The following is a 72,089-nucleotide window of genomic DNA, read 5'->3' as shown; positions in this document are numbered from 1 at the left end:
CAAAATTCATACATGAGCTCCACCTTCATCCTTGCAAGTGTATTCCTCTCATGATATCAATGCTCAAAATTTTACAATGGCGCAAACAAAAAATGGATTCCAATCATAATCTCCACTCACATAAGCCTCAAATGAGCTAGCATGATCTACTTCCATTCTAATTTGTATTGCAGACACGACATGCGGTGGAAATACCCAAATTTATGGCAAGAAAAGCATGCACACACCAATCAAAATAATTGGATGCATTGACCATCATTTTAATCATTGCAACATAAATTGCTCATTTCATCTTCAAAAATTCCCAAATTCAATACCACATTGTCATGTTCATACAAATTTTCAATCATAACAATGGCATACAAACAATTTGTCCACAATTGTGCATCGATTGAGAAATCAACTTTAACCGTTTTGTCAAATTTGTGGTGCATCTACTAACCTTTAGCCACTTTAATCATCATAATTGGTAAAATACCAATTAATCATTCACAATTTAGGCATAATTGGCCATTAATTAGGCACACACACCTAAATTTAGGCCGTTGATTTGTGCAAAAAAATCATTAAACACTCATTGCATTTCATCAATTGCACTCTTGATCACACATACATGAGTATATACATGCTAAATTAACTCAATTTTAATCAAAAATTGATCCAATTTCAACTCAATCTAGTATTGCACACACACACACACAAAAATTAGGTGCACAAATCCAAATTTTTTCTCAATTAGCAATGAAATTAGGCCAATTCCTAATGCTTGCACACACATTTATTGCAAAATCATCAATCTACAAGCATTAGGAATTGCATTTATTGCAAAATCATCAATCTTCTCATAAAAGTTATTTGAAATGGGCACACACATTCAAGTCTTGCCCTAATTTTGGCAATTAGGCCTACTCCATGACCGGAATAGCCTCACATACACATCAATTTAGTGATTTGCACACACAATTTATGCAAAACTACCATTCCTCAAGCATCTAGGCATCCAATTTCATCAAATTAGGCATAAATTCCATCAATTAGCAATGATTTAGTAACTCAATGGGATCAACTTAATCAATCAAAAATTGAACGGAGTATGTCAATCCACTTACAATTGATTACTTGCTCGCTTAATCCTTACTCCTCACGTAGACACTCCATTGCACACATGTGTGTGCAACTCCGATTCGGTCCAAAATTGATCAAAAAATTGTCCAAAATCAACACTCAATCACATGATTAGACATAGATTAGAGCAATTAAGAGTGATGATCCTCCTCAATTAAGGGGATTTAGCATACATTCCAAATCAAAATTAGTGGTTAGGTTAGCACAATTAGCATGAATGGGATGCAAAATTAGTGAAGGTTAGTGAAAAACTAGCAAAATCAAAAGAGAATTTAGGGGTTTTTGGGGTGAAATGACTCTATACACATCTAGTTAAACCTAATTACACTACACCCAAATCAAATCCTACCTAATTACAAGAAAGCGGTAATCAAATTACTCTTATCTTTTGCAACCTCAACTCCACTAGCTTAGGCAACCCGTCCCCGACAGCGGCGCCAATGTGGAGGCTCGCCATAGCATAGGTAATCTCCACAAAATCTTTCAATCCGTAGAGAGAGAGCATGACCCAGCTAATGCTTGGAGGCATCACACAAAGAATGTACGAGAGCGTCATCGGATGCAAAATTGAGAGGATTCAAGAGCGTGCATCCTCCAATGCAAATAGAAATCATCTCAAATCAACTAATGCTAATCGCACATCAAGCATCAAGACAAGCAATCATCTACACACATCAAGCAACAAAGTGAAACACACTAATCTTGGAGTCTTTCAAGCACAACTCTAATTACATGCATTGACGATTAAGCACACAAGATCGCATTCAAGTCGGCCACCCCAACCATGCCAATCATGGTTTCCAAATCAAGTCACACATAATCAAATTAAGCTCAAGGCTTTTTAAACCTACACACACACAGGCACACCATTAGAGGACAACTCTAATCCCTCAATCACGACTACGCCCACTCCACTTAATCGAGAGAGTTAGATAAAGACTCCACTAATCGGAGTAGCTTAGCATAATTAAGAGTTAGATTAGAAAAGATCAACGCTTCAAAACAATGAAGGAAAGTAGAGAAACATGATTGACAACATAATGAAAACTATATTAATTAAGAGAGGATTACACTAATTACATGTGATTAACACTAGCCTTCTAAGCATGTGCATTAAGCTCAAAGGCTAGGCCATCAAGACCTACTCTAGGGAGAGAGTTCTCAAAAGGTCCACTCCAGAATGACCTCTCATTAAGCATAGGGCTCTTTTATAGTTTTGGGCCTCAAACCCTTCAACTATGGGATAAAGTGAGCTCTCTAGCCTAGACTCATACAACTTTGGAACTCCTAAATGAGCCCAAGCCCTATACAATGAAAAGTAAATATTGTGCACTATGGCACATCCATAGCTTGGTGCATAATTGGTGCAACTGTTAGCCGCTGCTAACATGTGTGTTAATCATTAGCATCTCCATTATCTTCAATTAGCACTTCTTAATCATATTTTCTTGATTCCTTAATCTATCATCACCTCTCTCTTTCTACCTCTAATAATCATCACTTAGTAATCACTAGACTAATTAGTTGTGAGCAAGCTCATGGGTTTGATTCCTATGAACCACTACTCACTAGCTAATTGAAATCTTAATTAGCATAAGAGTGCATTAATCTTTTGTCAAGAACTTGCATTTTGCATACAATAGCTACTCCTTATTTTAGCAAAACTGGCATTTGTAATTGGTGTGTGTGCGTAGCCAGTCTTGAGAGCTTTCCAACAAGCATGTGCATGCTTAAATCGTCCCAAAATTTATCAAACAATGGTTTGATTTAATTTTTCTTTGTAAGCCATTTTTATCCATCCTCTGCGCATTTGTGTGTCTGCAACAGCAAAATCAACAACCCAAAATTTGTGTGTGTGTGTGTATGTGTGTGTGTGTGTGCGTGCGTGCGTAATGTTCATGCATTAAATGCTCAAACACCCTCTGTTGGACCCGCGAGAAGCAACCCTATTATAGGGTGTTTACCATTTTAAAGAAGAAGGCCCGTCCCCACCACACTTGGACGCCCACTGGCAGAGCTGAAAATAGCGCTCAACTGATTTTTATGCAGTTTCAGGTCCGTGAACGGACGGGGCCAGCCGACTGTCCGTCCGATGGAGCTGGCGAGCGATGCGTGCGTGACTGTCCTCCGCCGACCGGTGCCCTGCCCGCCTAGCCTGTCCGCGCTTGCCCGGCAATCTGCCCTGACGCCCGGACTTACCCCGCTGCCCGGATCTTTTCCAAGGACCAATTCCCACGCACTGCTCCCGAAGATCAAGAGCTCGAGTCAAGCCCTTATTGGGCCCCCCTTCCCACGCCTGCTGAGGCCAGCCCTTGACCAAGCTCCCGGGCCTGTAAGAGCTCCTTCCCGCGGACAACATTTCGGCTCACAAAATCTATGCTCATTAAAGGCACTACATGCCAACTTGATTCACCATTGACTCTCACTGAATTAGAGTTGTTATATGCAAACTCAAAGGATTGCAATTGATTGTTTAAGCCTATATTGTAAGCACACGACCCTTGTATCCATTTGCAGAGATTGGGTAGACACTGCCTTGAAGAGAGTCTCTTCAACTAGAAAGACCCCCAATTGCACCCATTGCACTAGCATCCATGCATTGACATCCATAAATCAACCAAAGGTGACTTTTGTGAAGAGGGGCTTCACCGATGGTGAAGAGGAGCTTCACAAAATTCAAAGGAATTTTCTCTTACTCTCTTTCTCATTAAAATCTTTTCAAATCTTGCAGCCAAGCACAATAACTTGCAAATACATAATCATCTTTCTTTATTTGTGCACCGTGTAAAGAGGCAGACATTGGCTAGGAGAGTCTCCTAAGCTAAGACTCCTCTATCAGCACAAATGGGGGACAAGGGAACAGATAAATTCAATGGGGAGGGATTTCACACTTGGCAAACGAAGTTAAGAGGCTACCTTATGAAAAAAAAAATATGGTCTGTCATTAGCACTGCCCTCGAGCAACAAGCCAAACCTGATGGAGTGCACACTAGGGCATCTACACTCATAGCAAGTGCACAAAATTTGGCCAAAGAAGAACAAGCATTGGGAATTATCATCACTTTTTTGCATGATAACTATGTGCATTTCATAGATGAATGTAAGCATGCACATGAAGCCTGGCATGTCCTAGAAAGTAATTTTGGAGCTAGAGCCAAAAGAAGCAAAGTTAGTCTTAAAATACAACTTTACAAAGTTACTATGCTTCAAGGGGAGGACATTGCTAGCCTAGTGAACAGGCTAAGAGCATTGTCACGCAACTCACTTACATCCAAGTTGAAGTACCAGAAGATGACAAAGTGGCTATACTTTTAAGTGCACTTCCACCTTATTATGACCACTTAGTCAAAATTCTCAAAGAAAAAGAACCAGCACCACCATTTCAAGATGTAATCAACTTAGTCCAAGCAGAAGAAAGAAATCAAAGAGGTTCACTCACCCCATCAGGAGGAGTTTTCATCGCAGCATCTTCAAGGGGAAGATAGTCACCATCAACATCAACAAACGGAAGGAAGTGTTATGAATGTGGAAGAATGGGACGCGTAGCGAAAGATTGCTACACAAACAAACCTTGCAACAAATGTGGTAGGAAGGGACACCCTCCTTCTCGGTGCTACTCAAGTGGAGGCAGTAGTAGCAGTAGAAGCAACAGCAGAAGCAACTAAGGCAAGAGACCTGACAGAGGATCAGCTCACATAGTAGAAGACAAAAAGGACAAAGACAAAGGTAGCGTTTGGACCCCGGGTGGTCACTTATCAAAAGCTTCATATATCACGTGCATTTAAGAGGTTATTAATAATACCTCAACATACATACTATATTTACACTACGTGCCTATTTAAAAAACCCCCACCCCCCTCTATATGTATACATTTTGATCTTTAAATAATCCTCTCCGGTTAACTCACGTGATAGCATACACATTCTAAAAAGTGAACGCCCCGGGCGTTTGGGAAGACCCATTTTGAAGATGCAGACTCTCTACTTGTAGGGGAGGACTTTTTCTTGTGTGGATACCACCTTATCATCCTGTGTGGACATCACCATCCTTTGTGGATCCTTCTTGTGTGGATTTTACCTTCCTGTGTGGATATCACTATCATTTGTGGACTTTATTTTCCTGTGTGGATATCACCATCCTATGTGGATTTTGTTAGCCTGTGTGGATCATGCATCTTCAGTATCTTGTCTTAGTCCAAACCTCAAGGGGAGGATTGTAAAGTGTGAGCTTTGTCCTAAGGTGTGAGTCAAGGAGAGGAGAGTGGATTTATCCCACATACTGTGGAGCAAGGCTGTAGAGCTACTTAAAGCTCATTTCTTGAATCAATAAACAACAACTCATTTTGCACTACACTATGGTGAGCTTGTGCTAAGCTAAGTCAATACTCAAGATTGTGTTTATGAGTCCAAGCTAATCTATCTTGGAACCTAATTCACTTGAGTGATAACCTTGCTTACACACACTTGCACCATGTTTCTCTTTCATCCACCATAGCTAGCACGATCCAAATCCTAACAAAAGGCCCTAGAATAAAACACCATACAAGAAAAGAGGTTGAAGATCCGACAGAAAGATTGGAAAGAATGTACCAAGAAGCTGAAGCTCTAAAGCTGAAGGAGGTAGAAGAATCTGTTAAGAAAGCCAAAGAGGCAGAAGACCAAAGACAAGTCGAGGAGACAACTAGAGAAGAAACACAAGAGCAAGGATATGGATCTCCCTAACCCACCTCACTGCCTACCGAACAACAAGAACACCCCATGCCAAGCCCACCACCCTCACCTAAAAAAGAGAAAGATTCTGAGCCCACCAAACAAACAGAATCCGCACAAGAAGCTGACCAGTACGAGAGGAAAAAAGAGAAAGAAGCTGATCCGAAACAAGAGAAGGACGCCAAAGATACTCAAAAGCCTAAAGAGAAAAAAGAAAGTGAATCTGCACAAGAGGCTGATAAAGAAGCAAATCCAGAAAAAGAGTCTACCACTGCACAAGAGAAAGAACCAGAGCCAAAGAATGAAGAGAATCCGGCACCAGAAGAGACAAACAAGATCTGAGCCATTACCTTCTACTTCTACTCAGCCAAAAACCGTTGAGGCAACAAGGCCTCAGGATGATGAAGCCAAAGATCGACCCTTACCTCAACACAAGAACAACCAGCAGCAGCTACGAAGCAACAGAAAGATACACATGAGGCTGCAGACACATCTCAGCTGGCAAGACATGAGGAGTGGCATTCCAACGATGAAGTAATAGTACAAGTCAATGAATATGCACGGTAGATGCAAGAAATGACGGAGAGACTCCGTTCAGTAGCATTAAACCGCAACACAAAGGCAAAAGAATTTGAGATGGTGATCGATGCTCTCCACGGAGAGTTAGAAGACAGAATGACTATCATCACCAATCTTCAAAGGTAGGTGCAAGACATGAAGGCAGAAGTTGAACAACATCAGTTAGCTAGAGATAGGAAGTAAAAATAAATGGAGGAGCTAGGTGATCCGCTCACCAAACTATCCAATGCCTGCAAAGCAAAAGACGAGCAGCTAACAGAAGTTATGAATGAACTTCTTACGACATCTTTGTCAGCTCAAAAAATTCAGGTCTAATTAGATGTTGCCAATGCTTCTCTGCAGTACTCTGAACAGCAGATCAATGATTAGGCGATTTTGTTATAGCAAATAACAGAAAATCCAAACGTGGCCTTGATCAAAGGAACTGAAGAAGTTTACAAGGCACTAGAGAAGAAAAACAAAGATCTAGAGGTGGAATTAAAGCTGGAACAATCACAACGCAGGGACCTAGCACTCATGCAGGTTCAAAGAGAAGAGGAGCTCCTAAAGGAAATAGTAGAGCTCAAGCAAATTAACCACCTCCTCCGAGATGGAAAACCAGACACGCAGGAAGAGGTAGGCACTTCAGAGCCGCCACAGATAGACATACCCTCCTTGGTTTTGTTTGCTGAGTCTGAGACACAGTCCACAACAGAGCCAAGTGGTGATGAGGATTTTCAGGTTCACATCATAGATGTAGACACAGTGCCAATGGTCCAGCTGTCAAAATCTGAAGAAGACGCACTGAAAGAGAAGATCACCCAAGAGGTGGATGAGCAGTGGAAATCCGCAATGGATTGGGAGTTGAGAGTTTTACACTCTATCAACGTCACTCAACTCACTCCCAATCAAATCAATGCACAATGGCATCAACAGTCCCTGTCATACCCTCTCATTAAAGTGGAATTATTACACGTGAAACAGAGGCTGTACAAAGATATGCAAGAAGATGGCGCAGATAAAGACTACCCAAAGTGGAGGTTAAGCTGGCTGAACAAGAATCCGAGATACCTGATTCTGTTCACAAGCGCACCTACAACCCTTCAAAGAGACCCAACTTTCTGTCATGTACCCAGAGTAAGGACATGGCAAGAGCATGAAGCATTGACAAAGAAGAGGCCAACTTGGCTTAACTACCCCAGTCTGTCAGCTCCAGAGAGAGGACAACCAATAGAGGAATACATGGTGAAAACCCTAACGGGCGCCATGTCTTTCTTCAAGAGTCTACCAGATCTCTCTTGTGCCATGTTGTATAAGATCTGCAGAATGTTTCTCACATGTATACAAGTTTTTAATGAGACTGAGCAAACAGGAGCCCCATGGATATCATTTTGGGAAGGTAACAAAGGCTTATGCTATGATCTGAGTAGTCAGCCTTCAGAAGAAGTCCTTTACGGCTTCTATGCCAGATGTATGTTCTTTCCATCAGATGATGTGTGGCCTTTGAAAAAGCTTTCTATGCTGGATTTTTCACCTGGCGAACGAAGATATTTGCGCCGGTGGATCTGCAACCTTACATCTAGGTTTGAAGGCTACTCAGTGTGGTGGAGATGAAGAATAAAGTGACAATGCAATTTCTGCAAGTGCCCGACAAAGAAAGAAGAATCAGATACCAGAAGGCACTGAATGCGCTTAAAGACCGTCTCGCCAGCCGTCAATCCAAAGACTATTTCAGCCCATAATGCTGTGTCAAGGGACGACACAGGTGAGGAGGGGGGGAATGTCAGCAGTAAGCTAACACGGACACCATTTTTTCGAGTACTCTTTGTAAAACATTTACTATTTTGATAAATCGAGAATATTGTAACTCCTATTTTCTCGGATAAACTCTGTAATTAATGAGCCGGGGCTACAAGCTTCCAGATTGTATCAGCCAGTCATTACCCAGCTTTGGTAGAACTCTAGATTATTAGTTTTGACCACCCAAAAACCTTGGCTAAGGTATAAAAGCCAATTTTTGTAAGTTTTTGGATAAGAAATACACAGCGTGAGCTAACTGCGTTCACTTCTCTCCTTCTCATGCTTCCTACTCCCTCTTCGGTTGTCACATTGCGATTGCTTTTGTTGCATTGCAATCGCAGGTAAGATCTCTACGCATTGACGTAAGACATTCACAGTATTTCGTAGCTTTTGGCGTCACAGATCCACGGCCTAATTTCATCATAACTAGGAATTTACACTTTTAAATCGAAAACTCTAAGCATAGACGGGGTATTGGGGCATCATTGCTAAGCATTTAGATGCATTCCGGGTCGAATAGTCTTTTTGATAGGCATAGAGTGTGTTTACTTGTTAAGCATGTCAACTGAAACAATCCAAGTTGTTTCCCTCGATCAAATTTCAACTTTTGGTATACCACGCATTTTGAATCATACTCTTGTATGTTTACTTTTCATGGTAGACCAACAGAAATACATTTCTACTCTTTCAAGAGTAAATTATGGATTCCTTCTTTGCCTCACATAAGGAGAAGTATGGGATTCATACATGAATTTCTTATTGTATGGGTGAGTGACACATAGCCTATTGCCGTTCGTAATGGAAATGGCCTCTGAACTTTGAGAGTAGCGGAATTAGGAAATTAGATGAAGCACTTTTGTGAGATTACTTTGTGAGCATAGCGGGTGAACTTAATTGATGGTAGCAACTGTTGAGATGTCGAGCTCTACACCTTGAGCTGGCATCCACTACGGGTCTTGGCCGCTTACGGCATTTACTCACTGGCGCGTTAGGTGACCGACACGGAGGATCTCTGCCAGTGATTCTACAGCTGGAATACACTTATAGTGCCAGCCTAGTACGCTTCTAGCGATTTGACACTTAGTGGCCGCATGTACATATGTGCTACTTTTCAGCTTTAGCACTTAGTCATTTTGTACTCTCTTTTCTGTAAAGAAGAAGAAGAAGCTTTCCATCTCTCGTGTGCTTTGTGCTTGTCTTGTGTAGCTCTCTTGCATCCTCATTCTTTACATGGTATCAGAGCCTGGTGTAGGCAAGAGAGGCTAAGAGACCAAGAGCATCACAATCCCTTCGTTCAAAGTGCAGTACACAGAGAGTCTCCAAAGTGCAGTACATAGAGATTTATTGTACAAGTACAGTGGTTGTATGTACGTTTGATTGTGGACACTCGTTGAGTGTAGAAAGCGTTACAGGTACCACGATAGCAGGTTCAGCAGATTTGTAGGTTTTTGCAGATTGCAGCTATTTTGTCTTAGTGCTTCAAGATGTCTGACGGTTTCAGTCAGATTGTTACTGAGAAGCTTGAGAAAAATAACTACCCTGCATGGAAGTTCAGAATAACAAATTTCCTAAAAGGAAAAGGTTATTGGGACTATGTAGAAGGAGACAATGAAAAGGAACCAGAGATTCCCGAGGCAAATGCTACAGCAGAACAAAAGAAAGCTTTGAGGGACTGGCAACAAGGCCGGAGCAAAGTGATGTATTGGCTTTCTATGAGCATCACAGATGGCATGATGGGCTATCTACAGGATGCTGAAACCCCGGCCATTGCATGGAGAAACTTAGGCAGAGTGTTCGAGGTGAACACCAAGGCCAGGAAGCTTCAACTAAAGTCGGAGCTAAATCAGGTTAAGAGGAACAACCTCTCAATCAATGATTATGCCTTGAAGATCAAGAGTATCATTGACGCTCTTGGATCTATTAAAGTCTCAGTGGAAGACGATGACATTGTCCGTGCATGCTTGGATGGTCTAGGAGATGAGTATGTACATTTCAGGTCTTCCATGAATACAAGAGACGACATCCCCGTGTTCCAAGATTTGATTTCTATGCTTATTCTGGAGGAGAAGAACCTTGAAACATCTTCCTCTCATGGCAGAAATAATTCTGAACAGGCCTTCTATTCTAACTCCAACAGAGGTAGAGGTAGAGGTTGTGGTCGAGGCCCAAGGGGTTGCAGGGGGCAATTTCTGGAAGGTCAATCAAATCAAAACAATACAGGTGGCAGGGAAAACCAGTCTCAAGGCAGGGGGAGTCAAAGAGGTCGTGGTGCAGGATCAAGCAGGCAGCAACATACTCCAGATAGCAGAGAATGTTGGACTTGTGGTGAAAGAGGTCACATGTCACGTGAATGTCCAAAGGGAAAAGCAAGTGGAAAGAGAGAACAGGGCAACTATGCATCTACTAGCAGAGATGCAGATGACAGCAAAAACGAGCGCATGTTTGTTATGCAGCATGTAATGAATACAATGATTGCAGAGAATTCCACCCAAGATGATGTTTGGTATGTGGATTCAGGTGCCTCTAATCACATGACGTCTCGTGGAGAGTGGTTTAGAGATATGCGCAAACCAGATGTGTCAGGCTATGTGCAGACAGGAGATGACACAGCTCACCCCATTGCTCATGTAGGGGACATACCTCTAAATACGAAGAGTGGGAAATCAAAGTACTTAGCAGATGTACTTCATGTCCCAAACATTACAAAGAATCTTGTTTCTTTTGGACAAATGGTTGAGCAGGGTTTGCAGGTTCGCTTCAATCCAAATGGCTGTTATGTAGAAGATTTCCAGAATGGCTGTAAGCTGATCACAGAGGGAAAATGTGTGGGCAGAATGTTTACACTGAATGTAGACATGCCTGAGGTAAAAGCTGCATTATTTGCACAGGGCACAGGTGTTGTGGCTGATGTTGACATTTGGCACAAACGCATTGGCCATGTCAATGAGCAGAGATTGCGCAGCATGCAATCAAAACAGATTGTAAAAGGTTTGCCCAAATTCAAGGTGGATGGTATGCATAAAGTGTATGCAGCATGCCAGTTTGGAAAACAGTCAAAGGACTCATTTCCACATGAGCGCAATGTATGTAAAAAGCCACTTGAGGTGGTGCACACAGATGTTTGGGGTCCAACCGATACTGCAAGTATACATGGTTGCAGGTATTATGTCTCTTTCATTGATGACCATACAAGGAAAGTATGGGTCTACTTCATGCGTAACAAAAGTGAAGTGTTTGGTCACTTTCAAGACTTCAAAGTCATGATTGAGAAGGAGACAGATATGCAAATCAAGACATTGAGGTCAGATGGAGGGGGAGAGTACTTCTCCAATGATATTTCAGATTTTCTGCGAATGCATGGTATATGCAGGCAGTTTACATGCAGATATACTCCACAACAGAATGGCGTCGCAGAAAGGAAAAGCAGGCACATTGCAGAGGTTTCACGTGCATTGATGAATGAGAAGAACATGCCTCATCATTTCTGGGCTGAAGCCGTAAATACAGTTGTGTACATTATGAACAGGACACCTACAACTGCGGTGCATGATGTAACACCTGAGGAAAAGTTTACAGGTACAAAGCCTGATTTGGCACACTTGAAAGTGTTTGGCTGCATAGCTTACGTGCATGTACCAGATGAGTTGCGTAGGAAATTGGATCCTAAAGCAGAGAAATGTATTCTTGTGGGATATTCCCTTGAACAAAAGGGATATAGGTGCTACAATCCTACTACACGAGAATTACGAGTGAGCAGAGATGTAGTCTTTGATGAGATGAGCAGCTGGTATAGTAATGCACATGACACTATTGGAGCTGATGTAAAAGATGATGTGGTTGTACAAAATGTGAGGCCACAGTAACAGGTTTTGAGTGGACCACAAGAGTCCTCTTTTTGTGGCTCTGTTGAGAAACCATGGAATGGTAGACTACGTACGCAGGTTACTCCACCAAGAGGTACAGGGAATGTATCACGAAAAGGAAAGGAAAAGGTTGATGAACCTCCCTTTATGGCTGATGTATCATCAGGTTTTTCACATGTAGACATGGATTCAGATGGTTCTGAACAAAGTCTTGATGAGGAATTTGGAATTCCGGCTGTCAGGACACCTGGTGTAAGGAAAGTACAAGAAGATGCTAGAGGGCAAAGGAGTGACCCAGGACCGCGCAGATCTAATAGAGTCAGAAATCCAGTTCAGAAATTGACTTATGATGGGTATCTAGCACATCACCAAGCCTACATGGCTAAGGTAATACAGGTTGAGGAGCCCACATGTTTTGAAAATCCACACACACTCGCACACACTTTGCAAGAATTGCTTGATTGGCCTCATTACATGGTGAGTATGCATGATCGACTGTGTTAAGAATATATTCAAAACTTTGAACTTATCCAAAGAGGTCGATCTATGTGTTCAATTGAAATTGGCATCCCAATAATTTGTGTGTGCATTATACTTTACACTGTCTTCATGGCACGTGTGGCTATGGGAACAAGCCCCAAGAGAAAATTTTAATTTGAAAAAAAAAGGCCTTTCAAGCTTGACCTAACCTTGGACGGACTCTCAACCTCGCAACACGACACACACACACACACCACAGCTATTGGCATCCGATTTGCTTGGCGTGAACACATCACACACACCTTATTTTTAGTAAAATCCAAACCAATGCCGGCCTTGCAGCTTTGGAACTCGCAGAGGCCCCCCACACACACACACACACACACACCGCTCGACCACTCCTGCCTTGGCCCGAAACACACGTAGGCTGACTCTGTCGCCTTCAAAGCTGGACACACCTTCACGCGCGCGCCGGATGATACATGCCCACCTCACCAAAACGCACACACTCACGACACGCTGCCGAGTATCTACACGATTCTGCAGCTGCTCGAAACTCTCAATTCTCTCTCTCTTAGAGAACTCGACCGCTCCTTATGACCTCTCTCTGCTCTCGTCCATGGCTCATCGTCCATGGCTCAACCCGACCTGCCCGCCCTCTCTCGCTGTGAGTATGGCCTGAGCCCACGCTGATCTAGCCAACATTGATTTTTTATTTTTTATTTTTTAAAGATTTTCTTAAGCGGAGTTCCCACCTCTGATGCTCAAAGTTTTACGTCCTTGGGCTCATTGCCTACAAGAGGAGGTAGTAGCGGTTGAATGCTTTCATCGGCCTTGGGCTCATTGCAAACAAGGGGAGAATAGTGACAGATAAATTCTTTGTATTTAAAATCTGATTACATGAGTATTGAGAAGCACACAAATCAAGTTTTGATTAGTTTGGGTTCTCAGTTGCTATGTATGCATGACTTTTAAGAGCACAAAAACATTGATTTGTTTACAACTATTGTGTCATGAATTGAGATTCTTGAAGGGAGTGCATTGAAATTTGTCATGATTGAACATAAATTTTTTGGTGCTTGATGTGAATAGGACATACTCTATCTAGCACTAATTCTCGAGCCTTATTTTGGATGCATTGTAAGATCCATTTTGAGATGGGCTATCACTTTTAAATGTTTGGTTGTGGTGAAGGGGATGATGATATCAAATTTCACTGGGCGGCATGCAAAAAATTCCATTGCTCTGAGTTGCGAAATCTGGCTATTACAAGCTATCTCATCATTTAATCAAGGCATACATATATAATTGGGTTGCACTTTAGAGTTAACCTTGATGTTAACCCTCATGGCACACGGACACCCATCACCTACGATGGACGCGTATTATGTATTTGGTAGAGTCAGGTACGGGGCTTGTCGGACCAATAGGGAAAGGTAGAGTGATCGTCGATGAGAGGCGCACTTTAACTTGGACATTCAAGGGATTAGTTGGTTAAGCATGGGCGCCCAAGTGTGAATGGGGTGAGCTCCTATAAAAGCCAACTAAACCTAATTTTTACTCATTCTCTCATTTGTGCAATTGAAGAGTGCTCTTGCTCCATCTCCATCTTCTTCTTCTTCACCTCCTTGTGTGTGTGTGTGAGAGAGAGAGAGAGAGAGAGAGAGGGAGAGTGTGTGTGCGATCGAGCATTACGAAGGCACGACGGCGGCGAAGCGGTTGAGCGCGGCACGACTGCAGCTTCTTCTTCATCGCGGCGAGGAATCCACCACGAAGGCGAGCGTAGAGCGGTGAGTGACACACCCTTTGTTTTCTTGAGCTTGCTAGTTGAGGCTTGTTGTGTGCTTGGAGCCGTTTGTGGCTCGCATACGGTGTATTGGCAAGTCCCTTGCTTCGACAGTGCGGCAAGGAGCGCACATTTTTGGCGCCGTTGCCGGGGATATGCCCTACACTAAGCTCGGTTAGCACTTTACGCTTCCTTGTGGTGCAATTTCTATCATAGGAAAGGCAGGGAAGGAGTGTGTGGAAGGTTTCTGTTTTTTGCGTTTTCTGCAATTGCTGTCAAGTTTCAATTTCTGCTATTGTCTGCGTTTTTTCAATTTCCGCAATTTCTTCATTTTCAAGTTCGGCGTTTTCAATTTCTGCAATTTTCTGCAATTTCTGCGTTTTTTCCTGCAATTTCTGTAGTTTTCTGCAATTTCTGCAATTTTTTGCAATTTCTGCGTTTTTTCCTGCAATTTCCGCAATTTTCTGCGATTTCTGCTTTTTCCTGCTTTTTCTGTAATTTTCTGCAATTTCTGCATTTCTGCGTTTTTTTAATTTCTGTATTTTCTGCATCAACAAAAAAAAATAATTTAAAAAAGTTTTTTTGAAAAAAAAAAAGTTTTTGAGGAAAAAAAAAATAAAAAATATTTTGAAAAAAAAAAAATCGGAAATTAAAAACGCGAGCGAGCGGGCGGCGAAATTTTTCGAAAATAAAAAACGTGACTCTTAAAACGGACGGGTTGGTTTGTATATTCTGTAGATCGGGATCATTTTCCCAAGCCCAAGCCCAAGCCCAGGCCCACAAGCCCAGGCCCAGGCCCAGGCCCAGGCCTCAGTCCTCAGTCTTATGATATATACTAGACTCACTCTTATATATATACCCTACTCCCTCAAGAGAGAATGAGAGCATGTGGGACAAGTCCTCCACTCTCCTCCTTTCTCTTCCCACTTGCACCCTTAGACTTTCTAGTTTGGGCCTAGTTCCCTACTGGAAATTGACAGTTTTAGGGATTCCGAGGGCATAGAGTGACCAAACGGAGGGCTGTAAAGCACGGCACGACCCTCTGACCGATACGCTCGTTTCGAGCTATCACACGGCCCATTCCACGACACGCTCTAAAAAATCTAGCAAAAAAACAAACAAAAAACACGCTAAAAACTAGTCACAAGGCCTCGTAGAGCAGCTTTTTGACACCTTAGGGTATCAAAAGCACATGCACTTACGCTCTGGGCGGGTGCTAGAACACGAGCATATTGAGGGTGCCTCTATTCATACGGACACCCATTACCCATCCACGATAAGCTCTAGACCCTCAGCGGGGACACAAGGTAGCACCACCCAAGACCCTAAAATAGCCGCTAGTGATTCCTCCTCCGACTCAGAAATCATGGAAGCATACCCTACCCAAAACACTGAGAGAGAAGGACATGCACCTCCCGAAGCTCCACAGCCTAGTACTAGTATGTTTAGCCGTTTCATGGAAACATTAGGTAGAGCTACTCGCTCGGAACCTGATGCAAATGAAGCACACGAAGGGGGTGGGGAAGTGGACTCTCCTTTCACATCGCACGTGGACCCCACACCCCCAAAGAGTGTCCATGTGGATATCCTACCAACTTCTTACCAAGAAGGCCCTGTTGAGCTGCCTCCTTCAGAAGTTCCCTCTAGAGTACCGTTGGTGGCAAGTAAAACCACGGGGAGCAACATTGCTTCTACCTCACAAGAAACCGTTAACACGTCGACTCTAGAAGGATGGTTCATTAATGATCATTGGACATACGACCTCCACACTGAGGTGTTGACGGATCTACACTCTGGCCACGCCTACCATGTAGGATGGATAGAGATTGTACAATCCACCTCTAGTGCCACGAGCATCGAAGATCAACAGAAAATGATCTGTAATGTTATCCATGGCATTATTCAATCAGAAAGGCAAAACCGAGGGGTAAATATACTCTCAACTGGCCCCATGAGATTTCTGGATACGAGCAAGGCTCAACAGCCTACTCTATCTCAAATGGAGACTCCTCTAATGAGCCCCATGGACCCATCTTACGTCATTTCACCTGGGGTCTCTATGCAATCTGAGCCTCCGAGCGAAAACTTTAGCTTCCCTAACTTGGCTCAACCCTCTATCAAGGAAAACACAGTGCTCACTCCAGGGATAAGCCTGACAGACAATGTACCGATGACATCTACGGTTAGCGCAGTGCCACTACCTAGTGTCGTAGTACCTAATATGGGGCCTCGACCATATGTGCCTCTATCCCCTTATGCACACATGGCCCCCACACCTCCAATTGTACCACTTGCTTATGCTCCTCGAGTGCCGCTCCCTAGCTCTTATCCGAGTGGACCTATGCCCGGTTATGTTCCATATCCTGCATCATCTACACATATGCCAAGACCGGTACCCGTTCCTCTCCCACATATGATTCCAAGAGTACCTCCACCGGCCCTACCTCCTCACATAGGTGACTTGGCAGCGTTTGCTCAAACCATAGGTCGATCTATCGCGGAAAATATGCATCATGCATCTGATAGAGAGCCTAGAAGTAAGGCAGTACAAATTACCAAACTCACGCAAAAATTCAATGGGGACGAAGATGCTAGGAAACACATTGAAGTGTTTGAACAAGTATGTGATTCCTTAGGGGAACGCAACGAACTACATAAGTGCAATGCCTTAAGCTTGACATTAAGTGGGAAGGCTGGAGATTGGTATAGGACCCTAAGGGTGGACGAGAAAACAATCTACCCTACCCTTCGAAGGTTGTTTCTAAAGGAGTACATACGAGAAGGTGTGCTTTGGGGTGTAGCATCTCAGCTACAGAAGGCCGAACGTAAGGAAGGAGAGTCAGTAAGGGACTTCATGAGTCGTCTAAAGCACTTAAACTCTCGCTGCCCTGTAAATGAGCGCTTCAACAATAACCAACTGCTTGATCGATTCATTCGAGGGTTGAGGAATGAAGGAATCTATAATGGACTAGTGATTAGAGGTATCACAACCTGGGGAGATGTCACTGCCAATGCAATCCAATTAGAGGACAACTTGATGATAGCAGGCATGAGGGTGTCTACTGACACGAGATCCACTAGCTCACAAGCCATTGAGTATGAACCCATGACTGCAAAGCCCATTGCCAATGAGCCAAAGGTATTTGAGACATTCTTGACAGACCTCACCAAGGCAATCCAAGAGTCTCTTAAGGATAATCGACCCCCTCAAAATAGTCACATGTATCCAAGAAGGGAGCAACAATGGTGTTCCATTTGCTTAGGTCCACATAGCACTAGTGAGTGCCCTACGTTTAGAGTAAAATTTAATGGAACTTGCAACGCATGTGGTAGGTATGGTCACCAAGCTAAGGATTGTTTAATGATCAAACGTATGATGGCAAATAGACCACCTGTAGCCTGGACGGATGCGCCTCGAGCTCCTGTATTGATGCCTACTCCACCTGTTGAGCAACTACCGCAACACATGGTCCCTAGACCTCAAAATGTTGTACAAGCTACGCCGTTACCACCTCCTGTGCTAGGACCGCAGCCCCCGCATCCAAGAGTCGCCCCTATGAACCAAGTGGGTTGCGAGCCATCTAATGCTTATGCAGATGGTTGTGAGGAGGAAATAGACACTAGTATTGCCTACGGACTTGATACATTGGAAGAATGTCCTATATACTACATGGAAGATTGTTGGGGACAAGTCAAGCCGGTTTATCAAGCTGCTGCTCTTGCATCCAGAGGTCAAAATATCAACACCCAGGCTAGGAGGCCACCTCTTCAATGCTACGAGTGTGGTGGACCACATCGAGTAGCGGAGTGCCCTATTAGGCTGCAAAAGAATGCTGCACAGATGCAAATGAATCAAGGAAGCACGTCTGCAATGCCAATACTCACATGTAATCGTTGTGGCATAGATCACTTGATTGCCCAATGCCCCTATAACCCAAATGCGCCTAAAATCACACCCCTGAATTTGGTCGAAATTGCTAGTGTGACATCGCCAATACCACCCGTCGCACCCGCTTATGCGATTACACGGTCCATGCTTCAAGGGCCAGGACATATCCTCGAAGAGAGAGATACCGCGTCAATTATCCAAGCAAAGAAAAAGAAGACACGAAGGAAGAAGTCGCAGAATACGGAAAATTCAAAGCCAAGTTCCAAAACAAACATAGGAACAGGAGATGACCCCGTGTATATGAATGACCTCGAGGATGATTCAGATTCAGTCGAGACAATGGAGACTAGAACCAATACCACAAAGGGAAAGACCGACAAAGAAAACCGTAACATGGAACCAAATGAAAACCGAATGAGAGAAAACCATAAAGAGCCTCTGAAAACACCACAAGTGTTTCCAAATCCAATCCAAGACCCCCAAGATAAACCGCAGGGGCAAAAAGGGAAGAATCGTAAAAAGAAGATTGGGACGTACCCAAACCCAGTAGACGAGATTAAGCAGGTGAAACATCTAAGAGGTTTAGTGGAGGAGACTCAAAGGAAACTAGAACCAGAACCCATGCAGGTCAAAATTCATGACACAGTGTTTCCCATGCAAGTTCATCCACCCCACATGAACCATAGACCGTTAGCCATATCTAGTATCATCCAAGAAGGGAGTGAGGACAGGACATCAGAAAGTGAGCATACACCCTTCTTGTTGGAAAGGATGTTTAACGAAGGAATACCTGATCCCATTGAGGAATATGAGATTCCATCCTCACCAGTTCCTAGTCAAGGACCTACACCTTGCAAAACGCCAATGAATGTTGCCAAACTAGTGGACTTCATGTCTTCTGAGGTCCGAACCACGATCATAGCAAAGCTGTATGGAGATCCTGAGTTATTCCTTGCACTTCGAGCATTCCTTAACGGAGAGCTACGAACGGGATTACCACAGTTTGCGCAACCAAATAGGCCTGACTCGATTATGATTGATGAGGAAAATCATGTGCAATCACTTGACTTAGATGGACACGAGTCTGTGATCGAGGTACCCATTAACGAATTAGGGCAGTATTTTGAAGGCGACGAGTCTAATGCGACCCTACCCATCACTACCAAGGGATTAACTATAAAGGGAATTCTTGATGGTGGTGCGGGAGTTAGCATCGTTACAAAAGATTGTTGGGAATCCATGGGAAATCCCCGCCTCAGTGTTACTAACATTGTGGTAAAGATGGCAAATGGTACCATAGCCAAACCTATGGGGATGCTCAAGGATCTTAAGATCAAAGTTCTAGGACACAAGGTACGACATACGTTCATTGTAATGGATTTCTCTAAACACCTTATGTCATATGAAATGATTTTAGGACGACCATTCATGAGGGAAGCACAAATGGTTCATGATTGGTCTAAAAATCATGTCTATTTGCAATTCCAAGACTCTGTCCTTAGAGTGGATTTGGTGACTGGTAAGGTACACCCCTTAGGGAGTAAAACCATTATTGATCATCGCTCTGACACCACAGTTCACTCGGCCCCACTACAATATTGTTACACTTGTAAGAAAGATACAGACATTGGCCAAGATTCTCCTTATATGGATATCCTACCGGGTATGACGGAATCAGACAATGTGGATTGGGTCCACCTAGCATCAACCATAGACACTTGGGGAAATAGGGGGACGACCTGGGTAACACCTGAGGGGGATGAAATTCCTGTACCCTTAAATATGCTACAAGCAATGCATATCGCTTCCGACAAGACTCATCCTAATGTAACGAAGAAAACATACAAGTGGGTCCCTAAAGCTTCTTTAGTGACCATAGCGAGTGCAAAAAAACGGAAACCTAGTAAGAACCGTACCACTCACTCCAAGAAAAGTAAGAAAATGTTGCGATGGATCCCTAAACGACTATTGGAAGCCCAAGGCTACTATCAAGGAAATGATCAAATTTGGGTGCCAAAACGTAAAGTATACTCTTACCTGTCACCTGGCCCATGTAAACCCAATCCTGTGGCTCCAAAACAAATTGAAAATTGCGAAAAGAAAAAATTCACAGAATGCTACACACCTAGTCCCGAGCTAGTTTGGGTACCAAAGAAAGAACGATTTGTTCCACCTAGCTCAGGAAGGGGGGAGTCCCATGAAGATTCTAGCTCCTCATGTAATACATCCATAGAGGTAAAAGCTTCTACACAGCCTCCATCTATAGTAGTGGACCTCCATGAAGCTACAAAGGAATCCACCCCTCCTAGTGTTCAAGAATCACCTAATGAACCACTTCAAGTTCGATCCTGGGAGAGTACCTTACCACCGTTGCAACTTGACGAGGCACCTAGGGTAATAGAAAACTACTGGCAAAAATCCTCACCTATTACCAACTGGAACAATTGGTTTCAAAGGGTGACAAGCTCATTTCAAATGGTATGATCTACCCAAGGAAGGGGGGAGTGTTTGCTGACAGTCATCATTCATTTGTTTCCCTCTCAACCTTTTTCCCTGACCTCTCAATTCCAATCTTAGGGAATGTACATATAAAGCTTTATACTCACAAAAAAATAAATAAAAAAGAGCAAGAGCAATTAGCAAACGAGTATGCACATTAAAGTCAAAACATTGACTCAGACCTACACATGTCACATCTGGTACAGTGAAACAGAAACCTATGCCATAAAACACCTTTGATCCTCATCACTTGAGTGATGGAGGGTAGGTAAGATTGGTACGATAGGAGTGTTTCTGTTTTAGAGTTGAGTGATTAGAAAAGTTCTCTTTTCCCACTAATGTGCCTCCTGGAGGTATTCTTTTTGTTTCCTAGTGTGTACAGGAGCGTGTTGCTATTGATAGGATTTGGACCTTCATGGAACCTTTCTCTCGTTCCCACTTCAAATCAAGCGCGACCATCAACACAAACAGGTGTTTCTTGTCCATTAGCATTGCCCTTATCTTTTTTGCATCCATGTTTGTCTGCTTTGATTGTGATTGGTAGCATACTATTCAGCGCATTGGCTTGGTATCCAACATTTAATTCAATGCAATCTTTTGTCATAATCACTTGTTTAGGTGTAAAAATCAAGCAGTCCGACTAAGCTAGTTTGACCAAGCTAGGTATTAGAAATCTTCTCTTAATACCATGGGGAATGCCTTCCTAATAAGCAATGGTTACTTAGGTTCTTAATCCGATTTAGGCAGCATTGTATGAAATGTACTAGGGCTTTCTAGTGGGCTTAACCCTATTGACCTTTAGCGTAAGTATTATAAAGGGAGTTTACTAATGTGATGAGCCTGGGGAGTGTAACAATGTTATATGACCCCCCAAAGTTACAAAATTAAAATGATGAAAATGAACAAGCAAAAAATCTAAGTGCCACAATGTAAAATTTTAAGCTGGAAGAGAAATCTCAGCTTGATTTGGTACTTCACTCACATGTATCGCCTATGGTACTAGAGCCCTAGAGGTTCCCAGTGTGGGCGCTTTTCCTTGAAAAGCAAAAAACCCAAGGCATACAAAATAAGCACACACATCATAATTGAATCACTGTGAAAAGACCTTGGGGGGTCAAAGAAAAAGTAATCAGTCAGGCGATGATTTCATGAGAAATTCCTTTTATGGTAGCTTAACTACAAAGTTTTCTAGATATAGCCTCTAGTCAGCCCTTGAACATGAATACTTGGCTCTCGCGATTAAACAACTTAATTGACCACAGAAAATTAAGAAGCTTACCCATGGTATTAATATTCGATCTCTAGTGCTTTTCGACCGTCAAATTAGCGACCCCAGACTTGTTTAATTTTTTGCCTTTACATCTGTTTATGCATTTGATTACATTGCAATTTAATGTTCATTGCTGACAAATTGTTTGAAATTCTTTTACCAATCAATGTGTCTACCTAAAACTGCATATGCTTTTTAAGAGAATGCAATTACTGTGCCAATGTTGTTTGATTTTGCAGTGACTGAAGAAGGCTAAGGACATTCATCTCAAATGCTCTTCCACCTCGACGACCCAGCTTCAACTCAATAGCTTCCGAGGACGGAATCTACATCAGGAAGGGGGGCATGTTAACCCTCATGGCACACGGACACCCATCACCTACGATGGACGCGTATTATGTATTTGGTAGAGTCAGGTACCGGGCTTGTCGGACCAATAGGGAAAGGTAGAGTGATCGTCGATGAGAGACGCACTTTAACTTGGACATTCAAGGGATTAGTTGGTTAAGCATGGGCGCCCAAGTGTGAATGGGGTGAGCTCCTATAAAAGCCAACTAAACCTAATTTTTACTCATTCTCTCATTTGTGCAATTGAAGAGTGCTCTTGCTCCATCTCCATCTTCTTCTTCTTCACCTCCTTGTGTGTGTGTGTGTGAGAGAGAGAGAGAGGGAGAGTGTGTGTGCGATCGAGCATTACGAAGGCACGACGGTGGCGAAGCGGTTGAGCGCGGCACGACTGCAGCTTCTTCTTCATCGCGGCGAGGAATCCACCACGAAGGCGAGCGTAGAGCAGTGAGTGACACACCCTTTGTTTTCTTGAGCTTGCTAGTTTAGGCTTGTTGTGTGCTTGGAGCCGTTTGTGGCTCGCATACGGTGTATTGGCAAGTCCCTTGCTTCGACAGTGCGGCAAGGAGCGCACACTTGATTATTGAGCAGAAAATTTTGAACACTTCATGATAAAATCTCCATCTTTGTTTTTTGACATGAATGTTTAGATTGATCAAGATCTTGTCTGAACTAAAAGCTATGATCTTCTTTCCTATGGGTTTAACTTTTGATTCATGACTAACAAGTGAGCTTCATTTTGAAGGGGTGTGGCAGGTGTGTGATTCCAAATGATCCAACAAGGGGTCATCATTGCAATATTGCAAAATTTGGCTACTTAGAGCCATTCCAAATGTTTGGATTAAAAGTTGTATATATGCTAGCTCATAGCCTTGTCACAAAAGTTAATTTTTTCATTTTGAGCTAGTGTTTAGCCAACTTTTGAGCTTTCAAGTACATACTTTGGCTAGTAAGAGCCATTCATTTTCATTTCATCAAGTTGCAGTCATCTCTAGCTCATAGATTGCACTCAAAAATGTAAAATTTCATATGAGCTAGTTGTTAGCCAATTTTTTGGAAAGCTTTAAATTTTAAAATCCGGCTTTGAAGAGCCACTTCATAAAGTTGCATTATTTTCAGCTCTTGGCTTGTTTAAATTCCATATCTCATTGAGCTAGAAATTAATCGACTTTTGAATCATGCATGAGAGATGGTAAAAATTGCACTATTTGCTTATGTAGAAGCTCAACTTATCTCTCATGGTTGTTATGTATGCATAAATTTGCTACATTAGAGCATCAGGTGCATAACCAAAGGCACTTTTTTCCCTTGGGTTTTTTCCCTTTGGCAAATTCGGGTATGCAAGACCCTAGCTTTAGGTATTCATTAATGTTTTTGTGTGGCTTTTCAATAATTGGCTTTTGTAGCTTGTGTTTACACTTAGCTTCAAAAAGATTCTTTTGCAAATAAAAGGGATCAAGAGGCTTCTCTACAAAGGGGATGCTTGCTCAAGGATGCTCAAAAGAGCATGAATAGGTGTAATCCTTCCATGATTTTGCTCTTTGTTCATCTCTCCATTCTCTTGCTGGGTTTAAGTGAAATTCTTCTTCTAAGCTATGGTTTTTTCATGTTAGAAAGCTAGGCATTTTAAAGTTTCAACACTTTGCTTTGTGAAAATTAACTCATCAAAAAATTAGGTTTTATGTATGTTAATCATAGGTAATTGGCCTTTACCTTAGGTTAATGTAGGTTCATTTCTTGCTAGTCCTAGAATCTTAGTGATAGTCTTAATACTCCACTCATTTTTGTCATGACCTAGGGCTATGATTAGGCTTTAGAATTTTTCAGTCGAATTGCCACTAGTATCTCATAAAGGAAGAATAAAAAATGTGCTAAAAAAATGAACCATGAAGCAAAGAAGTGCCCAAAAAAGTAGCAAAAATGCTACTAAGGCACATGATATTAAAATTCTATGTTATGATTGTGTCTTTGTAAGGCCTAGAGCCTTATTGGCACTTGGTACGCGAGGGGAATCACCTTGGCTCGCTTGGTCAAGGCCCTAAACCGATGCCCTGAGTTGATAGAAGTTAACCGTCGCCTTGGTAAGCTAGTAGGATTTTGGAACACCTTCTTGAGGGTTCAAGGAGCTAAGAGTCCCACCTAGACTTGCCTTGGGGTGGTAGCCTTGTGATTGTGCTTTAATTTTTCAATAAATGACTAAATCAAAACTTCCATGAGCTTCAAAAAGCTTTGACAATGTACTAATAGATTAGGAGCTTTTTTATAGCCCGTAGACATGATAGACTTGAATGATTTATTAAGATTGTTCACATAGTTTTTAGGCTAGAGGGTTTATGAACTTGCATTAGCCTAGGGTCATAATTGATTACTTGTGCTTCATGCATAAAACTGAAATTTCAAGTGGTTTAATCTTCACAATAGTTTGAGTAATTTTTTGCTTTATGTTGTCTAGTTTTTGACTATGATTGACCCATCTTTTAGAAGCAAAAAATCACTTTGCATGATTGTTCATTTATGCTTCATGTTTATTTCATTTTTGGGGGCCTTTGATGCTCATTATCTGTTCTTATGTTTTGAAGCTCAACATTTCTTCCTTGGACTTGCTTTCTGATATGTCACCGTGTCTTGCTTCACCAACACACGAGGACGTGCACCAAATTAAGAAGGGGGGAGTGTTAGCAGCGGCTAACAGTTGCACCAATTATGCACCAAGCTGTGGATGTGCCATAGTGCACAATATTTACTTTTCATTGTATAGGGCTTGGGCTCATTTTGGAGTTCCAAAGTTGTATGAGTCTAGGCTAGAGAGCTCACTTTATCCCATAGTTGAAGGTTTTGAGGCCCAAAACTATAAAAGAGCCCTATGCTTAATGAGAGGTCATTCTTGAGTGGTCCTTTTGAGAACTCTCTCCTTAGAGTAGCTCTTGATGGCCTATCCTTTGAGCTTAATGCCCATGCTTAGAAGGTTAGTGCTAATCACATGTAATTAGTGTAATCCTCTCTTAATTAATCTAGTCTTTATTATGTTGTCAATCATGTTTCTCTACTTTCCTTCATTTTTTTGAAGTGTTGATCTTTTCTAATCTAACTCTTACTTATGCTAAGCTACTCCGATTAGTGGAGTCCTTATCTAACTCTCTCGATTAAGTGGAGTGGGCGTACTCGTGATTGAGGGATTAGAGTTTTCCTCTAATGGTGTGCTTATGTGTGTGTAGGTTTAAGAAGCCTTGAGCTTAATTTGATTATGTGTGACTTGATTTGGACACCATGATTGGCATGGTTGGGGTGGCCGACTTGAATGCAATCTTGTGTGCTTGAGAGACTCCGTATGTAATTAGAGTTGTGCTTGAGAGACTCCAAGATTAGTGTGTTTCACTTCGTTGCTTGAGAGACTCCACATGTAATTAGAGTTTTGCTTGAGAGACTCCAAGATTAGTGTGTTTCACTTCGTTGCTTGATGTGTGTAGATGATTGCTTGTATTGATGCTTGATGTGCGATTAGCATTAGTTGATTTGGGATGACTTCTATTTTCATTGGAGCCTTGCACACTCTTGAATCCTCTCAATCTTTGCATCCGATGACGCTCTTGCACATTCTTTTGTGTGATGCCTCCAAGCCCTAGCCGGGTCATGCTCTCTCTCTCTCTCTCTCTCTCTCTCTCTCTCTCTCTCTCTCTCTCTCTCCCCGGATTGATAGATTTTGTGGGAGATTGCCTATGCTATGGCGAGCCTCCAACAACACACTAATGCATAATGAAAATCCTAGCTAGCACACCATGGCTCTAATACCAAATATTAGGATTTGGATCGTGCTAGCTATGGTGGATGAAAGAGAAACATGGTGCAAGTGTGTGTAAGCAAGGTTATCACTCAAGTGAATTAGGTTCCAAGATAGATTATCTTGGACTCATAAACACAATCTTAGAGTATTGACTTAGCTTAGCACAAGCTCACCATAGACAAGCATGTAGTGCAAAATGAGTTGTTGTTTATTGATTCAAGAAATGAGCTTTAAGTATCTCTACAGCCTTGCTCCATAGTATGTGGGATAAATCCACTCTCCTCTCCTTGACTCACACCTTACGACAAAACTCACACTTTACACCTTTAAGTCCAGCACAAGTACCCATTTCTCTGGGTCTTTCCCTTGTGCTTGTCTACTGCATTGGTAGGCCTGTTTCTCTCTTTTAAAGCGCGCTTGTTTTTGGGCTGGCTCTTCTTGGCGTGTAGCCATAGATTTCCTTTTCATTTCTTCTCTCCGAGATCTCTTTTCCTCGTTGTCAGAGCTCTCGCTGTTGTGTCTTTTCGACGAGCTGTCAATTGATTCTTCATCAGATTTATATGATCTCTTTCCTAACCTTGTAGCTCTTGGAGAGGGTTGTGTTGCCAATATCCAAGTTTTTTGATCAGGAGAAGGTGGTAAATTTTTGGTGCCCAGCAGAAAAAAGTGCTTACCAAATGGCGGATCTTGAAGCTGCTCTTGATTCCTGTAACTTTGGGACTTTTATGCATAGGAAGCTTCTCAAGAAACTTCCTCAATAAGTGTGTAGGGTCTCTTTTTGACTCAAGCATCTTACCCTCATGCATAGGAAGCTTCTCAAGCAACTTCCTCATTAAGTATGTAGGGTCTCTTTTTGACTCAAGCATCTTACCCCCCATGCATAGGAAGCTTCTCAAGCAACTTCCTCATTAAGTATGACAAGTACCTCAAGTACCTTAGTCATCAAGCATGATAAGCACATTAGGTGGAGTTCCCACCTCAAGCTCAGCCCTAGCTTGCTTAAGGTCAAAGACAAGTTTAGGTCGGGTTCCCACCTCAAGCACAATCCTAGCTTGCTTAAGGTCAAAGACAAGTTTATGTCGGGTTTCCACCTCAAGGTCAGCTCTAGCTTGCTTAAGGTGAAAGGACTTTTAACACTAAACATCGAAGGTATTTAATGAAGCTAACCATAAGGTCATTTAAGATCCATTAGTTAACCTTGCTCTAACAGACCATATCTCATTTGGGCCCCTTTACAAAAGGCCCCGTGTTGAGATAGATCCGTAAGCACGTGTCTATATTCTAACCCTTGTTCCTGTTTATTATCCCATATTAAATGATCAGTTTAATATGAGAAAATCATTTGGGTTGGTTAGATATTAGATATTTAATGACACCATGTAGCTATGCACTTCCAAAAATCTGCTCATCAACGGTGGGATAGCCTTTGTGGCAATAGCGAGGACCCAAAGACATGGAAAACTCTACGAGTTTCTATCATAAAGCAATTCCTTGCAAGCAATGCAAAGGACAAAGTGCTTAACAAATGGCGGATCTTGAAGCTTCTCTTCAATGAGTCTATCCACAAATATGGAAACAAGTTCCATATTTTTTTATTGTGGATAGAAGCTCGTAAGCTTTCTGAAAATCCACTCTGCAAGGCTCTTGTTCATAGAAATCACTGAGTCCTAGCCTGAGGTTAGTTTCTTTGGTTTCTGGCTTGGCAACTACATCATAGACTTCCTTGGGTATGAGTTGCAACTCCACTTGATGCCCCTCTTCACTCTTGAACCTGCCAGTGAAGACTGTAGTGTGATGTTCTTCTAACTGTTCTCTGGAGAGGTATGATGCCTTGGCTGCTTTGACTGACTCGGGGTCTAGTTGATAAGTGGGCAGTTCCTGTAGTTTCTCTTTTTGGTTGAGCTTCTTCTTGGCCCTCTCCGCCGCCTGCATGGCTCCTGTTCAATGAATAGAGTGCAAAGTTAGCAGATTTGTCGAAATTTTCTCTGAAATGTCCTTTAGGCTGAATGCTGACAATTTTGGTCCAATTTACTTCAAATCAATTTTTGAACAAGCAAAGATGCATAAAAACATGCAAGGACAAAATTGTGAAGTCAAAACAAATATTTGCAACCAAAGTAAATAATTGCGATTATTTATAGTCGAGAAAAATTTTCAACTTTTTGCAAACTTGGCTTCATATGCTTGAAGTATATACCAAATACATGCTCTGAGTGAAATATGGGCTCATTTGGATGCAAAGGATGAAAATGGTACCAGATTTTGGCTTTAGGTCTCTGAAACAATAGATATAAAGGAAATTTGAGATTTTGAGCTCCAAATTGGGTCAAATTTGGCTAGTGGGCTTAAGACATCATGTACTTTGGATGTATGATGGCAAAATATCAAAATTTCCCAATTTTGACCAGAAAGTAAATAATCGCAATTATTAACTTTTCTTCCAAAATTGACATTTTTTGGTAAAATTGGTTCTAAGCATTGTATAGACCTTGGGTATGAGATATGAGGTGATTTGGATCCAGAAATGTTGTCCATAATCCAAAATTTGGCTTGCAAAGACTTCTTTGCGTTTTTTGACAATTTTCCAAGTAAAGGGTGGTCATTTTGGCTCATACTTGATTTTTGGCATGTAATAGGTGTGTACATATGATAGGTGAGGTGAGGTGACAATTTCCAAGCAAAACTGATGTAAAAGTAAATAATCATGATTATTTACAACAATGAAAAAATCTTTGCAAAGCGTATAAATTTTGACCTAGACATATTCCATACACCTAATACAAGTCCTAAATTGAATTTGGTCAAGTTTGGTCATGACGGCATCACTTTGTGCTTTGTCGACTCTGAAATCACCATTTTTTGTGACTACACTGCCTGTTGGGTCGGTCGGTCAACTTTGAGGCTTTGGACTTGTCCGCAACATAGTCGTGAAGCAACCTGTCCAATTCTGGCTCATTTGGAGTCAGTTTGACCCCGTATGTCAAATTTGACGCTTTGTAACCTTCGAGCCATTTATAGCTTTTAAAGGGCTTTGCTTGATGGATTTCACCCAACCAATCATATACATTGTATAATATGGACCTCATAAGCAAGCCATTTGTAGAGTCAAGTCGGAATTCTGGCATTTGCCAAAAACCTAACTTTTCTACTGGGGACCCCCTCGATCCCTGCCGAATGGTCAATTGATGATATAGAAAGGTTCTATTATGTTAGGGAATGTTATGGTTAAAATCCCATCTGAGTTGGTCGAGCTGGCAGGCCGCTATGGTCAGTTTTAGGTCGTAGGTCTTCATGCACTGCTCGGTTTCTAGGGTTTTTTCTAGAGCTTTAGACTAGCTACCGCCCGTACAAAATGGATCATTGACGACAAGTAAAGAACTTACCTCTCATGTCTCCTGTTAGACGGCGCTGAAAATGGTCAACTGTGGGCTCCGAAAAAGTCGCGCGAAAGAGGCCAAAATCTCTCTCTGCAAAGGTTGCAAGTGGAAATGAGGTGGTTTTATCCTACCTTGGATATCTATACCCGGACTTTCCGAACCAAATTTTCCCAGATTCCCCCGTTAGTCCTACTAGGCCATGAAATCTATGTTAGACTCAAAAATTTCCCTGATCGGATTCCTGTAGCTCATTCTGCAAGAATTTTGCAAAAGTAGGCCTGGCCGCCTAATTTAGGCTTCCCGCTTCCATCTTTTGATTTTATTGAAAATTTTTGTGCTTGTCTGCCTTGTCTTTCTGATCACCCATCGTGTCTTCTGTTTTTCCATCTGAGCTTCCCTGCTATTTATTTTTAATTTTTGACCTGTTTATTGGAAAAAATCAAAGAAAATAGCAAAATGCTCTAAAAAAGTAAAGTAAAAATCCATTGAAAAACACAGCTTTATTGTTTTTCGTTGGATTTTTCTATTTTTAAGTCTCATTATCAATAAAAATGATGAAAAATATCCAAAAAATGACTATTTTTGATGATTTTCTGATAGTATATACACTGATCGGGAAGATATTATCATTGAATTTTCCCTTGATGATGAATTATAAGGGCATTATTAGGTAATTTTGCAAAAAATCATTCGTTAATATCAAACTTTTTCCTCCCTCTTCAAACATTGCCCTTAATTACTTAGTTACTTAGCGTCCTTCCACCCCTCCTAGATGGCGTACTCCAGGACGACTGTGTGCATGGGTTGAATAATCGTGTCTATGCATAACCGTGGTTGGCTCTACCATGCTATGTAGATCAATACAATTCAAACCAATATGATGTGCAAGAGCTGGGTCTTGAGTAATTAACTCAAAGGTTTTTGATGTCGAGGTTTGCTGGCTGCTGATGTCTTCCAAAGAGCAAATCTTGTAGCTTGTGTGCTCTCTGTTTGATTGCCCCCTCCAGATGCTTCAGCACACCGATTGCTTGAGTTTTTGGTAGCACTTTTGACTGTTGTCGAGCTTTTCACGCCATTGGTAGCTTGTTCGGCTTGGTGCTGCATGGTCTGGTGGAGTCTTTTGGGACTTAACTCGCCATTGCTTGATTGGTTTTACGGTTTGTGGAGAAGATAAGTGTTCCTTTTTCTTCCAAACCATTTCCATGTTAGGTTCCTTGCTCGGAGATGCCGGTCTCTGTGTTTTAACCCTTGGAACCTTCTTTTGTTTTGTCAGTGAAGTTTTAGGTACCCAGATCTGAATCGGTTTATTCTTAAGCTGTGCTTTTGGTACCCAAATTTTCTTGACTCCTTGCATGCTACTTGTAGCATTTGATTGTCGAGGGGATGCAGAAGATTGACTACTTCATGGTTTGGTCTGCTGATTGCTTCTTTTCCATTCCTCCTTGCTCGGTGCAATTGGAACAATGAGTTGCCCTCCTTAAGGTGATAGCTTTAGTTGATTTGTATCCCAATCTGGTACTGCTTTGTATGTTCGCATCCAGGGAATTCCAAGAATCATTGTTTCATTCATGTGTTCATCTAGTAAGCATACAAACTGATGAGGACATGAACATCCATGTACTATCACGTTCAAGTTGACTACTCCCAATGTTGGAGTTGGGTTCTTGTTGCATCCTTTGATTGTCGCTATTCCTGCTATCAATGCTTGATTTGTTGCCTTCTTGTATGTGGAATGTCTGATTGCATTTACTCTAGCTCTTGTGTCGACCAAAGCATTGGTGCTATGATTGTTGAGCTGTAATTTGATGTGCAGGTCCATCCCATCTAATCAGTCATCATCTGTTTAAACTGCGTCTTTAGGTAATTCCCATTGTCGATCACCTATGTCCAGAGTGTTGATGGGAATCAATATCTATTGATTCTTGAGGGCAGCTTTCCTTTTGAGTACCCGAAGTCGAGCTTCCTCTTCGGCTTCATCGATAACCTGCTATTGTTTGATCTTCCTTTGTTTGGCTGCATGCATTCTTTCTAGCAATTCATTGGTTAGTGGAAAATTGTATTTCTTTAAACGACATCCACTAATCCAATTAGCCATTGGTTCACCATCTAGGTTAGACAATTTTACTACTCCACTTGGAGATACATCTTCAATGATAAACGGTCCGTTTTTCTTAAACTTGGGAATGTGTTGCTTAAGGGAATAGACTAAAACTAATTCCCCTTTCTTGAAGATCTTTGTGATTAAGTGGGAATCAAAAAATTGTTTTTGTTTCCGCTTTTGTGCATAGATATGAAATAAATCAGTTAGCCTTTGCTCGTCTAGCTTTTCCAAATCTTCAAGTCTTTCTGACAATTCATGTCTAGTCCACTCAATATTCTGTGCTACCCTTAATGTCGGCAATAGAAATTATATTGGCAGTATGGCATCAAGACTATAAACAAGGTTAAAGGGTGTAGTATTTAAAGTTGTTTTGAATGAAACTCGATAAGCCCATAGAGCAGCATGGAGATTCATTTCCCAATCTATCCTTCCTAAACTAACCACTTTAGTCAGCATCAAGCTAAGAATTTTATTCGTATGCTCAGCTTGTCTGTTTGCTTGTGGGTGATAGGGAGCTGATTTGTTATGGATGACCATAAACTCATTAAGCAAATATTCAATTACTTCATTGAGGAAATGAGTTCCCTGATCACTAACAATCTCTATTGGCAGCCCATATATTGTGAATACATACTCATATAAGAATGCAACAGTGGTTCTGTTATCATTCTTTTAAGTTTCTTTAGCCTCGGCCCACTTGGTCAAATATTCCATAGGTACAATGATATATTGAGCTTGAGTTTTATAAGCAGGTGGCTGTATTGGTCCATCAAAATCTATACCCCATTTTGCGAAAGCTCTAGCGCCCATCATTGGTCTTAAGGGCATGCTATCTACTCCTGTTGGCAATTTTGTTCATTGACAAGCATCACACCTTCAAACATATTCTTTGGTATCTGCAAAAAGTGTTGGCCACCATATGCCTACCATCAAGATTTCTCTTGCAGTGGTCTCAATAGAAAAGTGACCTCCAATTAATATAGCATGTGCTTGTTCTATAATCGGAATATACTCGTTTTCATTTGCACAAAGATGCAAATGTTGATCTTTACCTCTCCGATACAATTGGTTCCTAATAAGAGTAGTCTCTTGCTTCCATTTCAATTGATCTTTGACGACGTTTACTCATATCCTCAGGAAATGTTCGACTTGATAAGTAAGTAACCAGATAATTACTCCACTTAGGAACATGTGACATTTGAAACAAGGTTACATGAGGTATGGGTGTTTGTTTTTGACATTGAGGGAAATCCTTTACAAAAGATCGAACATCTCTCCTCATAGTCGGCCAAAATACTCCAAGTCTCAAGATTCGTTGCATAGTTTGGTCTTCCGCAAAGTGAAGTCCTACTATGGTAAACATGTGCTTGACTTACTATATTGTTCTTTTTCTTCAGGATTAATGCATAAAAGAAATATCCCATCCCGATTTCTTTTGTATAGCCTACCAGCTAGTAATTGATATATGGCCGATTGCTTGATTAATCTGGTTGTGATAAAAAGTGGTATCTGTGAATCCACTTGAGCTATTGTCATCAATGACACAATGTTTTTCGACCATCTAGGTATCATTTCCATGGAGAACAAATAGGCATCTGGTAGATCATCGTCTACCCCTTTAGGTGATTCCCCTAAAACAATCCTTGACAAATGATCTGCTCGTTCATGTGTAGTGCCTTTTTTTACAACCACAGTGAAATCAAACTTGAGAAGAATGATGAACCATCTCACTATTCTCCCTGTGCTGCATGGCTTGTTGACCAAATACAACAAAGCTTGGTGGTCCACAAAGAACACAAACTTGTTGGCTAATAGGAATGTCTATAATTTTTAATGGCATAGATCATTCCTAATCCTTCTCTTTTGGTGGTGGTGTAATTATTTTCCACCATGTTCAAATGTCGGCTAGCATAAGAAATAGGAAAGTCAATTTTCTCATCTCCTGGTTGAGCTAGTATACAACCGAAAGAAAAATTGGAATCATCTACATGTACGTGGAATTCCTTATTCCAATCTGGTGCTTTCACTACAATAAAAACAGGTGTTATCGACACATATATTGACGCTGCTCGTCGCTATGCGTGTCGCTATACGCGTCGCTGTGAAACCAGTCGCTATTAGCGACGCTCATAGCGACGCATATAGCGACGACCATAGCAGAATTCTTTTTTTTCTTGGGCAGAGGGCAGGTAGCCTGGCCTGTGCCCAGTTAAAAGATGGACACAGCCATAGCCGACTTCTTGCCCTCTGCCCAAGAAAGCGAGCATCACCAAAATATCAACCATGCTCCCGCGCGCAGAAATTTCGGCAGAGTTCCCTTTGTTTTTACATAAACTTTTCAAAAAAAACCATATCATGTATATGCCTCCTACATGCTATCCATGGAGGATCTCACATGAGATTTAAGGCCAATGAAAGACAACCGTACCAACTGAAAAGCATAGCCATAACTTAAAAGCATAATCATAACGAACCATAACCATAACTTAAAAGCATAACCATAACTTAAAACCATAACCGGCTATAACCACTTTGATCAAAACCATAATGCAGATAACCATAACCATAAACAAAATTAACAATAACCATAAGCATAACCAGAAAGAGAAACAATAACTGTCTATACAATGACAATAACAATAATCATAACCATAAGGGAAACAATAAGTGTCTGAACACTAACTGTTTGTACAAAAAAGAGACATAGAAGCGTGTCTGTGTCTCACAAAGCATATAGATGAAATCTGGTCCACTAATGACTAGGTGTCGCAACCTGCACATAGGAAAAATCACAAAATTAGTATTGATATTACTTCACATATACTGACTTAATTAAATCAACTCACACATATTAACGTCTCACCTCAAGCGATCAGCGAGACTGTAAGGCCTCCCAATCTACAGGCTCTCCTGAAGCTTCAAGATCATTCAGTACTTCATAGATACCTCTGCGATATCCATCTGACTCCTCCTCGTGTGATGGAGCTCGATGCATCGCAAGATTCTATGTTTATACAAAAATCAAAGTAATAAGAATACATGATTAATCGCGTTTTAAAAAACGCCATAGTTAAGATTGGATTAGAAACTCACAAACTCATAGTGAAAGGTGTCGAAGCCTCCACTGCCAAGATGAGATGTCCCCCTAGTCATCTGTCGTACCTGCGCGGACTCACACTGCTGTCTGAACCGCGTGACCGCTGTCCGCTCATCCTCCCTGATCTGCAGCCACGTCTCGTGTGGGATGCCCGAAGGCTTCAGCGAGCCGGTCCTGAAAGCCTTCCGAGCTGCATCTCGTCGATGTTTGATGGTGTCCCGTGCAACACCCTTGATCCACCGCGCCGAAACAACGAAAGAACCCAGAGCAGGCTGGTACTCTCTCAGGATGGTCTCCACTATGTAAGTGACTTTTTCCTTGTCTTGCTGATCCCAAGACATCAGAATGCTGGTCGAAAATTGCAGCTCCACGAGTTGGCGAATCCGCTGTCGCATCTCAGTCCCGACTCTATCCATGTCAACAGAACCAACAGAACCATGGCGCTCTTGGAAGTTTTGTTTGACCAGCTGCATTGGTGAAAGGCCACAGCTCTGGCATCTTTCCAACCGACTGCAAATCATCTCGTAAAGCTCGATTGTCTTTCATTCCCATGATTGTCTTCCAGAGGAGCTCTCCCACATTCTTGAATATATGCATTGGATCCAGCAAATGGTTAATTAGTAGATCACCCCAGTACGACAATGTATGGAGAATGGACAAACGTTTCATTCCTGGAACAGGTTGCCCCTCATGTTGCTCCCATCGGCGACGCCACTCTTGTACATGCATAGGACGACATTCGACGCGACCAAGCTGGCCTTCGCGCAAGTGATGGCCATCTGGAAGATAACGGTGGTGGCCTTGATAAATTGTCTTTTGAAGAGAGGTAGAATAGCGCACATCCAAAGACTGCCCGCAAATTGGACATGCATTGTATCCTGAAGTTGTTAGTCCTGCATATATCAAAGCATGAATCAGGCCAAGGCAAAGGTCTTGCGAATAGAGAGAATTTTGTAAATCAATAACCATTACCAGAAGCTTCTTCGTATCTTGGCCAATCATGCATAGTCCACATAATAAGTCCATGGATCCTTGCATGCTGTTGTCCTACTGGTTCGACCGCATTTTCTATGTCGATCCCATGCCATAACTCCGGGAGCTCGTCAACTAGTGGAGCTAGATAAACATCCATGTTTTTTGGCTTGAACTTACCAGGTACAATCAAGCTTAAAATCAAATGACCCTTCTTGATAGCAAGCCACGGCGGGAGGTTGTAATTGATAAGGCACACAGGCCAAGTGCTCCATGACGAGCTTCTCAAGCCAAATGGATTGACTCCATCCATTGCCATGCCCAAACGCAAATTGCGTGGTTCACTCTTAAAATGTGGCCAGGTATCTTCGATGTGCCTCCAAGCCTTCGAATCAGCGGGCACCCTAAATGTTGCGTCAGTGGATCTATTCGTAGAATGCCACCGCATCAACTTTGCAATGGAACCACAACGAAACATGCTTTTTATCCTAGGAATAATAGGGAAATGCCGCAACACTTTAGCTGACACTGTCTCGCCAATTGCATCTTGTTTGTAGCGCATTGCTCCGCACTTAGGACACGACAGACCATCTGCGAATTCATTGCAAAAAAGAATGCAATCATTTGGACATGCATGAATCTTGTTTTAGTCCAAGCCAACTGAGGTCAGAAGTTGCTTTGCGTCTGGCCTAGAGGGGGGCATTTCATTGCCAGCCGGGAGAAGTTGCTCCCGCAATAACCTGTTTAAGCCACATTAAATTAAAAAGCTCTCCGAGCACATCACCGTTGCAATCGGAAAATCTCTTTTGTAAATTACGTACCTAAACAAAGCAGTGACGCTTGCATCTGACCACCCGTACACTGACTGAAGATTCAAAAACGCCAGACAAGTACGAAGCACAGATATTTTGGCGCCTTCATAGATTGGTTGACGTGCCAACTTCCTCAACATGTCTTCAGGAGATAGGCGCACGGCTTCTCGTGCTGCTTCGTTCGCGTTCTCCTCGCTTGTCTAGAAGAAGGCATCCAGCATCTCCTCCATGCCGTCGTCTTCTGTCTGTAAGCCCTTTTCTGCTTCCATCCGTGGCTCTATATTGGTTGGACCTTCATGCATAATCTTTTTTCTCTCTCTCTCAGATGTAGGTGCTATGTCACGGAAATCAATGCCCGTTCCGTAGGAGTCGTATCGTAGATTCTGTACGGTTTCTCTAGCAAACTCTCCGTACTTGTGCACATGCTCATTACATATCCTACGCTTGCGTAGGATTTGATACTTGCAGAGCACGCACGAGCATGCAATCTTTTCCTCCATGTTAGTTGATGACGTTGCCATCTACAATGATTATGAATGTTGTTTTAATATATATATATATATATATATATATACATATACTCCTCACAATGTAAACTACCTCGCATTCTCTAGTCTTGCCCAATCTCCGTACACCTCGGTCCAGAGGTGTATGGAGATCAGGGCCACCGGGTCAAAATCTGGTCTTTATTGGTCAAATCCTATATGGGTAGACACATACGTGCACTCCCAGGTGTACATGGCAATGCATGTAGCAGACAAAACCCCTTTGCCTTTTTTAGTTCTATAGTTTCTTCTCTGTCCACGAACCCACCTGCTTCCATTCCGAGGTAGCGTGTCAGAGAAAGCTTTCCAAGGCCGCACTTGATGAAAGCACAAGCCATGGAAGTTCTCAGCCCAATGAAAGTTTTCTACCTGATTGTAAACCGGACGGGGCCTCCATGTCCAAGCCAGAAGATAATGTGGAGATGGATGAGCAACTTGAGAAAGATTCAGAAGCCTTGCATGGTTCTTGCTCAAAAAAGCGATCTCAATCTCTCTTTCTCTCTCGATCTCACTCTCGCTATCTCTCTTTCTCTCTCTCTCTCTCGATCTCACTCTCGCTATCTCTCTTTCTCTCTCTCTCTCTCGATCTCGCTCTCGCTATCTCTCTTTCTCTCTCTCTCTCTCTCTCTCTCTCTATATATATATATATATATATATATATATATATATATATATATATATATATATATATATATATATATATATATATATATATATATATATATATATATATATATATATATATATAACTCTCTTTCTCTATCTCTCTATTTCCTATCTCTCTCTCTCTCTCTCTCTCTCTCTCTCTCTATATATATATATAACTCTCTTTCTCTATCTCTCTATTTCCTATCTCTCTCTCTCTCTCTCTCTCTCTCTCTCTCTCTCTCTACTCACCTCTCTCTCGCTCTCTACTTCCCTATCTCTCTACTGATCGAACGAGCGACTGAGCTAGGGAGATCTAGACATCCACGACTATGGAGGACTACACAACATCGACAGAGGCTGCATCAGAGGATCTAGCTAGGTCACTTTGGCTCGACATGCATAACGCCCGGTCAGACTACTGACCATGGAGGAGATTGATGAGATCCGCCAGCGACATCTGCTGGATCTCCTATGATCTACCTATCCCAGCTAGCTGGTTTAACCGTTTAGTCCATACCCAGCAGTTTAGGATTCCATAATATTTTATTTTTTCATCTTCTTACTCTGACTTTGTATCAGATCCATCACATTGTAACTTTCTTGTCTCATGTCTCATAGGTCACTTTGGCCTTTCGAAGACGTTAATATAGCATTTCATTTCATTTCTCTCTTTAATTATTTTTCTTTAATTTTAATTTCCTAAGCATACATTAATTCTCTATCTCTCTCTCTCTCTCTCTCTCTCTCTCTCTCTCTCTCTCTCTCTCTCTTTGATTACCTACACACACACACACACATTTCTCTCTCTCTCTCTCTCTTTCCTATACACACACACACATCTCTCTCTCTCTCTCTCTCTCTTTCCTACACACACACACCTCTCTCTCTCTCTCTCTCTCTCTCTCTCTCTCTCTCTCTCTCTCTCTCTCTCTCTCTCTCTCTCTTTCCTACACACACACACCGCTCTCTCTCTCTCTCTCTCTCTCTCTCTCTCTCTCTCTCTCTCTCTCTCCTTCCTACACACACACACCTCTCTCTCTCTCTCTCTCTCTCTCTCTCCTTCCTACACACACACACCTCTCTCTCTCTCTCTCTCTCTCTCTCTCTCTCTCTCTCTCTCTCTCTCTCTCTTTCCTACACACACACACACACGATGTAGAGAGAGAGAGAGAGAGAGAGGGGCTGGGGGGGGCATAATACCTACGCAGCAGGTGGAGGCCAAGATTTGAGCAGAGCGCAGGCGAAAATGGTCCCTGCTGCTTGCGGGTTTCGCTTTTTTCCCTCAATTTTTTTTGCGTCGCTATACGCGTCGATATACGCGTGGGAAGTAAAGCTTTTCCACGCGTATATCGAAATACATTGAAACGCGTATATCAACGCGTATAGCGATGCCCGCTAATTTCGTCGATATATGCGCGTCGATATCTCCATGTTGTGTTGTAATGTTTAAAATCAAGCTATACATGGGTTTTGCAATTAAAGCATACCCGTAGATGAACCGTCGATAATATCCACAATGCCTCATGAAGGCTTGTACCCCCTTGACTATTGTTGGTCTTGGAAAATCAGCAATGACATGAATCTTCTCAATATCAGTAGCTATGCCATTTTTAGACACTATATGTCCAAGAATTTTTCCTTGTATACCCATGAATGTGCACTTTTCAGGATTTAAGCAAATCCTATAAAGTCTACATTTTTCGAATACCTTTTTGAGGTGTTCAAAATGATCAACCCGGATTGATGAATGTACGCATAGATCATCCATATATACTTATAAAAATTTCCTAAGATATTCTTTGAAAGCATGACTCATCAACCTTTGAAACATGGCTGGAGCATTAGTTAACCCAAACGGCATAACCCAATAGGCAAATATACCCCATTCTGTTGCAAAAGCAGTTTTATGTTGATCTTTTGGGTCAACCAAAAGTTGATTGTATCTCAAAAAGCCGTCTAAGAAGCTGTAAGCTTCTTTTCTTGCAATTCGTTCTAAAACATGCTCAGTTATCGAAAGAGAAAGTTGTCTCTAATGGTAGCTGCATTCACCTTTTTGAGATTAACACACACTCGTAATTTTCCATTCTTCTTGGGTACTACCACAATTGGAGACACCCAATCTGTGTGTTCAATTTTGTAAATGAATTAGGCTTCCTTTAGTTTTTCAATCTCTTCTTTTATCTTCCTGGTAAATGTTTCGTTATACGTGTATCGTCTCTGTCTACTTGGTTTCACATCATCTCTCATGGGGGTATGGTATGTTGACAGATTTTTGGATCAACACCCTTGAGATCCTTGTAAGACCAAGTGAAGATATCTTGGTATTCCTTTAACAAGATGAGCAAAAGCTTTTCTTCTTCTTTTGTTAGGTCATTCCCAATGTAAGCATGTCGAGGCTCTTCTCCTGGTTCAACCAATTCTATCCTTTTAGCGTTTTTAGGTCCTTCGTAAGACTCGCCTTGTTTTCGTAGTTCCCTAACAGATTGTTCGACTATGATTTTTTGATCTTGGAGAGTATACTTTTTGTAATGGGATGAAACATACATATGTACCTTACCATCCTCTTTCGTGGTTTTCATTTCAGTTGTGTATATCTCCTTTAAAGATTTTTTCAACTCTTGATATTTCTTTTTCCGCTCGACTCTAGTCATGAGTGGTTTCTTATCCTGTGATTTTTCTTGAGTACCCTTCCTTGTTTTCCTCGATGTTTGAGACATTTTTGAGTTTTTGTTTGAAGGATATCTGCCAGCTATTTTGTCCTTGACACAATTATTTGCATCTATCTGCATCAGGAATTGTGTTTTGCTGGAGACTGATGGCATAGGTCGTGTTTTCACAATTCTGGTGTCTCTTTTTCATCTATACCATTTTTTTCTTCTTGATTTTTGGTTTGGAAAATCAAAAAACTTTTCCTCCCCTCCTTTTAAGAGTAGCTTAGCTCTCGTATGCTCTTTTTCTAACCTCGAATCTTTTGAGGTAGCTGAGTGTTCATCTAACTCATCAGTTGCATCGTAATAGAGGTCTGAAAAGACTTATTGAGCTTTCATCAAGTCCTTGGGCTCCTCTTCTTTGTCTTCAATGTTGAGGATTGAAATCATTTGGATGGGAATTATGTCATAGCCATCCTCATTGCAAAATTGAGTAGGCATAGATGTATTCACAAATACATCCATTGTTGCTAAAATTTGAATCCACTCAAATGGCTCAAATAAATGCTCTGGAAAGGGTTCAAGTACATAGGCTTTGTTTGTGCAGTCCCTTTCTAGAATCTTCGTTTTCTAAAGCTCCACACATCCAAATAGGAGTGTCTTTGTTTAACCAAGATGGGAGTTTAGTTTCAGCCGAAGAGATTGAATCAAACTCTTGGATGGGTGTTTTTAAAACATCTCTATAAGTGTGATCTTTTAGATTTACTCGTGTTATAGATCCCACTTACTTTAAGTATAATTTTTTTTTCCCAATCTTGGATAAGTTGTACCTATCGCATGAAAGGTCTTCCCAATATGATTTCATAGTTGAGTTTTTTCCCAAAGTCTATCATGGCAAAAGTGTGTTGATATTCAATTCCACAAGAATGGACTATCACTTTTTCAAGAAGCCCTAATGGTCTCTCAATGTGTCCATCAGCCAACTGCAATTGCATTCGAGTTTGTCTAATGGCTGGCTGTCCCCAGCATTCCCATACTGCTTTATAGTGGCTATGCTATGCCAACTCCACTATCAAGTATTTCCACGGTTTCAATGTCATTATATTTCACTGGGAGGGTGGTGTTTCCTTCCTCTCCTTCATAATATTCTCCGACTTTGTTCATGGGAATTGATCGAATCTCTTTATTGTCCATTTCATCTTTCAATTTTCCTAATTTTTTTGAGATTAACCCCGTTCTTCCCACCTTCTCTAGGAATTTCTGTAAATCATTCCACAAGTATGGTATGAGTTTTAACAGTTCTCTCAAGGTAAGAGTACATTGGATGGGTGTAGACATGATTGAATGAATATTGTCTACTTCTAGGGTCTATTCAGCTCTTTTTACTTGAGCAGTCTTGCACACGATGGATTTATCTTCGTTATCTCCCAAGTAAGAAGGTAATGTTTTTAACGTCAATGGTTTCGACATTCCTAAAGATTCCAATCCGCAATCCCCATACAAGGATTGTACATCCATGTTCATATCAGAAGGTAGGTTATCCAACCAGACTTTCTCTATAGGAGTTGACTTTCCCATCATTGATCTCTCTCACTTTTTCACATAAATGTCCTGGCTAGTCTTCCTCTACAAATGGAATTCCATCTAAGGCATTGATGGGGGCTTTTCACAAGCCAAGCTCCCATACCCCTCTTCTCTCGTCCCCACCCCATGAAAACCCCCTCTTATGGAGGGAGTGATAAAAGGCATTGGAAAAAGTAAGAAAAAATAAAGTATGATTATGTAAATATATAAGAAAGGTAAAATAGGCCACCTCATGCCTGCGGGGTAGCCCATCCCCACCTTGCCTCCTTTTTCTTCACTGTTGCCCCGCCGGGTGTCCCTTTTCCTCTCCTCCACTCAAAAGGTCAACCCCCTCTCTCTTCCCCTTGTCCTTTCTCCTTTCTCTCTCCCTTGAAGCTACCCCACCCCCTGTCCTTACCAATAATGCATCCTAACTCACATGCCACCTCTCCTATCTTCCAAAACAGTATACCCCACCCCCCCTTTTCTCTCTCCTACACTCTCCCATGATCCAAATACCCCCCTCTCTCTCTAAAATTCGAAATCTCTCTTGTCTTGTAGCCAGATGGCCTCCCCCACACTCACACACACTCAGTTTCACTGAAAAAGGTGCCCACAGACCCATCCCCACCCAGTGGTTACCTGATTTTCTTGTGTTCACACACATCTGCACACAGATTCACCTCTGAACACACTCCCCTCTCTCCCCTCTTGTAATTACTTTATTCTCCATGTCACCTCTCACTTTTTTTCATCAACCCATCTCTCTCTCTTAGTCTCTCTCTCATGAGACTGCTGTTCTGGCACATATACACACAGCCAGACAAGTGGGGCCCACAGTCACATGGCCTATGTAGATAATGATTTCTTCATTTCTAAATTCTAGAATTCCTCCCCCCTCCTCCCCTATATAAAGAGGGGTCACCATCACACTAAGGACACACACAACATCACCAAAGAGTACACTATGCATTGTGTGTGCCTAGTGCACACACACACACCCACACCATCACCATCACCGCAATCACCATGCTCGTCTTGAGCATGATCTCTACACCCTTGGGCTATGGAAGATGAAGGGAAACTAAATGAAGGATGATGACCATAACCCTCATGCGAGTCTTCGCCATCAACTCCCACCTATCCGCCATGTGCTCTACCACGCTCTCCCTTCTCATTCCCCTACCCTATGCTCCCCATTTCATCGCCTTATTCTCTAAATAAAGCTTGAGGTTTTGTGAGTATGTTTTCTTGCAATGTTTTGCCCATGTGAGGTGTGCAGAATCACCACCTAGTCTTGTGTTTTGGAGTGAGCTTGTGTATGTGTGAAGGGTGTGAGGATTCGCCATCCTTTTGTGATGCCTAAGTACTAAGCTGCTATACCCCCTCCCTCTCTCTCTCTCTCTCTCTCTCTCTCTCTCTCTCTCTCTCTCTCTCTCTCTCACTTGATCTCATTCCCTTTCCTTTTCATCATTACTCCCAAGCATCCATCTCTCTTGGATGAAAAATTTGTTATGGTGGTGTGTTGTTTGCGTCCTAGCCGCTGAAGCTAGGTGGTGCCCCCTGTTTGCTTTACCATGACAGGCTCGAGGCGCGCCATTCGGTCCCCGGTGTTTTAGAGGCCGTCGGGGTTCGAGGTTCGCTTTGTTCCCGTCATTTGGTGCCCCCACTGAGGAGGGCTTTCTAAGACCCTTCAGTTTACAATGCTGAAAGTGACGCCCACTATCAATCATGGACGAATGGCTGAAGGAATTTCTTAACTAGAGGACGGAAGAAGAAGAGACGAAGGAGGCACTAGCCGCCTTCATTGAGGTGGGAGGTCGGTGAAGTGCCATCACTGTTGTCAACCAAGGCACACTGTCAATGAGTGCCACCAACGAAGGCAGCGAAAGGGCTGAAGTCATCTACATTGACATTCATCGCAAAGAAGTCATTCACATCAAGGAAGGGAAGCAAACGGTGAGACCTCTTTTCCTTAAAGAAACTACATTCAAAATTATAACTCCAAAGTGGCCTAAAGGGGTTGCTCGAGCCAAAGGCAAGGAGAAGATAAGCAAGTCTGGAAACACATGACCCCGAAGGGAGAAGCATCCGGCCAAGCAAGTGCTTCAAGCTCAGAAAGCCGGGTTGTGCTCAGTTTGCCAAAGAGAAAGTCATCCGAAGCTAAGCGGCGAAAGGCCGCCTACCGATTTGCACGACGCATGCGAGTGCTACCAATCCACTTTGACAATCCGGAAGAAGAAGTGGTAAGAAGATTCCCATGTCCTAGAGAAGAGTGGTTCGGCTACTGCTCTCGCTGTTTTGGAAAGAGAGTGGAGGATCTTCCTCCTCTCCCTGTACAACTTATCCTGAAGAAGCTCTCTACCACGGGAGAAACCCAGTGGGCTGGGCACGAGTTGCAACAGAATGGAGTAGAATTCATGCAACACACCGACTACGGAAATTACCTGCAATTGTTGTTAGCCAAGAGGCTGGGAGTGGTCAGACGCGTCGCCATCACCCCGTACGTGTTGAGCAACGAAGAAAAGGTAGAGCCCATGAAAGGCGACGACCTCTTGTGGATGTGCCGACTCATCAACACTGGCACGATAAGAGTATAAGTAAGTATTTCATCCTCTGTGCATGATGGAAAACGGGCCAACGGCATTCCCATTCAGATTCTTGCAGCATATGCATGTGAATATCTATGTAGATAGGAAAGTCTTCTACCAACAGAAGATCGTACACCTATTCGGTGCGGCGGTACTAGGAGAAATCCTCAATTCCCCGAACCCTATCATTCTCCCCATATTAGATTACCATCATTCCTTTAATGTTTCTATCTTTATCTTGTTTTAACCTATCCACCCACCCTTGTAAAAAAGCTGCTATGAGCCGCAATTGTTAATGTAATGTTAAAAAAAAGAAAAAAAAAGAAAAAAAGAAAAAGAGGTTTGTAATTTCGTGAGTCACTACCATGGCAAGTGTTTCTTTCCCCACGTTCAGTGGAAAGAAGGGAGAGGATCTCACCACCGACTTTTTGGATGATTTCGACATTGCTTGTATCGTCTCCAACAAAGATGATGACGCTTCACGACTTAGAATTTTTCCTCTACTGATGAAAGTAGAGGCCAAGTCCTGGTATAATGCATTGCCCCAGGCCACCAAGAATGCATGGGATGTGTTAATGGCTGCTTTTGTAAAGAGGTTTGGTGGAGGCACAACCTCGGAGAGGCTATGGCAGTTACTGACAGAATTAAAGCAGGGAGGCCTGCTGGAGTATGCCACCTACAAGTCTAAATTTTTGGACATATGGGAGAGATGGGTTGCCTCGCTGGAGGAAGGTGAAGGAGCGCCTAGTTTCCTAAAGAAGGACCGTTTCATTGCTGGTCTATGGTCGCCACTTAGAGAGAAGGTGAAGGGAAGGTTTCCTGCAACATATGAGTTGGCGGTCGAAGTAGCCCGCCTTAAAGACAAGAAGCTACGCATGCAAGCAAGAGTAAACGAGTCAGAGGAAACAAGCTCGGCCCAACCAACCCTAGTGACTGCAACAGCCGATCATAGAGTCCAACCACAGGAGGCATCAGAAGAGCAAGACCTGCTGAGTCGCATCACCACCCAACTAGAGAGTTTATCTGTGCATCTGGTGCAGCAAGGGCATGCACCGGGAAGGAACCCTGAACAAGGAAGAGGACAACGAAGGCAGAACCCAGAGTACCACTGTTACAACTATGGGGAAGATGGCCATGAAATGTACTACTACCCACACCCGAGGGGGCAGAATTTCATTAGAGGGGGGAGACAGAATCAGATCTCTCCACCAAGAACACCACCGCCACTCAGGCAACCAATCCCACCTGTTCAAATCCCACCACCAGCGGTGCAACCACAGCTAGCCACACCAGTTCAACTCCAGTCACCAATGCAACCACCGCCACAATCACCACTTACAATCATCCTACGCCCACCATCAATTGGTACCCGCACACCAAGTATCATTGGTCTTGCAGAAGAGGTCAAGATGAGTGTAACGGAAGAAGGATCAAGTAAGAAGACTATTCAAAGAACTGAAGCAGTGGAACAAGAGGTTAAAGAATCAAAAGATGTTACCCAGGTGGGGGAGGTAAGCCAAGAAAATTGTGTTACAAATGTGAGTACATCTTTAACCTTGAATGAAATAGGCACCAAAGAGATCAATCGACAACATTGGGCAGTAAGGGTAAGAATGTGTAAAGTCTTGATTAGGCCTCGTCAGAGTAAGAGGAATGCAAAGGGTATGAAAGATACAAGAGAAGAGGAAGACCAGCCTGCTAGCAAGGCTTTGCAGAAGGTGGACAACATAACAAGCAAAGGGGAGGGCTTTGAAAACGGAAGCCTGTGCACCAGCATGGACCCAGGACAGTGTAGCAAGCTAAAGGAATCTTGCATCAAGGCAGTTTCACTAGAGGACCATAACGAAGAGGTAAGTATGACTGAAGGTTTGGAGTTGGATATTGCTCCAGAGGCTTGGCAGCCGAGCAAGACTTTATTCTGTAGTGTTATAGACTTAGAGATGGGTAATGCCTTTAGTCTACTGAAGGGTGTTATAAACTTGGAGATGGGTAATGCCTCCAGTTTATGTGAGGATGTTCATAGTAAGTTTGATGATCAATATGTTGCCAACCTTTTAAGGATGTTCCAAACTCCTCCACAACAGAGCATTGTGTTTGCATGGGATGCATCAGACCTATGGCTATGGCTAGCCGCTATAACATATAGAGAGAAGATCAGCATGGAGATAAGAGCAAAGGAGCCATGGATAGACAAAAGCCTGATAGAATGCAAGAATGAAGACCTCATTCGCAATTTGGTACAATTTTTTACAAATAGTGCATCCTCTCTTTGGAGAAAGGTAAGTGGATTACGCTTGTATTTAAGCCGCAAGGTAGGTGGCTTGCTATTAGCATCAGTAAAGGAAGCTGACATGTTTGAGCACACCCAAAAGAAGCATGATATGCTTGCAGTTTTTTCTAATGGCAGTAAGCAGGACTCTGAAGACAACTTGAGCTCACCACACCAACAAGGCGGCCATATATGGTGGATTCTTGGTACACTCTTGGGAATCATAATTTTCAGTTGTGTCTTTGCAGGAGCCAAGATGCTCATTTCCCCTCTCGCTACTGGTGGTTACAAATTTGGTCCAATTTGGCATGCAAATTTTATTGTTCAGACACTGCAGACAATGATCCTATTTTTCACTTGGGATCCAGGAGGACATTGGCACAAAGTTCTGGAAGCCATGGGCTTCCCATTTAATCAACCGACACTATTCCAAGGAACAGGCTATCACCCGGACCTATTGCAATTTCATGAATATCCCAGAAATCTCACCAATGGCCAAATGGAATGGCTAATTCAGAAGGCAACTCGATATCGGATCCTACAGCTAAGCGGAAGAAGAAACAGATGAGCTAGAGGCATGAATGCCTCTAGCCAAAAGGGGAGGGCTAATGATGGGGGCTTTTCACAAGCCAAGCTCCCATACCCCTCTTCTCTCGTCCCCACCCCATGAAAACCCCCTCTTATGGAGGGAGTGATAAAAGGCATTGGAAAAAGTAAGAGAAAATAAAGTATGATTATGTAAATATATAAGAAAGGTAAAATAGGCCACCTCATGCCTGCGGGGTAGCCCATCCCCACCTTGCCTCCTTTTTCTTCACTGTTGCCCCGCCGGGTGTCCCTTTTCCTCTCCTCCACTCAAAAGGTCAACCCCCTCTCTCTTCCCCTTGTCCTTTCTCCTTTCTCTCTCCCTTGAAGCTACCCCACCCCCTGTCCTTACCAATAATGCACCCTAACTCACATGCCACCTCTCCTATCTTCCAAAACAGTATACCCCACCCCCCCTTTTCTCTCTCCTACACTCTCCCATGATCCAAATACCCCCCTCTCTCTCTAAAATTCGAAATCTCTCTTGTCTTGTAGCCAGATGGCCTCCCCCACACTCACACACACTCAGTTTCACTGAAAAAGGTGCCCACAGACCCATCCCCACCCAGTGGTTACCTGATTTTCTTGTGTTCACACACATCTGCACACAGATTCACCTCTGAACACACTCCCCTCTCTCCCCTCTTGTAATTACTTTATTCTCCATGTCACCTCTCACTTTTTTTCATCAACCCATCTCTCTCTCTTAGTCTCTCTCTCATGAGACTGCTGTTCTGGCACATATACACACAGCCAGACAAGTGGGGCCCACAGTCACATGGCCTATGTAGATAATGATTTCTTCATTTCTAAATTCTAGAATTCCTCCCCCCTCCTCCCCTATATAAAGAGGGGTCACCATCACACTAAGGACACACACAACATCACCAAAGAGTACACTATGCATTGTGTGTGCCTAGTGCACACACACACACCCACACCATCACCATCACCGCAATCACCATGCTCGTCTTGAGCATGATCTCTACACCCTTGGGCTATGGAAGATGAAGGGAAACTAAATGAAGGATGATGACCATAACCCTCATGCGAGTCTTCGCCATCAACTCCCACCTATCCGCCATGTGCTCTACCACGCTCTCCCTTCTCATTCCCCTACCCTATGCTCCCCATTTCATCGCCTTATTCTCTAAATAAAGCTTGAGGTTTTGTGAGTATGTTTTCTTGCAAGGTTTTGCCCATGTGAGGTGTGCGGAATCGCCACCTAGTCTTGTGTTTTGGAGTGAGCTTGTGTATGTGTGAAGGGTGTGCGTATTCGCCATCCTTTTGTGATGCCTAAGTACTAAGCTGCTATACCCCCTCCCTCACTCTCTCTCTCTCTCTCTCTCTCTCTCTCACTTGATCTCATTCCCTTTCCTTTTCATCATTACTCCCAAGCATCCATCTCTCTTGGATGAAAACTTTGTTATGGTGGTGTGTTGTTTGTGTCCTAGCCGCTGAAGCTAGGTGGTGCCCCCTGTTTGCTTTACCATGACAGGCTCGAGGCGCGCCATTCGGTCCCTGGTGTTTTAGAGGCCGTCAGGGTTCGGGGTTCGCTTTGCTCCCGTCAGCATCTTCATTGTCCGATACTATAAGATCTGGTTCTTTTGTTTCAAGGTGGGGTTCTCCCACCACATCGGATTTTGCTTTTGTTTCTTTTACCACATGCTCTTCAGGTTTTGCAATATTTTCAAGATTGGATTTTTGTTCTTTCAGCATTTCTTGCATGATTCTTACCAAATTTTAATAAGCTTCTAGCTTAGCTGTTGGAGATGGATAGTTTTTCCATTTGTTTTCCATGTTTTGGCCTGCTTTAAGTCCTGCTTAGTAGGCTTCCAAGGCGGCATTAATAGGCTCAAAAAATTTTTATCAACTAGAATGGATCCTCTAGATATCACGGTTGTTTCCTTGAATTCACTTCCAATTTCCTTCAACTTTTTCTGGAATAGCTTCTTTGATTTCTCCTCTTTTTAACCCGTTGTTTTTGTTTTCTCATCTCATATCTTTTTCTTCTACTCCTTTTGATTATTTGAGAAGAAATTTTCATATTTTTTGAATCATCAGAGGAGTTGTGTTTATTTTTCTTTGCCTGGGCTCTAGTGTCACCTTGATTGGAACAATCGGTTCACTCTCTAATGAGCTACTAGGTATCACTTGGACTACGTTTACTATCATTTTGCCCTTGTTCAAAGGATTTTTGGGACAATCTTCCGGAAAGTGTCCTCCCTTATTGCAACATTGTATGCAATAGGATTCAATTGGCATGGTTTGAGGTTTTTATCAGGCTCTGGACATTCATTTTTCCGATGATCATTAGCACCACAGTTATGATAGTTTCTTGTTCTTGGCTTCATGATGGGTCTTACCATGGGAGGTTTGATACCTTGATTAGCTACATAATACATTGTTGCGAGCTCTGGTGGAGCATAAGTCACTGTTTCTTCTATTGGTGGTGGATGTGGATTATACCAATCTTCTTCTACCATTACTGTAGATGGACTAAGCTCTGCATAGAGTGTTACAGACACTAATGCTTGTTCCTCTATGACTCCTTAAGAGTGCATGTACTTTACAGACACTGCATTATGTCCTGGATATGAAGGTTGTGGTCCCAACACAGGTTGAGGTCTTTCCATACCCATTGGTGGTCTTTGAGCTTGTGCCATATTAGGATGATATCTGTACATGGGTTGTCTTTGTGGCCTCATGAGCACATACTAAACATTCCCATCATACTTTGGTTTGAAGTAGTACTCGTGTGTCTCATGGTTGGTCCATTTATCCTTGATTGCACACCATTTTTGTGGCCTAATAGGTTGTCCCTGTGGAGGTATCCCTTGTCTTGGTCCCCTCATAGGTGCTTTTTGCATGTTGTTCATCATGTCAATCATCCTTTTTAGTATATCTTCTATGGCTGAGAGTGGTGCAGCAGCAGCAACCGTTTCCACTTGTGCTGGTTTAGTGGATGTTGTTTTCTCGCTTTGGTTATCCTTAGGGACATCTTCTTTGTTGAAAATCTTGCAATTGTCTCCTACGTCAATACCATCCGACACACACGCTTCTAGGGTTGTATGCTTTTTACTATAGAGTATAGCATGAAGTTCTTTGTTTACCAATCCCTCCAGAAACAAGGATACAAGTCATTCTTGTTGGGGTATAAAGCCCAATGTGGTCGCCCAGGTAAGTGGACGGGCTGCCAGGTATGTACGCATATTCTTTTGTAAAAACCTAATAAGAACTCACTATGCTCTGTACATTACAATAGAGAGAGTTCACCATATCGTCGTGCTCTTCTTCTCGCACTCTCTCTCACGTCACACTTCCGCTCGTACTCCTTCAACTGGTATCAGAGCTTAGATCGAGGCTCGGGGCAACATTTGCAGGTAGCCAGAGTCACCTGCTCAGATTGGAGTGAAATTCGACAGGCGATTCTGAGGTCATCTTGGCCACCGTTCGGCTTCGACAAAGATCTGCGCAGGCCATTTTTGACTACGTGGTCTCGGCGGGTGTAGATCCGACCCTGCAAATTTGGGGTTTCGGACTACGACAGTAAGTGCTGAGGATATTTACACTTCCAGAGTGCTGATTTGTGGTTGTCTACACAACAAAGGACGGCTCACAGTTCTTGGAGGCGTGTCACATACGACACGGGCGCACCTACACACAGACTGTAGGGGACATCCACTAGTTCATCAGGTAGCTTGTGTTTGCTGCTTGATATTCCAGATTTCATCCTGACATTGCAGGTACTTCCACATGGGATGTATTGTCAGAGATGATGTATGTCTGTTGAGGGTTTGCTGGCTGTGAGTCACGCAGCAAACAACCGCCGCAGCGGTTACATCATACAATGGGAAATTTATGGATGTATGACTTTGTGGGAAGTCTATGTACTGTCAGATTTACTGCATCCTTTGTTGAGGGTCGAGTGAGGTTTTATTGAGCTGGGAATTCTCGAATGTTGAGACCCTTTCGGTGATACAGGTCTTGGAGCGATCCCTCGAGCACCCTTAGATAGGCAGCTAGGATGTATTGACTGTGAGTTAGACAGTTGGGATTGCATCTTTGCTTTACTGCCGTTGAGGCATTGTCGCAGTCTATGCTTACAGGACAGTGACATGACAGTGAGAGATAGTAGAGTGCAGGACAGGTTTACCCACAGCTTACAGTGTTAGAGAGACAGTGGTTTTTTGAGCTGTTTTTGGTCTATTTTTGGTCTTTTTTTTTAGTACACCAGAGCCATTTTACAAAGGAGACTCTGCCAATTTTTTTTGCAAAATCTGAAAATTTCTTGGTTCATTTGACAGGTTGATATTGGTTCAGAGGTCAGTTTACAGGGGAAACTCTACCGAATTTTTCCCAGGAAAGTAAACTACTGTGAAGCGTAGCTATGGCTGGATCACAGGACACTGCTCTTTACAATATCAAGAAGCTGGATGGAACCAATTTCCCATTGCGGAAGAAGCAGATTTGGCACGTGTTGGTACAAAAGAAGCAGATAAAACCTATAAAGCTCAAGGTGATAAAACCAGAAGATATGGACGAAGATGAATGGAGCGAAATGGATGAATTGGAACTTTCTACCATTATGCTGACTTTGGCAGAAAGCGTTTGCTTCAATGTAGAAGACGAGATGTCGGCTTATCAAGCATGGTTAAAGCTGAGTGATCTTTATCAAAAGCAGAGTACATCTTCACAGGTATACTGGCTTAAGAAGCTTGTTGACTTGAAGATGAAAGAAGGGACACCTATGTCCAATCATCTGAATGAATTCAACACAATCTATAGTCAGTTGTCAGCTCAAGGTGTCAAGTTTGATGAACCTGTTAGAGCTATGTTCCTGTTGATCACATTGTCAAAAAGTTGGGACACTTTTCGCACATCTTTGAGTAATTCTGCACCTCTAGATGGCTTGAACATAGCAGGTGTAGAAGGAAGTTTTCTTACTGAAGAAACCAATAGAAAGACAATGGACAAAGGCAAAGGAACAGCTTTAGTTGTCAGGGGAAGGACCAAAGAAAAGTACAAAGGTGGAAAGAGGAATTATTCTCGTAGCAAAGTCCCGCAGTGCTAAAGGCAAGAGTGACATAGAATGCTACCATTGTGGCAAGAAGGGTCACATGAAAAGAGACTGCAGAGAATGGAAAGCAGAAAAAGGCAAAGAGAAAGCTGAAGACCATGGTGAGAAGAACAATTCCTCAATGAAGATTCAAGAAATAAATGTGACAAACACTGTTGCAGAGGATGACAGTCTAGTGTCAGGAGACATCTACTTCTTGAAGAATTCAATGGACTCAGCTCTTCTTACAACATCTGATGGAAATGCCTTGAGTGACTGGATTATAGACTCAGGGGCATCACTTCATGTGTCTCCAAACAAGGAGTGGTTTACCTCTTATGTGACCACTAAAGATCATGTTCGGCTAGGCAATGGGCAGACATGTGAGATCTTAGGTGTTGGAGATGTTCAATTGAAGTTTCAGAATGGCTCTTCTTTCACATTGAAGAATGTGAGACATGTTCCCGCAATTACAAAGAGCTTGATCAGCACAGGTTTACTTGATGATGCTGGCTACGTCACCACTTTTGGACAAAACATGTGGAAATCATCCAAGGGTTCGATGACACTAGCACATGGAGTAAAGTCTGGAGGACTTTACATGATTTATGTATCAAATGTCTCTAAAAATGTAATCTATGTAACCAAGCAGCCAAATGTTTCTTTGTGGCATAGCCGATTAGGACATATGTCCAAGAAGGGAATGGAAATCTTGTCTCGTTCTGGTTATTTGCCTAGCTTTTCATATAATGATTTTGAATTCTGTGAACATTGTCTGTATGGTAAGCAAACACAGCAACCACCTAAGCATAGAAGCAGCAGAAGAGATACACAGCTGGCACTTGTTCATAGTGATTTGTGTGGACCTATGCCTAACCTATCTCTAGGGGGAGCTTCTTACTTTATGACATTTATAGATGATTACTCGAGGAAAGTATGGGTTTACTTTCTCAAGCACAAGGATGAAGCGTTTAGTGTTTTCAAAACGTTTGTGACACTTGTGGAGAATCACAGTGGCAAGAAGCTTAAATGCTTACGCACTGACAATGGTGGAGAGTATGTTTCAAAGGCCTTTCAGGACTTTTGTGAGTCAAAAGGTATAAAACGTGAACTTACTGCTCCTTACAATCCTCCTCAAAATGGTGTTGCTGAGAGGATGAATAGGACCATACAAGAGAAGGTCAGAAGTATGTTGTCTAATGCACAACTGCCAAATAGGTTTTGGGTTGAAGGTGTATCAACAGCTGTTCATCTTGTAAATAGATCTCCTAGCAAGGTTTTGCAGGAGGATTCAGCGCCAGAGATGGTATGGTCAGGCAAAATGCCCTCATACAAGCATCTCAGAGTCTTTGGCTGTGAGGCATATACTCACGTTCCAAAGAAATTTATGAACAAACTTGAGCCAAAGAGTAGAAAGTGCATCTTTCTAGGCTATGGTAATTCTGGTGAGATGGGGTACAGACTTTGGGATCCCGAATCCAGAAAGGTTATCCGCAACAATGATGTTCACTTTAATTAATTTAAATATCATTCTAAACCAGAGAGGGTTGAGGAGATTAGAAGAGTTGTCTTCCAAGAAGATGGACCTGCACGTGCAAGACAAAATGTCAGGGCTCAAAAGGAGTAAGGACAGGATAGAGTGGAACCACAGGTTGTGGCTGAGCCTAAGCCACCTATTGTGCGTAGATCTGGACGTATCATGTGACCTCCTGATAGGTTTGTTCCATCTATGAACTATGTCATGTTGACTGATTGCAATGAGCCTTCATGTTACAAGGAATCAGAGCAAATGAAGGACTCCGGGAATTGGCAATTGGCCATGCAGTTAGAGATGACAACTCTCCATAAAAACCAGACATGGAAGCTAGGCTCTACCCTGTAAATGGGTTTACAGGTATAAGATCACCGCTCATGATAGTCAGCCAAAGTACAAAGCAAGGCTTGTTGCCAAGGGATTTAAGCAAGAACAAGGCATTGACTTTGATGAAGTCTTCTCTTCGGTGGTCAAGATGACTACATTGAGATGCTTTATTGCATTGGTTGCCATATTAGATTTGGTGTTGCACCAAATGGATGTCAAGACAGCGTTCTTGCATGGTGATTTAGATGTGGAAATTTACATGCAGCAGCCAGAAGGGTTTGTTGAGAAAGGCAAGGAAGATTTGGTATGCCAGTTGTTAAAGAGTCTTTATGGCTTAAAAAAATCACCGAGGGCATGGTACCATAAGTTCCACAAGTTTATGCTTTCTCAAGGCTACAAACGTAGTGAGTTCGATCACTGTCTATATACAAAGAAGGCTAAGGATGGTAGTTGACTGATCCTTATTTTGTATGTGGATGACATGTTGATTGCTGGCAAGCACTTGAAAGAAATTTCAGCTTTGAAGTCAAAGATGGAAAAATCTTTTGACATGAAAGACATGGGTGAGGCAAGTCATATACTTGGTATGTGCATTGAGAGAGACAGATCAAAGAAGTTGATTTGGTTATCTCAAACAGAGTATATTGACAAGGTTTTGCAACGTTTCAATATGGACAAGGGAAAGGCATTGAGTGTTCCATTGCCACCATATGTGAAACTTAGCAAACAAGATTTTCCTGTGTCTGAGGAAGAACAAGCTGAAATGGATAAGATTCCATATGTGTCTGCAGTGGGTAGTTTGATGTATGAAATGATTTCTACTCGCCCAGACATTGCATTTGCAGTGGGAGTAGTAAGTCGATACATGTCAAACCCAGGCAAGAAACATTGGGAGGCAGTGAAAGGAATATTGAGATACCTGAAAGCTACAAAGAGTATGCGTATATTCTATGGGAGTCAGGAGCTAAGTGTAAAGGGTTTTACAGACTCAGATTATGCAGGTGACTTAGACAACCGAAGGTCTACGTCAGGGTATGTCTTTACATTGGCTGGTGGAGCAGTATCATGGCGTTCTAGATTACAAGATTGTGTTACTCAGTCTACTACAGAGGCTGAATATGTTGCAGCATTAGAGGCATGCAAAGAATCAATTTGTCTTAATCGACTAGTAACAGATTTGGGAATCAAAGAAGAGATGCCTGTGTTATATTGTGATAGTCAAAGTGCTATACAATTGGCTCGCAATCCAGTTTATCACTCAAAGACAAAGCATGTGGATGTGAAGTATCATTTCATCAGGGAAATGCTCGAGGATAAGCAACTTCAGCTTGTCAAAGTTCACACCACAGAAAATCCTATTGATCTACTTACAAAAGGACTTCCCTTAGAGAGCTTTGCGCATTTTCGCAAGCAGTTAGGTGTAGGGTAGTACATCACTTCTCTACATCTCTTGTATATTAGCTTGTATAGTAGCTTCTCTCACACTTAAAATAGCACATTGGAATTTAAGTGGGAGGTTGTTGGGGTATAAAGCCCAATGTGGTCGCCCAGGTAAGTGGGCGGGCTGCCAAGTATGTACACATATTCTTTTGTAAAAACCTAATAATAACTCACTATGCTCTGTACATTACAACAGAGCGAGTTCACCATATCATCGTGCTCTTCTTCTCGCACTCTCTCTCACATCGCACTTCCGCTCGTACTCCTTCAATTCTTCTGCAAGTATCTCCATCTCTGGGCATCTATAAATGTATTGTTTCATTTGAGTTGCACAATCCCTAACAGACTCACCATGTTTCTGTTTAAAGCTATAGATTTGAGCTACCTTATTATGTTTGATCCTCATTTTGGAACAAGCAACTACAAATCCTTGAGCTAATGTGTTCAAGTCCATGATTGACCTTGGTGGAATGTTTTGGAACCATGTCAATGATTTTCCTTCTAATGCCATTCCAAACCCCTCGAATTGAGTATGGAAATTGAATATACGCTCTGCTCTTAGCACTTTCTTAAAGCTTGCTAAGTGGTCGTATGGATCCACTGATCCACTATATTTTCTTGCCCATTTTTGAAAATCAGCTGGTCTGACGCGTCTGTTTGGTTCAACTCCCGGTCTTCTGGAAGTTGGTCCTGTTCTGAGTCCTTCAAACCAGTTTGTTGGAAATAGTGACTCATGTAGCCCTGGAATGGCCTTAGTGTCACCCAGTTTTCTACGTGATGAGGTGGTTTCTGGTTTCTTCACATTACTCTCAGATGATCTCTCATGGTGTTCATCTCTTGGAATTGTTTCTAGTCCTTGTCCAAATCCAATCTTGTATGGAATACCCTTGGTATTTGGTTTGTTCTACCTCCTCAGGAGTCATCATAACAAAGTTGTTGTTATAACAATCCCTAAACAGGTAGGTTGGTAGGCCCGCTGATCCCTTATCTTTGACCTTGAAGATATAGATGATCTTCATGGCCGTTAACTATCCTAGTTCGGCATGAGAAGTCCATAGAAGATCTTTTATGTTTCTATATTCCCAACAATAGACCATAATCCTGGGATTATCCGTACTAAGCCATTTCAAAGGCTTTAAGTCTACTTGATCGTATCCCTCAAATTCTAAAGTTGGTGGTCCTTTCTTTGCTGACATATCTGGGATTATAGTGTTTACTTCTAACCCCCATTTGTCTAGGGTTTTCGACTTGTAAATATTGAGTTCCATTTTGATCCATGTACATTTTTCCTTGTTTGTTCGCCCTAATCTCTTCTTCAAACTCAATACCGTGTTCATCAATGCAAATAGCATAATCCTTGTTAGGGTCTAAGTAAACCTGGGCTCCATGACGGTTAGTCTTGTAAAAAGATAGTATATGCTTATAGCGCACTGTCGTTCCAGTTTCCGAGTGAGTCGAGCAAGAAGACATTTCGGATGTTGAATCTGAAAAAGTGTCAGAGACTTCTTCAAGAATTGTGTGCAAGGAATTGCCTTGATTCACGCTTTCTTCGGTAGATACTCTACTGGAGGTTTCTCCGAGTATGTCCTGATTTCTTAGTACACGACCAGATCTAAGGTTCATATAGACTTATGAAGCCCTGGATAGAGTACGCACCTTTGGATTGACTTGTCGTGAATTTTTACTTGATTCAATTGTAACTTTCTGTCAAGCCACTTATTGCTTGTCTGCAACCTGATTCCTGTACAAATTTTATCAAGTTAGCTATTCTTCTATAAAGACAGTAGAGTTTTTGCTACTCTTGTGATTGGTCTCTGTGTATCACTTCAAATTGAGATATGGGAGTCAAAATTTGACTTTCAGATTTGACTTTAGTAAAAATTTAAAGGTGTAATCTGCAACCTGTAAACTGAGTGTACATGTATCAATTTTGATCCGATTGAACCCAAAATTGCCCTGTGGCTTTATATTATATTGGTCTATCATTGTATAAGCTCAAAAGTCAAAATTGATGTCTCTGGTTTGGAAATTATACAACTTGTTAAAGTCCCTGGATAAGTTTTAACAAGTTTGGACAAATTTTGATCAAGTTTATCAACTGTTTTGTGTCCGCAAACTCTGATTTTGAGAATCTGGCTTAAGTCTCACTTTGAGATCCAAATTTCACCAAAATTGATTTGTGAGGTCTAATTGATGTGCTTGACCTTGTGGTCTACTCAAATATGCAAAATCATCAAGATTTGAAGTAGATATGAATAATCGCGATTAATTACTCTAGCTATATTTTTGCAAGTTTTTACCTTGGTTTGACACAGATCTGTTAAACACCTTTAGTTAAGGCCACTAGCCAAGTTTCATCAAGTTGGGAAAATTTTTGGTCAAATGGTCATCAATTATCTGTCCGCCCGCAGTCTAACTTTGCAATTTTACTCACAATTTTCAATCCAGTGATCCAAATCTTACCAAATTTGTTTTGTGGTCTTACAACATGGTAAAACTAGTGGTATGCTTACTTGGTCAAAAAAGTTGAAAAATAGGACAGATGTAAATAATCGCAATTATTTACACAACAACTGACAAATTTTTGCATCTTTTTGGTCAACTAAGCATGTACACATGTTTATCACATCAATATAAGCCTGTGAACCAATTTTCAACAAGTTTGGACAAATTTTTCCAAATTTACACTCAAAATTCAAAAAGTCAGTACAAACTTTAGTTTTTACCCAATTTTTGCCAGTTTAGTGATCCAAATCTCTTGGGCCTATACAAAAGTTGTTTGTACACATGCAATGAGTCAATGGTATGAACCTTAGTCAATTTAGAGCAGAAAGTTAATAATCGCGATTATTAACTTTAGGCTTGAAATGAACACTTCTTTGCAATTTTTTCAAAGACAATCATTATGTGAGTTGTTTTAAGCCTATGAATCAAGTCAAAACTTAATTTAGCCTAAAATATCAAGAAAAAGTAAATAATCTGAGTTTTGGTCAATTCTTGAAATTTTTTACCTCGAAGTGTCTTTAAGCTTACCAACTGGTTTAGACAACTTTTAGGCTTACTCTCCAATCGAATTGAGTGGATTCAAGTCTTTTCGATCTATTTCTAGCCATAGTCCTAAAATTCTACAACTTCCAATAACAACTCACACCTAATATCTTTGAGAGAGAGCAATGTTCTGAAATCCACCTCGGATTCTACTTACCCTACTCCTAGATTCTCATGCAATGGGGTTGTGGAAAGTGTCCACAAATACTCATTTTCTTATGTTTTATGTTTTTATGAGCACTGATCTTAAGACTGGTCTCGTCTACCAATCATTCTCAAAATCCTAATCTAAATCTACAATCCTACAATCCTAAAGGCACTCAAAAAGTACTATTACTTCCAAGCTACCTCTACACAACAAAAGACGACAACCTTGAGCTATGCGATTTCTAAAAGAAAGTTCTCTAGGCAAACCCAAAGGAAGTTAAAGGACAACTACACAAGACGCTCGTGTTTTTTCTTAGTTTAGGTCTCTTCGATCCCCGGCAACGGCACTAAATGTGGGACGCATGTCTAACCTCACCATCCTATCTTATTGCAGTATTAGCGAGAACCACGATTAATTTGTCAAACCATGGAACGAAGCTGACTCGAGGCTACAAGAGGTTGTAAATATCTCGAAAAACAACTAACAACTCGCATCTAACTTAGGCTACACTCAAGTGACCGAAATCACCAAAAGCCAATCGCTCATCGGCAAACAAATCACATCCGTTACAGCATCAAACGACATTCAAACGTAACGAAACTTCTAGGAAAAGTTTATAAGACTTAAGCACACATGCTTATGGTCTCAAACCCCACTTTAGGTCAAGTTCCAAAATCATGATTATTAATAGCAGTGAATTTTTGACCTAGTCATTTTCGACCTGGAATGCATCTAAATGCTTAGCAATGATGCCCCAATACCCCGCCTATGCTTAGTTTTCGATTTAAAAGTGTAAATTTCTAGTTATGATGAAATTAGGCCGTGGGTTGGCGATGCCAAAAGCTAGTAAATACTCTGAATGCCTTACGTCAATGCGTAGAGCTCTTACTTGCGGTTGCAATGCAACAAACACAATCGCAATGTGACAACCGGAGAGGGAGTAGGAAGCGCAAGAAGGAGAGAAGTGAGCGCCGTTAGCTCACACTGTGTATTTCTTATCCAAAAACTTCTAAAAAAACTTAAATAAATTGGCTTTTATACCTTAGCCAAGGTTTTTGGGTGGTCAAAACTAATAATCTGGAGTTCTACCAAAGCTGTGTAATGAGACTGGTTGATACAATCTGGAAGCTTGTAGCCCCGGCTCATTAATTACAGAGTTTATCCGAGAAAATAGGAGTTACAATATTTTCGATTTATCAAAATAATAAATGTTTTACAAAGAGAACTCCAAAAAATGGTGTCCATGTTAGCTTATTGCTATTAACAATGCAGTGTCTCCATGATGTTCTGGTGCTCCTCCGGTGCTCCCTTTCTACTTACTGACAATCCTCTCTAGTCTTAACTTCATAGCAAGGACAAGATGGATGTAACACCCATGTCCATGCACCTATTGGAAATAGTGCCCTGAAACAACCATACTTTGAGCATCATATGCCTCACCATAATCATCCACAATGGATTTTTGAGGCTTAGAATTTGCCTTGGTGCATCTAAGAATATAGTAGTAAACTCCCTTTGCATTCTCCTCCTTAGCAATAATTGCAAAATCATATTTCTGTGCCAAGTAATCTATGAAAGTATGAACATCATTTGATAACTGTATGGTCTCACTCTCAATGGAACTAATTGATGTGATCATACCCTATGATGGTGAAAGAGACTGTAATGTCCACCTGTCATCCCCTTTGTCATGGTGAAATCTGCCCACTCGCCATAGAAGCATGAGTGGCTCCTAGTAAAGATGGTGGGATCCCTAGCTGTGGTGCTCCAAATGCTATGCAATTGGTGTGTACCTGCTACTACAGTGTCACATTCCCAGTTGGTGAGTTCAATATCCTGACTATCCACACACCAAAAGGACCTCCTCACTGAGCATCCACCGGCTGAACCTGAGTCACTCCATGTGTTGCTAGCACCACTCCACAACCTATCTAGCATCTCTAAATCAGCCACTATTGCATTGAAGCTGATATCAATGAAGAGTGCCCTTTACACAAGCGCCTCCACCATCGTGCTCTCCCTTCCCATTCCCCAACTCAAAGAAGCTCAAAATGCAAGGTATGCCATTGCTATTGTGCCATTTGTACAATCAAAAGAATTGATGTGCGCTTTTGAATTGCACACCACAACCACCAAATATAGAAACAAGAGTATGAGATGTGGTGCTCACGAATGAAAAGATCATGTTATTGGAAACAATGTTGCACAAACTGTGGACTGTGGGAGCAATCGTCACTAATGTAGAAATGATACTCGTGTATGATCAGCCCCTAGTCCTCAAATCTCTCCTACTAGACTGGATCTCTTGTTATGGGGCAAAGGTGTAGTTATTTGCCAAATCCATGACAGATACCATAGTGCCAATGGGAAAGGCGGCAAGGTAAGCATGAAACTGACAATCTTTCCACTTTGCATGATGTGCATGCTACACATATGGATACACAGAGAACCTAAAAACCTACATGAAGAAGAGACATGGTGCACTATGAGATGTAAGCTACAACCTATGAGATGTGCCACCTCAAAGCCATGTGTATGTCTAGTAGTCATATTGCTGCCATGTAACTGTCTCATCCCGTATCACCATCGTCCGGGACAGGTGTAAGTCATGAAAGATTCCCACATTGGGCACAATTGCCCTACACATACAACATTTGAAGGTAGGAGTCCCCATCTACATGCTCACATGAGTGGATGAATTATCATGGTTCCTTTTCAGAGTCTGATTCCTTTGTTGTAAGTGTTTCTTCTTCCAAATCATATGTGGCATCATAGTAGTGATCAAAGAAGACGTGTTGCTCCTTGATCATTTCAATAAATACCATATGGATAGGAACTATTTCATAGCCTTCCTCATCACAAAAGTGTGTGACGGTGGCTTTGTGGTGACCATAATCTTAGTCCACTCAAAGGGTTCAAACAGATGTTCAAAGAAAGGTTCATGTATGTATTCTGCATTGTTTACTTCTCTATCTAGTACACAATCTTCTAGCTGCAAACTGGCCGATTTAGAAGCCCCACACATCCAAATTGAGTGGCTTTTTGTATCCATGATAGTAGTTTCATCTTTGTTGAGGTTTTGGAGTCCAATTCATGTATTGGTATCCTCTTATAAGAGTGGTCCTTCAAATTCACCCGAGTAATCGATCCAATTTGTTTTAGGTTTAGTTAATCATTTCCCCAATCTTAGATCAAATTTATTTGTCTCAAGAATGGTCTTCCCAGGATAGTTTTATAATTGATTTTCTTTCCAAAATTTACAATGGCAAAAGTGTGTTGGTAGTCAATTCCACAAGACCTGACTATCGCATTTTCTAGTAAGCCCATCGGTTTCTCAACGTGTCCATTTGTTAGTGCAGTTTCATACGTTGGCGCAACCAAAGTTGGTATGTGCTGGGAAATGTGTTATGCTTGGCTATGGGTGTAGAGAGGTGCAGGACAAAGTGCTTAATGTTGACAGGCACATCAGTATGACAATTTAGTGGTTAGTGAGATATGTTTTGCTAGTCAGTCGGATTCTGGTCAGTCAGATGTTGGTCAGTCGGGCAGTCAGATGTTGCTGCGTCGGATTCTATATTACTGATGAATCAGATATTGTTGAGTCTGATATTATCTGAAGTCGGATTTATACTGAGTCGGATTTCTACTTAGTCAGATATTTGGCCAAGAACTTCTTTTGGGCAGTTACAACTGTTTCGTGTTGGATAACTCATGGGCTTAGAGGACGACTTGGAGAGATGATCTCTCGAGCTGTAAGCCTTTCTTAAAGATGAATACGAGTTCCGAGTTTAGCCTAATCTCTCCTCTTTGCTCTGTCTAATCTTGTCTTTGTGTTATTCTGCTGAGTCCGATTCTTGTATTAAGCCTTATGAGGACTGTTTAGCTTGTTTTTCTTCATGTGTTGTCGAACCCCAACACATTTGGCAATCCTGCTGAGTCTGTTTCTCTACTGAGTCTGTCTCTTTACTGCGTCTGTTTCTCTGCTGAGCCTATTTCTCTGTTGAGCCTGTTTCGTTGTTGTGCCTGATGTATTACTGTGCTGGCATTGCGTGAGTTGGGTTGTGTTTTCCAATGGGAGATGTTGCATGTCAGAGAGACCATTTGATGTTGTCTTGGAGGGCATCATCCATCCCCAACATTCATCTGTAGATTCAGATTTTCAACAATTCAGAGAATCGGGGGACTGTCCCTGAATCGTACCATTCACTCTAATGGAGGCTTGAGAGTGGGTCTAGTGCTGTGGTGTGTTGACATTTTGGGCCATGAGCAGCATGAGCGATTGCGATTGTAGAGCAGATGGTGGACAATGTGGTTTCTTGTAAGCGCAAATAGATGAAGCAAAGTACCAAGTGAGAGAGGCAATAGGGGTTGTCTCGTGAAGGGCTGCAAGATAGAGGATCCAACTTGCTGAATCTGAACCTGCATATTCAACCTGACGCTGTTGAATCAAAATGTGAAGTTGCTGAATTCAACTCTATCTGTGCTGTTGAATCAGAACTGTAGCTAGGATTTATTTTAGACAACTTGCGCAGTGCAAGAATCCTTGAGAAGTTTGGAGTGTTTCAAGTAAGAGTTATTTTAAATTTTGCACAAAGTTTACCTGAATTTTTGATTTTAGAAGTTGTATAGCATGATGAAGAACCTATATTTCAAGATGGGAGTGGATCTAGGTATTGTATCCTATGCTCTCCACTTTCAAATTACATGTAGTCTCAGTTCAGTGTGGTGCACTGAATATGAGGGCTAACTTGTTATGTGATTTTTGATTTTTGGAAATGCGTAAAAAGAAGAAGAAGAAATGTGAGGTTTGCATGAGTAGGCTACATGAGGTGGATGCTTGTCCATATGTGGTTGATGAGTGCTCAAAGGGAGAGAATTGCAAAAAATGGTGCATGGTCAGAATGTGTAGAAAGCTTCGCAAAGTTGTAAAATTTTTGCATAAAGCATCATGCTTTGAAGAGATGGAGAGGGCATTAGACAAGTTAGATGACCTAGAGTATGAGTTGGAGAGTGCATATGAGTAGCTTGCTGATCATAAAGGGGAAAGACGTAAGTCATGTGCAAGTAGGAAGAAAGTGATTTTTTTGCGAGAAGCATGTCAGAAATTGAGGGATGTTTTTGAGGAGGTGTTTGAGTTGAGCGAGGATGAGGATGATGAGTGGGAATACCCAATGGGCGTGTCAACATGTCAGGGAAAGGGAGTACAAGTGGGAGGAGTGAGCCAAAGGAGCTACCAAGGACCCATAGATACCCCTAATCCGACATAAAAGACCAGAGGCTCTATGCATGATTACAAACATTTTCATGAAGATCACCAACTTACGTGTTTAGGGATTACTATAAAAATAAATTTGTTATGATGAGTCCTGAGGAGGCACAACAGACCAGATACCAAGGGTACTCTATAAGAGATTGGATATTGGGACAGGGACCAAAAACTATTCCAAGAGAAGAACTCCATGAGAGATCTTTTGCGAGCAATGTTAAGAAAGTCAAACCTACCTCATCATGAAGAAAGCCGAGTGACATTAAAGCTAGTCCGAGGCTACATGAGTCACTATTTCCAACAGACTGGTTTGAAGGACTTGAGATAGGACCAACTGCCACAAGAGTTGGAGCTGAGCCAAACAAATGTGTCAGACGAGCTGATTTTCAAAATGGGTCAAAAAATACAGTGCATATGGGGATCCATATGACCACTTAGCAGACTTGCAACATCCTCAACATCGCCTACATCCTCAGAATCAGGACGTACATTAGTGCCCTATACAATGTTCCAGACGCCCTTTGACACAAGAAAATGTTGCATCATATAAGCCCACATAGGGTAGTTGTCCCCATCCAACTTGTCCTTAGCAGCAAACATCTTGAACACATCTGTGTTGTTGTTGTCAGCCATGGTAAATGCTGCACCTGATGTGAAAACTGCCCGAAAGTAGGAGAAATGGAGCGGGAACAAGACGTGCTATATAGCACAAACCATAGAAGACTATAAGGCACCTGTTATGCAAAAAACGGCACTGATAGAAATTTTGCACAAAATGACAAAATAGCCTGTGCAGCACTGTCTGTAGTGGAAACGGAGGCCGAAATGAGTCCAAATCAAAATTCTGAGCAGATCTAGCTCTACGAGGTTACCCGAAATATTTGTCGACTTGCCACGAACGCTTGCCCAAAGCTCACCGAAATCGGAGAAAGTGAGCAGGTGTGTGCTGGAGCAACTGGCGACTAAGCCCGATAGGACACAACCTGCTTTGATACCAATTGTTGGAATTAGGGTTGCAGACAAACACACACAGCTTGGAGAAGACGAAGGAAGCTCCAGGTACACAATGGAGAGTGTATTCCTTAGTGTGCAATGGAAAGATAGATAGCCCTAGAGTGATCATGGGCGTATATACAATGCACGGGGGAAAAACCTCCTAAAGAGGGAAAAAATGCCCCGGCGGTCCTAGTGTGTTCACACACATCACTACCACATGTATATGGTAACAATGCTAGATTACTACCACCATGTGCTGCCCCTACTCCACTCTCTCCCTCTCACAAGTTTTGCTCCCCCCCCCCTCTCTCTCTCCGCCTCTCCCTACGTTGACCCTTCCCTTCCCTCTCCCAGCTGTGTGTGCACGCCCCTCCCCTCGCTCTTCTCTCTCTCTCTCTCTCTCTCTCTCTCTCTCTCTCTCTCTCCCCCCCCCCCCCCCCCCCCCGATCCCTCTCCCTTCGCTTCTTCCTCATGCCCCTCCCCACTGTCTCCCCCTCTTGCTATCGCTCTCTTTTTCTCTCCCTCCCTCTTTTACAAAAAACGAGATGCACTAGAGATACCGCATGGTGGCAAGGGGAACACACACACACACACACACACACACACACACACACACACACACACACACACACACACACACACAGGGAAGAGAGGGGGGGGGGGGGAGAGAGAGAGAGAGAGGGGTGTAACTCACTCTGGGATGAGAGGCAAGGCAAGGGTAAGATGGTGGGGGTGGGGGGGAAGACAGCGGGAGAGAAGGACTGACATAGAGAGAGAGAGAGAGAGAGAGAGAGAGAGAGAGAGAGAGAGAGGTGTTATAGAGTGATAGGGAAAGAGAGAGGAATAAGGGAGTGGGAGAAGAGGCGGACCTTGAGGAAGGAAGGGCGGCTACTAGAGGAGGAGATGGAGGAAGGGAGGGCGGTTAGAGGAGTACATGGAGAGAGGAGGTGGAGGAAAGGCAGGATATTTGAGGAAGAGGCTGAGGAGGAGGATCAAGGGAAAAGGAGAAAGCACATGGGCAAAGAGAGGAGGAAGGGGAGGTAGAGAGGGCGGCTCTCCAAAAAAAAAAAGGTCGCTCTATTGAGCTCGTGTGGATACCTAACTGAAAGCCAAAAAATTGGCGATTGTGTCATGCTGGACCAATGAGAAGGGAATAGATGACCATGAAACTTGCATGGGTGCAGAAAGAACACTTTTTCCCACCCCTAAAAAGTTTGATGGCCATTGGAATCCGTCTCGACGGTTCAATGCGACAAAATCGCTAGCTTTTGGCTGTTGGGCCTTGGCGAGCCCAAAGCCAAAAATTTGGCAATTGTGTCGCCTTGGACCAATGAGACGAGAAGAGTTGGTCATGAAACTTTGCAAGGGTAGTGAAAGAACATTAGTTCCTACCCCTACAAGGTTTCATGGCCATCAGAATTGGTCTCCACGGTCCAAGGTGGCACAACCGCCAACTTCTGGCTGTTGGGCCCTTGGCGAGCCCAAACCAAAAAATTTGGCGATTGTGTCACCTTGGAGTGGATGGCCATGAAACCTTGTGATAGAAGTGGAAGCACACTAGTCCCTCCCTCCCCTGCAAAGTTTCATTGCCATCCAAATCTGTCTCAACGGTCCAAGGAATCACAATCGCCAACTTTTGGCCGTTGGCGAGCCCAAAGCCAAAAAAATTGGCGATTTTGTTGGACCAAAGAGACGAGAATGGATGGCCATGAAACATTCCACGGGTGGGGGAATTATACTAATCCCTATCTCTATAAAATTGCATGGCCATCGCAATCTGTCTCGATGGTCCAAGGTGGGGCAATTGCCAACTTTTGGTCGTTGGGTCCTTGGCGAGCCCAAAACAAAAAACTTCACAATTGTGCCACTTTGGACCAACGAAACGAGAGTGGATGGCCATAAAAATTTGTGGGGGCAAGGGAAGCACAATAAATCTTGCCCTTGCAAAGTTTCATGGCCATCAGAACCCCATCTCGATGGTCGAGGGCGGCACAATTGCCAACTTTTGGCCATTGGGCCCTTGGCGAGCCCAAAGCCAAAAAAGTGGTGACCGTGACGTCCTAGACAGATGAGACGGGAGTGGATGGCCATTAAACTTTATGGTGGTAGGGAAGGTACACTAATCTCTACACTTCCAAAGTTTCATGGCCATCGAAATCTCTCTCTCGAGTCAAGGATGGCACAATCGCCAACTTTTAGTGGTTGGGACCTTGACGAGCCCAAAGCCAAAAAATTGGCGATTGTGAGGCCTTGGATCAAACATTTTCTAGGCACGGGTAGTGCACTTATCCCTATCCCTACAAAGTTTCACGGCCATCGCAATCTATCTCGACGGTCCAGGGTGACACAATCGCCAACTTTTGGTCGTTGGGTCCTTGGCGAGTCCAAAGCCAAAAAATTGACGATTGTGCCGCCGTGAATTGACATGATGAGAATAAATGGCCATGAAACATTGCAAGGGCAAGGAAAGCATATAAGTACATGCCTCTACAAATTTTCATGGACATCACAATCCATGTCCTTGGTCCAGGACAGCACAATCGCCAGCTTTTCGTCATTGAGCCCTTAGAGAGCCCGAAGCCAAAAATTAATGGTTGTACCGCCTTGGACCAACGAGACAAAATGGATGGCGATTAAACTTTGTAGGGACTGGTAAAGCGCACTAATCCCCACCCTTGCAAAGTTTCATGGCCATTGCAATCTGTCTTAACGGTCCAGGATAGCAAAAGCACCAACTTTTGGCCATTGGGGCCACGCGAGCCCAAAGCCAAAAATTGGCAATTGTGCTGCCTTGGAAAGACAAGACGACAATGGATGACCATGAAACTTTGCAAGGGAAATGGAAGCACACTAATCCTTGCCCATAAAAAGTGTTATGGCCATCCCAATCCATGCCAATGGTCCAGGGCTACACAATCGCAAACTTTTGGCTGTTGGGCCCTATACGAGCTCAAAGCAAAAAAAATGGCGATTGTGCCACCGTGGATCGTCGAGACGAGAACAAATGGCCATGAAACTTTGCAAGAATATGGGAAGAACATAGGTGCCCACCCCTAGAAAGTTTCATGCCCATCACAATCCGTCTTGATGGTGTACAATGACACAATCGCCAACTTTTGGTAGTTGGGTCGTTGGCGAGCCCAAAGCCAAAAAATTGGTGATTGGGCCTCTCTGAACCGACGAGACTGGATTGGATGGCGATGAAAATTTGCATGGGTATGGAAAGCACACTAAACCCTATCCTTGCAAATTTTCATGGCCATCCAAATCCATATCGACAGTTTAGGGCGACACAATCACCAACCTTTAGCCGTTGAGACCTTGGTGAGCCCAAAGTAAAAAAATTGGTGATTGTGCCACCTTGGATCGACGAGAAGCGAACATATGGTCATGAAACTTTGCAACGTAGGAGAAGCACACTAATCCCCTCCCCTTCAAAGTTTCATGGCTATCACAATCCGTCTCGACGGTCAAGGACGGTGTAATCACCAACTTTTGGTCGTTAGGCCCTTGGCGAGCCCAAAGCCTAGAAATTGCGGTCATGCATTCCTGGACCATTAAGACGTGAGCAGATGGCCATGAAACTTTGTAAGGGCAAGGAAAGCACATTAGTCCCTACTCTTGAAAACTTTCATGGTCAATGCAGTCTGTCTCAATGGTCTAGTGCAAGACAATTGCCAACTTCTAGCAGTTGAGTCCTTGGCAAGCCCAAAGCCAAAACATTGGTGATTGTGCTTTATACTGACGAGGCGCGAGCGAATGGCCATGAAACTTGGAAAGGGTAGGGAAAGCACACTGATTGCTACCCTTGTAATGTTTCATGGCCATCAAGATCTGTCTCGACGGTCAAGGGCCACACAATCGCCAACTTTTGGCCGTTGGCCCTTGGCGAGCCCAAAGGCAAAAAATTTACGATTGTATGGCCTTTGAGGACCAACGAGATGGGAACAGATGGCCATAAAACTTTGCAAGGTTAGGAGAAGCATCCTAATACCTACCCCTCCAAATTTTCATGGCCATCATAATCCGTCTCGATGGTGAAAGGGCACCACAATCACCAATTTTTGGCCATTAGGTCCTTGGCGAGCCCAAAATCGAAAGATTGGTGATTGGGTCTCCCTTGACCGAAGAGAGAGAATATATGGCCATGAAACTTTGCATGGGCAAGAAAGAACATTAGTCCCTGTCCCTACAATGTTTCGTGGGCATCCCAATCTGTCTCAACGGTCCAATGTGGCACAATCGCAATCTTCTGGCTTCCAATGGTGAGCCCAAAGCCAAAAAATTGATGATTGTGTTACACAAGACTGACAAAACAGGAGTGGATGGCCATAAAACTTTTCAAGGGGAGGAAAGCACAATTATCACCACCTCTGAAAAGTTTTATGGCCATTGCAATCCATTTTAACGGTCCAAGATGACACAATCACCAACTTTTGGTGGTTGGGCCCTTAGTGAGCCCAAAGCCAAAAATTGGCAATTGTGCTGCACTGGATCGACGAGATAGAAATGGACAGCTAAGAAACTTTACAATACAAAGGGAAGAAAACTTCATGGCTATCGCAATCCATCTCAATGATCGAGGGCGGCACAATCACCAACTTTTTTCCGTTAAGTCCTAAACACAAAAATTGGCGATTGTGCTGCCCAAAACCGACAAGAGGGAAACAGATGGCCATGAAACTTTGTGGGGATAGGGTAATCACACTACCCTACCCCTCTAAAGTTTCATGGAAATTGAAATCCTTCTTGACGGTCCAGGGTAGCATAATCACCAACTTTTGGCCGTTGGGTCCTTAGCGAGCCCAAAGCCAAAAAATGGGCGATTGTGCCATCCTACAACGACGAAACAAGAACGAATGGCCATGAAAGTTTGTACAAGCAGGGGAAGGACACTGATCCCCATCCTTGCAAAGTTTCATGGCCATCAAAATCCATCTTGATGGTCCAGGATGACACAACTTTCAACTTTTGGTTGTTACGAGCCCAAAGCCAAAAAAATTGGCGAATGTGCGGCCTTGGATCGACGAGATGGGAGTGGATGGCCATGAAACTTTTCAAGAGCATCAAAATCATACTAATACCTACCCATGAAAAGTTTCCTAGCCATAAATCCTTGTCGATGGTCCAAGGGGACAGAATTGCCAGCTTTCGGTCTTTGGGTCCTTAGTGAGCCCAAAGACAAAAAATTGGGGATTAATGCGCCCTGGACTAACGAGACGTAAGCGTATGGCCATGAAACTTTAACGAGTAAGGAAAGCACATTAATCCCTATCCTTAAAAAGTTTCATGACCATATCAATCCGTCTTGATGGTCCACGGTGATAGAATCGCCAACTTTTACCATTGGGCCGTTCGCGAGCGCAAAGCCAAAAAATTGGTGATTGTGCCATTTTGGACCGAGGAGATGGGAGCGGATGGCAGCTTTGTAGAGACAAGGCTATGTTGTGTATCTTGGATTAAGTTCAAGGCACTACACTTTGCATCATATAGGGCTATTAGCACTGATATTTTGGGATAAGGCATTTGACTTTGATCAAGGGATGTGTGGATCCGAGTCGGATTTCTGAGAAATCCACCACCGGGACGTGCCATGTGTTGACAGGCACATCAGTATGACAATTTAGTGGTCAGTGAGATCTGTTTTGCTAGTCGATCAGATTCTGGTCAGTCAGATGTTGGTCAGTGCGGATTCTGGTCAGTCAGATGTTGGTGCGTCGGATTCTGGATTACTGCTGAATCAGATATTGTTGAGTCTGATATTATCTGAAGTCGGATTTCTTCCGAGTCGGATTTCTGCTCAGTCAGATATTTGGCCAAGAACTTCTTTTGGGTAGTTACAATTGTTTCGTGTTGGATAATTCATGGGCTTAGAGGACGACTTGGAGAGATGATCTCTCGAGCTATAAGCCTTTCTTAAAGATGAATACGAGTTTTGAGTTTACCCTAATCTCTCCTCTTTGCTCTGTCTGATCTTGTCTCTGTGTTATTCTGCTGAGTCTGATTCTTGTATTAAGCCTTATGAGGACTGTTTAGCTTGTTTTTCTTCATGTGTTGTCGAACCCCAACAGTTAAGCAAGTATGAAGGCCTTGGGCAAGCAGGCCATGATGGTAATGTATGCCCAATGCAGTTTTCTAGGCCAAAAGGGCTACAAAGGGGCCCAAGAAAGCTGACAAGTAAGGATACCCAAAGTGTTGAGTTGGTTCACTAGAATATGGCCTTTAAGATGATCTACAAGCCAGTCTAAACGGCTCCTCAAATGGAGTCACGGTGTGCAAGATACGGCTGTTTAAATATGGAATGTATTGCAAATCCTCGATGAACAGGGTAGGTATGGACACGTTGCTAGAGCTGTAATGAGCATGTAGATGCATAGAGCTCAAGTTGTGGAGCATTCTTGTATTTTTGTATCTTCAATCAAAGCTCCAAAAGGAAATTTATGGCCAGTTGAAGATTTATTGAGGTCAGTTCTGAGCCAGTTTTCCCGCATTGGAATATGGGCGTGGGCAAGCAAACACGGAGGATAGGTCAGCAGAATGCAAACAATGCCACTTTTTTGTATCTAATTCTACACATAATTTAAGAATTTTTGTGGCTATAGCAGCCATCTATTAAGACTAGGAACCCATTGAAGTTCATGGGAAAAATAATTTTGTAGCATGAACAATTTTATATATGGTGTACCATGGGGGTAACCATGAAAGTATGTTGTTTTTAGTAAAATGCAGCACTACCTTGGCTTTGGAAGCTTGTCATGACCAAGAAATCAAGAGAAAGGCATGTTACTTACTTTCAAAATTGAAATGGGTTCTTATCGTGAAGCTCATGTAAGGATTTCTAAAAATTCACACATATGCCATGAGCATTGAATTTTTTTCCAAAACCTTGAAAGGACACTTTTATGTCCTGGTAGGTTACCAAAATAATGTTAGTCCCCAAATTCAATACCACAAGTC

This window comes from Adiantum capillus-veneris, chromosome 27, assembly GCF_014529385.1.
Source record: "Adiantum capillus-veneris isolate H3 chromosome 27, ASM1452938v2, whole genome shotgun sequence".
In the NCBI taxonomy this organism is placed as follows: Eukaryota; Viridiplantae; Streptophyta; class Polypodiopsida; order Polypodiales; family Pteridaceae; genus Adiantum; species Adiantum capillus-veneris.
Note: the sequence above shows the minus strand (reverse complement) of the source record.